Source organism: Nipponia nippon, unplaced genomic scaffold (genome assembly GCF_047370975.1).
Source record: "Nipponia nippon isolate SJK-2023a ecotype South Korea unplaced genomic scaffold, ASM4737097v1 scaffold_33, whole genome shotgun sequence".
NCBI classification, from domain to species: domain Eukaryota; kingdom Metazoa; phylum Chordata; class Aves; order Pelecaniformes; family Threskiornithidae; genus Nipponia; species Nipponia nippon.
Genome location: NW_028262351.1, coordinates 4,756,253 through 4,828,341, shown reverse-complemented (window position 1 = coordinate 4,828,341; position 72,089 = coordinate 4,756,253). Strand labels below are relative to the sequence as shown.

At 44.1% G+C, this 72,089-nt stretch overlaps 1 protein-coding gene and 1 long non-coding RNA gene across 3 annotated transcripts; one reads left to right on the top strand and one right to left on the bottom strand.

Annotated features, from left to right (window-relative positions):
- Positions 1-46,494: 46,494 nt before the first annotated feature.
- LOC104012542 (transmembrane protein 174) lies at positions 46,495-55,166 on the bottom strand. Its single transcript, XM_087770772.1, has 5 exons — positions 55,109-55,166; positions 53,187-53,760; positions 52,163-52,221; positions 47,635-47,748; positions 46,495-47,063 (listed from the first exon to the last, which is right to left on the bottom strand). The coding sequence occupies exons 1-4, from the start codon at positions 55,164-55,166 to the stop codon at positions 47,651-47,653; spliced, it is 789 nt and encodes a 262-aa protein (XP_087626898.1). The 3' UTR covers positions 46,495-47,063; positions 47,635-47,650.
- A 3,628-nt stretch (positions 55,167-58,794) lies between these two features.
- LOC148054207 (uncharacterized) lies at positions 58,795-66,830 on the top strand. 2 transcript variants are annotated; one of them, XR_015707632.1, is made up of 3 exons: positions 58,795-58,989; positions 63,106-63,261; positions 64,062-66,830. It is a non-coding gene; the product is annotated as an uncharacterized LOC148054207 (long non-coding RNA). The 2 variants fall into 2 exon arrangements; XR_015707631.1 differs by having other exon boundaries at positions 63,106-63,266; positions 64,062-66,829.
- The last annotated feature ends 5,259 nt before the right edge of the window (positions 66,831-72,089 follow it).

The following is a 72,089-nucleotide window of genomic DNA, read 5'->3' as shown; positions in this document are numbered from 1 at the left end:
ATCCCCTACCTCCACTGCGATGGCAGACCCAAGGACCTTGCTAGCACACCATCCCTCAAACATTGGCATGCTGCCCCCAGGCTTATCTCTAGCCATCCTGGTTTTCTCCCTTTCCCCCTTCAAATCTAGTTTAAAGATCTTTCAATGAGCCCTGCTAATATTGGCAGATCAAGCCAATGTTGTAAAAAATAATCGACAGACGATGATTCAGAGCACATTTCCAAGCCACCTGCTTTATTTCAGCACCTTCTATAACACCTGTACTTCCAGGCTGGTTTTCCTCCTTTTTTTTTAAAAAAACAAACAAATACAACTCCCCTCACTGGCTTTTTCTAACCTTGGCGAAGGAGTCTGTTCACTTAAGCAAACTGCTGTTAGTTGAAGCCTATTGCAATGTTTTCTACCTCTCACAGGAGCCATTAACACAGAGCGCTGTATTTTCTGCATCAGGTGAATCTGCATGCCCAGACAGACCACTGGACCTCTCACTCTGCTGTACAGTCACACACTGAAGTAACATTTCCAGGTCTGATAGGTAAAGGCACTGTGTTGTGTGACATCTTGAGGGTCACATACTCATTTGGTAGAAGCACATATTGCTCTGCCCCCCCATATTTTTGCTGGCGCAGACACTTCTAACAGGATGGAGTTACAACACTTTTTTTTTAAATCACTACTTAGTCCTTATTCTGTTCATAACATGGTTTCAGTGGGAATTTCCCCTCTTTCTGGACTGCAAATGGCAGCTTTCTTTAGAACAGGTCAGAATATCATCAGAAACATTTTTTTCTCCCTGAATACTCACAAAGCACAATGTGCTGGTTTTGGCTGTGACAGAGTTAATTTTCTTCACAGTAGCTAGTATGGGGCTATGTTTTGGATTTGTGACCAAAACAGTGTTGATAACATAGGGATGTTTTAGTTATTGCTGAGCAGTGCTTACACAGAGTCAAGGCCTTTTCTGCTCCTCACCCCACCCTACCAGCAAGTAGTCTGGGGGTGCACAAGAAGTTGGGAGGGGACACAGCTGGGACAGCTGACCCAAACTGACCAAAGGGATATTCCATACGGTATGATGTCATGCTCAGCATATAAAAGCTGGGGGAAGAAGAAGGAAGGGGGGGACATTCGGAGTGATGGCGTTTTGTCTTCCCAAATAACCGTTTCGCGTGATGGAGCCCTGCTTTCCTGAGGATGGCTGAACACCTGTCTGCCAATGGGAAGTAGTGAATGAATTCCTTGCTTTGCTTTGCTTGCGTGCGCAGCTTTTGCTTTACCTATTAAACTGTGTTTATCTCAACCCACGAGTTTTCTCACTTCTACTCTTCTGATTCTCTCTCACTGTGGGGGGAGTGAGCGAGCGGCTGTGTGGTGCTTAGTCGCTGGCTGGGGTTAAACCACGACACACAGCGAAGACTCTAGAGGACATTTGTCTCTTAAAATGTCACATCAGGGTGTCTGTGAATGGTGTGACCACGTCAGACTGGTCTCCCTGCCTGCCACATAGTTGTAAGCCTGATTTTATACTAGAGCCCAGTCTCCTAACTGCCCACATGCATCCATATGTCAGTGTGCAGAGGGGCACTACTTTTGCCTATGCTCCCTGACTCCCTTGGAAAAAGACACACAAGTGGTAGAAGTACCCAGTGTACACTGGCATCCCACCCCTACACTCAGGGCAGACTTAATTGCCACACCTGAAAGAAACCCGAAACCCTGGGCAGTACGGATGCAGCCAACATACACTGATTCACCTGAAGCATTCAAGTTCACATCAGGTCTTAAACCTAATGGCAGTGTCCAAAGACTCAGTTATAATTTCCTGGAGTCCCTGTGATCAATTTATAGAGTCAGGGGAACGAGGGGAGTGACAACAAAGGTGTAACACTAAGGTTTATGCTCCCTTTGGGATCCTTGTTCCCAAAGCAGGCATTCTCACGCACCATGGGAAGGGTTTGGTGCCCACTTTCCTGGTGTGAAATGCTAGGGACATCAACGCCTAAGGTATTCAGGTGCATGACTCCCAGCTACATCCAGCTGGGCTTCTCAGCTACAGCCCCTCTTTTAGAAGCAGGCAGCTAGGCTTCATTGCTATGGTATTTCAAGGAGGAAGGTCTTTCCCTGTGCCCTGTTGCATGCACAACCAGACTTAACTCAATGGTCCTGAGAGCAAGAGCTTACCTGAAGACAGAGACTAGTTTTCAAATTCTCTTTTGGCTTGATTCAGAGCAAGGATTCACTTGATTCAGAGCACCTGGATTCAGGTCTCCCATTCCCCGGGCTATCCCAAAATGAGCCTTTCTTCTCTTTAAGCTGTATGAATCCTTTCGTATAAATAATTAAGTGTTCATTAGGCCAGACAGGGAAATGGGAAATGTAAGTGAGTGATTCTCCAGCCTGCTGGTTAGCATGTTCATCTGGGATGTGGGCAAGTCAGGTCCAAACCACTGCGGCAATGACTAGTTAATTATTCATACAAAATAGAACAGCTTCTATGGGAGAGAGGGAGTGCAATTACCCAACAGATTGGCAGTGGATCTACTCTCCCCACTCCAAATCAGGCCTGTCAGCCTGACCTCAGTGGCGGGGAAGGTCATGGAGCAGATCATCTTGAGTGCCATTATGCAGCACATGCGGGACAATCGGGGGAACAGGCCCAGCCAGCATGGGTTTATGAAAGGGAGGTTTTGCTTGACTAACCTGATCTCCTCCTATGACAAGGTGACCTGCTTAGTGGATGAGGGGAAGGCTGTGGATGTTGTCTACCTGGACTTTAGTAAGGCCTTTGACACCGCATTCTCCTGGAGAAACTGGCTGCTCATGGCTTGGATAAGTGCACTCTGTGCTGGGAAAAACCCACTGGATGGCCGAGCCCAGAGAGTGGTAGTGAATGGAGTCAAATCCAGCTGGCAGCCGGCCACAAGTGGTGTTCCCCAGGGCTCAGTATTGGGGCCAGTCCTGTTCAATATCTTTATCGATGATCTGGATGAGGGGATTGAGTTGCACCCTCAGGAAGTTTGCAGATGACACCAAGTTGGGTGGAAGTGTCGATCTGCTGGAGGGTAGGAAGGCCCTACAGAGGGACCTGGACAGGCTGGATCGTTGGGTCGAGGCCAATTGTATGAGGTTCAACAAGGCTAAGTGCCGGGTCTTGCACTTGTGTCACAACAACCCCATGCAATGCTACAGGCTTGGAGAGGAGTGGCTGGAGAGCTGCCTGGCAGAAAAGGACCTGGGGGTGTTGGTTGACAGCCGCCTGAACATGAGCTAGCAGTGTGCTCAGGTGGCCAAGAGGGCCAATGGCATCCTGGCCTGTATCAAGAATAGTGTGGCCAGCAGGACCAGGGAGGTGATAGTGCCCCTGTATTCGGCCCTGGTGAGGCCCCACCTCGAGTACTGTGTTTGGTTTTGGGCCCCTCACTACAAGAAGGACATTGAGGTGCTGGAGCGTGTCCAAAGAAGGGCAATGAAGCTAGTGAAGGGTCTAGAGCACAAGTCTTATGAGGAGCGGCTGAGGGAGCTGGGGTTGTTTAGCCTGGAGAAAAGGAGGCTCAAGGGAGACCTTATTGCTCTCTACAACTACCTGAAAGGAGGTTGTAGCGAGGTGGGGGTCGGTCTCTTCTCCCTAGTAACAAGTGATAGGACGAGAGGAAACGGCCTCAAGCTGTGCCAGGGGAAGTTTAGGTTGGCTATTAGGAAAAACTTCTTCACGGAAAGGGTAGTCAGGCATTGGAACAGTCTGCCCAGGGAAGTGGTTGAGTCCCCATCCCTGGAGATATTTAAAAGATGGGTAGATGTGATGCTTGAGGACATGGTTTAGTGGTGGACTTGGCAGTGCTAGGTTAATGGTTGGACTTGATGATCTTAAGGGTCTTTTCCAACCTTAATGATTCTATGATTCTACTTCTACAGCAGAGGTTAAAGCTCCTTTCTGACACTTCTCTGCACCAGAGTATAAGAGATGGGCCTCTCTCTTCACAGGCTGCACATGAGTATCTCATTCTCTGTTCTAATGAACAAACTTGAAGGCTACCAAAAGACAGCAGGCAGTAGCTTTGGTGACTGTGTTTTAAAGAGAAGGAGCCTGGATCAGTTTGGCAGCCAAGGACTCTGAGTCCCAAGTAATGAAAGTACCAAGCACCAGAGAGGAACAGCAGCATAGACACAGCTTTGCTCCATACTTGATGCTGGTGACCTCTCTGTAAGGACCTCCTCAGTGTGTGCATCATTGTGGCTCAGCTTCCTGTGATGACTCACTCTTTCACTGAGCCTAGACTTTCATTATGGGTCTCTGATTCACCCTGCTGGGGCAATGGGCTCCACTTTCAGGAACCATGAAGGAACTGCCTTACCTTGCCTTTGATGATTTCTCTTCAGCCATGCTGTGTGAAAAAGCATTGAGTGGATCCGTGTCTCTGCTCCTGATGCTTGTGCTTGGAATCCCACACAGCAATGCTCACTCCCTCTATCACTAACATAGAAAGGGATGTTATGGCAACTTTTGTTCCTTCTCTTTGTACAAGTTTTTTTCCTTCAAAATGTGTAAGCAGTAGAAACGCACAATATGTACTTTTTAGCTTTGGAGCTAGATAACATAAGCTGCATAGCAGATGTGTTCAGGAAACAGTTTGCAACTTTCTTAAACTACAAATTTATGAACACTGCTACATAATTTTTGTGCCAGTAAATAGTTAACATGAAAATGAACTACACAAATACAGGAGTATCTGTACTTGATTTATAGAACTAGTATACATCTCTTTTCCTATATGAAACTGAACACATTCGATTATCAGTGTAATTACAGGGCAATTCTCTTTCTCTTCCCCATCATGCCATTTTATTTTAGATTTGAACAATACTCATGTATGATTTGTCTGGTTTTTAATAGGTGCTATATTGCTCATCCATTCTGTTAGTTGTATAACTTTAAGATTCCCTGTCTCCACATGGTTCTCAATTTGGTTTTTTTACATTTTTTTTTACACATCTTCTTGAAGAGAAATGCCACTCATTGGTGTCAACTGTATTGGTTTCAGAGCTGATTTCCGAGTGAACTGCCTCTAAAAGCATCCCTATATAAATGAAGTATCTCTTCTTACACGGAACGCAGCAAGCTGGAATTGTACGTGATGTGACTTTATTATTCTGTTACATTGCTCAAAGATTTTCACTTCATTCACTCCATTACCTGCCTCCAAAAAGCAGGGAAGGGGCTCTCTGTGCTTCCCAGCTGTGCTCTGTAGATGCTCCCTGTGGGACCGACTTTTGGCTGGATCTGTTGGTGGATGTCACCCCAAAACATCTGCCCTCAAGTATCACTGAATAATTTTTGCCCTGAGCATCTTGCCAGTTTGCAAGGAAGATTTCTCTTGTAAATTCATCCTGCTGTTACCCTTAAAGCTTGCTATGCTACAGTCCAAGCTACTTGCCTTGGTCATGGCTGAAATTGTACTTGTATACAATATTTAATCTTCACTTTGCAGGAATTCACATAGCAGGTGTAAGTGAAAGCAAATGCACCAAAGGAGATATTCTCACCATCCACTTGCTGTAAAATAGAGAATGGTTCCAGCATGTTGTGGTTTAACATGGCAGGCAGCTAAACACCACACAGCCATTTGCTCACTCCCCCCTGGTGGGATGGGGGAGAGAATCAGAAGAGTAAAAGTGAGAAAACTCGTGGGTTGAGATAAACACAGTGTAACAGGGAAAGCAAAAGCTGTGCATGCAAGCAAAGCAAAACAAGGAATTCCTTCATTACTTCCCATCAGCAGGCAGGTGTTCAGCCATCCCCAGGAAAGCAGGGCTCCATCACGCATAACGGTAACTTGGGAAGACAAATGCCATCACTCCGAACGTTCCCCCCCTTCCTCCTCCTTCCCCCAGCTTTATATTGCTGAGCATGATGTCATATGGTATGGAATATCCCTTTGGTCAGTTGGGGTCAGCTGTCCCAGCTGTGTCCCCTCCCAACTTCTTGTGCACCCCCAGCCTACTCGCTGGTGGGGTGGTGTGAGGAGTAGAAAAGGCCTTGACTCTGTGTAAGCACTGCTCAGCAATAACAAAAACACCCCTGTATTATCAACACTGTTTCCAGCACAAATCCAAAACATAGCCCCATACTAGCTACTATGAAGAAAATTAACTCTATCCCAGCCAAAACCAGCACACAGCATTACATGTATATTTTTGCACTGTGATTTCTTTTCTGGAGGCAAAATCATGAAAAAAGTGACTGTGAAATGCTTTACCGTAACATCTGTATTGCTTAGTCTTTTGTGCACAAAAACTACTTTGGTTTCTTTCATGTTATGTTTATGTCTGTACTTGACCTTGTGTGTATCATCTGTTATTTCACCTGGTTTTGTCCTAGGCTTTTTTGCCTGTTTGCTGATCAATACCACAGTCCATTACAGGCTAGATGGGGCTCTGAGCAACCTGATCTAGTTGAAGATGTCCCTGCCAATTGCAGGGGGGATGGGCTAGATGACCTTTAAAGGTACCTTCCATCCCAAAGCACTCTATGATTCTATGATTCTATGATTTCCAACACCAAGACAATATAAGTTTGGTAGTTTCATTGTTACTGATTCTTTCCAATATCTCAGAAGTTCATCTGTACATCTGCCAAACTTTCACAGAAACATCAGAAACATTACATTTCTCCTAGGTACCTGTGGTGGGTTGACCTTGGCTGGCTGCCAGATGCCCACTAAGTTGCTCTCTCACTCTCCCTCCTCAACTGGACAGGGGGGAGAAAATACGATGAAATGCTTGTGGGTCGAGATAAGGACAGGGAGATCACTCAGCAATTACTGTCACAGGCAAAACAGACTTGACTTGGGGAAATTAATTTAATTTATTGCCAATTAACAACAGAGTAGGATAATGAGAAATAAGAACAAATCTTCCCCCCACCCCTCCCTTCTTCCCGGGCTCAACTTCACTCCTGACTTCGTTACCTCCTCCCCCCGAGTGGCACAGGGGGATGGGGAATGGGGGTTGCAGTCAGTTCCTAACACTTTGTCTCTGCCACTCCTTCCTCCACATGCTCTTCCCCTGCTCCAGCGTGGGGTCCCACCCACAGGAGACAGTCCTCCACAAACTCCTCCATCGTGAGTCCTTCCCACAGGCTGCAGTTCTTCATTAAATGCTCCAGCATGGGTGCCTTCTATGGGGTGCAGTCTTTCAGGAACAGACTGCTCCAGCATGGGCTCCTCTCCATGGGCCACAGTTCCTGCCAGGAGCCTGCTCCAGCACGGGCTCTCCACGGGGTCACAGCTTCTTCACGGCACACCCACCTGCTCTGGCGTGGGGTCTTCCATGGGCTGCAGATGGATATCTGCTCCACCGTGGACTTCCATGGGCTGCAGGGGGACAGCCTGCCTCACCATGGTCTTCACCACAGGCTGCAAGGGAATCTCTGCTCTGGCGCCTGGATCACCTCCTCCCCCTCCTTCTTCACTGACCTTGGTGTCTGCAGAGTTGTTCCTCTCACATATTCTCACTCCTCTCCCCTAGCTGCTGTTGTGCAGCAGTTTTCCCCCCCTTCTTAAATATGTTATCACAGAGGCACTACCAACGTTGCTGATTGGCTCAGCTTTGGCCAGCAGCGGGTCCATCTTGGAGTTGGCTGGCACTGGCTCTGTTGGACGTGGCGGCAGCTTCTGGCGTCTTCTCACAGAAGCCACCCCTGCAGCCCCCCGCTACCAAAACCTTGCCATGAAAACCCAGTACAGCACCTATTACTTTTCCAAAGTATTTAAGATTTTGTTGAATCTTTCTTTAGTTTAGCTCTAAAGACAGAAGTCAAAAAGCATCCTTTGCCGTATGTTCTATATTCAGTGTGGCACCCTGATATTACTTTCTTTCCTTTATCTGTTTCGCATAGTTTTCCATGCTTCTCTGGAAAAACTCAATTTTTCACAAATAACCCATGTATGTACTTCATCAGAGGCTGAACTGTTGCTCACAGCCATACCTGAAGTCATTCAGTCAGCCACAGCAAAGAAGTTAAGCAATGAAATTTATATTTCACTTCTGGCACCATGCTAAGAGATGCACTCAAAAAGACATTTGCAAGAAATAGCAGCAGCTTTATTGACTCTACTAAGTTATGAGCAATTCTGCATATGCTAGTAGATGGTGTCATTTACAGTAATAATTATAAATTATAAATAATTATGCACACACAGAGCTTACACCAATGGAGATATCTGGAACTCACAAGACTACTGTTTCTTCCTTGCTTAGGAGTGAGAGGTTTCTGGATGCTTGCTCAGATTATTAAAAAAAGACAGAGGTCAAACAAAAAGCAGCGCAAACTGGCAAGAAAAATAACTGTGTCTCCTCTGAAGGCAGTAGATTAGTGCAGGAGTTTTCATTTGCTCAGCACCAGTGCTGTTTTTAAGCAAATATTAATCTTGAGGTGATAACAACTAACCTGCAATGCCAAGTGACTTTGAAGCTAAAAGGTCACCAGCCAGCTATACTGCTTGCCTGCTGCAGCTTTTTGTCCAGTTTGGGGCTGTTCAACTAGTTTGCTCAGGGAAAACCTCACATGTGCACTGAGCATTAAAACATACTCTGGGAAATGCTCTCCTACACTGTGGATGAGCCCCTGAAGTGTCTGCCTGGCCAGCCACCTCTGTGTGTCCCACCTGCCTATGTGACTGCTGTGGCCTGGAGGAGCAGAAAGCTACTTGCCACATCGGGGACAGTGTTTGGTAGGAGCCTACATTCACGCTGTTCACTAGGACAATGTGAGGACACAGCAGGATTTGGGAATGCTTCGTGCCTTTTCTAGGCTGTTCATCTTGGATAAAATCAGGCATAGGCAACAAGACCCAAAGCTAAATAAGAAGAGAAGCATTACCTTTGCTTTCTGGACCTACCTCCTCTCCATCTTCATAACTGAAAAGCCTCTGGATTTATTTTGTATTATGAATAAAATAATATTCCCTACTGTATGCACAAGTTTCAAACAAATGTATCATTGTTTCCTAGGGTACAGAGTATTAGCAGCAAGCCAAGATGGAGTTCCCTGGTGCGTCCCCAGAGTGCTGCTGATTTCACGTGTCCACTCACTCCCTAGAGGCCACCCAAACTCAGTTTGGTGGTAAACAAAAACAGGAGATCCACCTACTCCACAGGCATGATAGCATCTTTCAATGCAAAACACATTAGCAGTGATTCAATCTCCAAACACACAAATCATGGCGACTTCTACTTATTCAGAAATTTAAGCATGGTTGGGTCATTGGAAACAGCACAGAGTGCTGTGACTGGGGAAACAGCACAAGACATCTTAAAAGTAATTGTATTATTTTCCTAGTGTTTAAATTATGTGAAAAGACCTTCAGGCTGAAAAAACAAACATTCAAAAATTTGCAAAATTTAGAATTATTACAATTGCTTGTTACGATCCAATCATTAACTCCATGATTGATGCCTTTTTCCACAGAGTCAACCCTGATCCTGAGGAATATTTTCATGAAGGGAGCAGAACCTCTGACCAGTGCCCAAGATCTACATCTCAGAAAGGTAGCCAACAAATAAAATAAGAATATTATTCATCTATTATTAGAGTATTACTCTATTATTGGAGTATTACTCACCTATTATTAGCCTATTATTAGAGATGATGAAGCCAGGTGCCAAGGTTGCTCAGAAGGCAATGGAAAACTGAAATCAGTTTGCTTAATATTTTCTATCATCTCCATTCAAGATGAGGAGACCTGAATTTGTTTTTCACTGAACCTTTCTCCTCAGAAATTTCTTCAGGTGTTACAATGATACACTGACATTTTGTGCAGAGAATTTATCAGGCATTTATTGCACAGGGAAACTAAAAGGTTTATGTATTCTATGCAGCCATTTATCACAACTGACATTTCTGATTCACTGGAAATGATTGTCTGATGACATAAAAAAATAAGGGCTGCATTGTCAACCCTGGTTGAATATATGGACAACTAAGATTTCAGGCTTGGTCTGCTATCAGTCCAGAAAAATACCAAAAGGGTGCAAGGAGAGGGGGAGTGATATGAAGCACTAATGGCTAGGTAGAACAAATTGTCTTAATTAAAGATTTCTCTAAAACTACCACTCACAAAGAAAAATATTGGGCCAAATGGTCCTTGCATGGGCAAAGCTCTCATTCACTTCAGCAACTGCCTCTTAATATAAACTATTTTCACACATGGACCTCTCTCTCTACATCTGTGTTTTTAATACCTTGCCATTTGCATTCTTGTTCCTTAAGCCAAAACTCTGCTTTTGGTTACACAAGTGGAAATAAAGTAGTTTTTCTCCTTATTAACATTAGCATAGTGAAGAGCAAAATTTGGCCTAAAATTCTGAAACAGTTTTTATATGTATTTTTACTGGTGTGTCAGCAAAGTATTACAAATACCCTGCCAGCAGTCAAATAAGTGGTATTTTCAAAATTCCCATGGAGAGAATAAGAATACAAAGCCTGTTCTGAAAGTGATTGTTTCCATCACTGTAACCAATTTCATAACTGACAACACACACATCTACCAGCAGATAAGCAAAGAAAATATGCTTGTGTGATTAACTACATCTCTGCTCTACTGCATGGTGCATGAGTTGCACTTTTCCCTTTTCTTAACCTTAGAGCTACTTAGCAATGCTGTTCCCATTGGATTCAACAAGTTTTTATTAGCTTATTGTGAACAGGTTTTGTATGCAACTAAGCATTTCAGATTGCAGGATGTCAGAAGTGATGTCTGAATATCCAGTGGGAGACTACACAAGCATTTCAAACAAAACATAGTTTTCCTATGTTCTTAATCTGGAGTCATCCCTAAATGAAGTGGGGCCACCATAAGCAAAGTTTTGGCCACCCAGCTCACAATAAGCAACTTCACAACACCATAAAGGTCCTGGTGCTTATATACAGTAACTAAATTGCTTCAGCCACTTCTGACACAATGCAGAAGTAGTGCTTATGAACATTCCTCCAGATCTTCTCTAGTTTTCTCTTGAAGAATACCAAGAACATCGCATATAATGTTTAATTATAATTCTAACTTTTAATTTAAAGACTACAGTCTACATAAAGGTATATAAAATTTTCTTTCTAAAGAAAATTGTCTTCAGTCTCTTGCACTATTCTGTTAATTTGCATAAAACTCCATCAGATAATGCAAACCAACACCATCAACAAAATTATGGAAGTGACAATAAAAAGAAAGAAAACAGCTTTATGAATCCAATCTAAGAACATCTGGCAGAGAAAGGGAGGAGGTTCATCTGAACATACTATTCTGGTTTAAGCCCTTTGCCAATGACAATGACTTCAGAGAATTTCTGGTTCCATATCATCTCCAAATGGGCATTTTCCATGAAGCTGAAATTGCTCCTATTAAAAAGAACCCAAAGCACAAAAGATCAGAAAATCCATGCTACATCCCACCACTTACATTCCTTTGGCCAAGGATAGTGGTAAATGATATGAAAAGAGCTGATGTATTTCTCGCAAATAACATCATTCTCTGAATTTATAAACTGGACCCTGTATGGACAGCTTCCACTAAGGAAAACATACTATGTTTGTACTAATTTCTGCTGGATGAAACTATGTGTCATGGTTTAACCCCAGCCAGCAACTAAGCACCACACAGCTGCTCGTTCACTCCCCCCTCCCTGATAGGATGGGGGAGAGAATCAGAAGGGTAAAAGTGAGAAAACTCGTGGGTTGAGATAAGAACAGTTTAATAACTGAAGTAAAATAAAATAGAATAGTAGTAATAGTAGTAGTAGTAATAATAATAATATAATAATAATACTACAATAATAATATACAGAGCGAGTGATACATTGTGCAATTGCTCACCACCCGCCAACCGATGCCCAGCTCATCCCCAAGCAGCGATCGCTGCCCCCCCGGCCAACTCCCTCAGTTTATATACTGAGCGTGATGTCATATGGTATGGAAGAGCCCTTTGGCCAGTCTGGGTCAGCTGTCCTGGCTGTGCCCCCTCCCCAGCTTCTTGTGCACCTGGCAGAGCATGAGAAGCTGAAAAGTCCTTGACTAGTGTAAGCACTACTCAGCAAAACCCAAAACATCAGTGTGTTATCAACATTATTCTCATCCTAAATCCAAAACACAGCAGTATACCAGCTACTAAGAAGAAAACTAACTCTATCCCAGCTGAAACCAGGACAGCATCCACCCCTTATTCCATACCATATATGTCATGTCCAGGTCCTACCCTTTCCAATACATTCCAATTGATCACCACCACTTTTCCAGTCTTTTGATATATATATATATATATATACACACATAGATATCATTTCCTTAGTCTATGGGCTATTCCTCTAAAACGTTTGTTCAGTTCATTTAGTCCATGACTTTGGGCTTCATCCATCATAACAGTCTTTCAGGGCAGGAGAGATGGTGTGTGGTGGTGGACTGTTGCATGCTGAAGCCAGTTCTGGGTCCATCACCATCTGGTTCTACCACATCTGCACTTTGCTCGGTTTCATCAAAGTTCATTCTTCATTAATCTGGGTGATTCTTACTGTAATACTGTTGATATGGCACATAGTAATCATTGAAGTGATGACATACAGTATTATATAGCAACTAACATTATATAATTCAGTTCATTGGCTATTTTCACCCAAAATCAAATCCCCTTGAGGTACACATCGGACTTCCCCATCCTCCCGCATCACCCACCAAGTGCATCCAGGTCCTTGAGCAAAAGCAATTCCACGAATGCGTTTACCTTTGCCTAAGGTGGGAGTAACCCAGACTGTTTTCCCCAGCATATTTTTTATGTGCGCTACAGGGACTTCATCCCCCTCTACAGTACGTAAAAGTCTTGACTGGGCAGGGCCAGGTCGACTGGCAGATCCTCTACTGTTGACTAACCAGGTGGCCTTTGCTAAATGTGTATCCCAATGTTTGAATGTTCCACCGCCCATTGCTCTCAGTGTAGTCTTTAACAGTCCATTGTATCATTCTTTTTTCCCGGAGGCTGGTGCATGATGGGGGATGTGATATACCCACTCAATGCCATGCTCTTTGGCCCAGGTGTCTATGAGGCTGTTTTGGAAATGAGTTCCGTTGTCTGACTCAGTTCTTTCTGGGGTGCCATGTCACCATAGGACTTGCTTTTCAAGACCCAGGATAGTGTTCTGGGTGGTGGCATGGGGCACAGGATATGTTTCCAGGCATCCAGTGGTTGCTTCCACCACTGTAAGCACATGGCGCTTGCCTTGGCGGGTTTGTGGGCGTGTGATATAATCAATCTGCCAGGCCTCCCCATATTGATATTTCAGCCATCGTCCTCCATACCAGAGAGGCTTGAACCACTTGGCTCGCTTGATTGCAGCGCATGTCTCGCATTCATGGATGACTTGTGCAATAGTGTCCATGATCAAGTCCACCCCTTGATGACAAGCCCATCTATATGCTGCATCTCTTCCTTGATGGCCTGAGGTGTCATGGGCCCACTGAGCTAGAAATAATTCACCCTTATGTTGCCAGTCCAGGTCCACCTGAGCCACTTCAATCTTAGCAGCCTGATCCACCTGCTGATTGTTTTGATGTTCTTCAGTGGCCCGACTCTTGGGTACGTGAGCATCTACGTGGCGTACTTTTACAACCAGGTTCTCTATCTGGGCAGCAATATCTTGCCACAGTGCGGCAGCCCAGATGGGTTTGCCTCTGCGCTGCCAGTTGCTCTGCTTCCATTGCTGTAGCCACCCCCACAAGGCATTTGCCACCATCCATGAGTCAGTATAGAGATAGAGCATTGGCCACTTTTCTCGTTCGGCAATATCTAAAGCCAGCTGGATGGCTTTCACCTCTGCAAACTGACTCAATTCACCTTCTCCTTCAGCAGTTTCTGCAACTTGTCGTATAGGACTCCATGCAGCAGCCTTCCACCTCTGATGCTTCCCCACAAGACGGCAGGACCCATCAGTGAACAGGGCATATTCCTTCCCATTTTCTGGCAGTTTATTATACGGCGGGGCCCCCTCAGCACGCGTCACCTCCTCCTCTGGCAATATTCTGAAATCTTTGCCTTCTGGCCAGTCCATGATCACTTCCAAGATTCCTGGGCGATTGGGGTTTCCTATTCGAGCCTGTTGTGTGATCAGTGCGACCCACTTACTCCAATGAGCATCAGTTGCATGATGTGTACAGGGGATCCTCCCTTTGAACATCCAGGCCAGCACTGGCAGTCGAGGTGCCAGGAGGAGCTGTGCTTCAGTACCAACCACTTCTGAAGCAGCTCGAACCCCTTCATATGCTGCCAATAGCTCTTTTTCGGTTGGAGCATAGCCAGCCTCAGATCCTCTGTATCCCCGACTCCAAAACCCTAGGGGTCGACCTCAAGTCTCCCCTGGTGCTTTCTGCCAGAGGCTCCAGGTAGGGCCGTTCTCCCCGCTACGGTGTAGAGCACATTTTTTTACATCTTGCCCTGCCCGGACTGGCCCAAGGGCGACTGCATGAACTATCTCCTGTTTAATTTGTTCAAAGGCTTATCGTTGCTCAGGGCCCCATCTGAAATTGTTCTTCTTCTGGGTCACTTGATAGAGAGGGCTTAGGATCAGACTGTAATTTGGAATATGCATTCTCCAAAAACCCACAACACCCAAGAAAGCTTGTGTTTCCTTTTTGCTGGTTGGTGGAGACATGGCTGTTATTTTGTTGATTACATCCATTGGGATCTGACGACATCCATCTTGCCATTTTATTCCTAAAACTGGATCTCCTGTGCAGGTCCCTTGACCTTACTTTGTTTTATGGCAAAGCCGGCTGTCAGAAGGATTTGGACTATTTGCTTCCCTTTCTCAAAAACCTCTTCTGCTGTGTTGCCCCACACGATGATGTCATCAATGTATTGCAGGTGTTCCGGAGCCCCACCCTGTTCCAGTGCAGTCTGGATCTGTCCATGGCAAATGGTGGGGCTGTGTTTCCACCCCTGGGGCAGTCGATTCCAGGTGTACTGGATGCCCCTCCAAGTGAAAGCAAACTGTGGCCTGCACTCTGCCACCAAAGGGATTGAGAACAATGCATTAGCGATGTCAGTTGTGGCATACCACTTGGCTGCCTTTGACTCCAATTTGTATTGAAGTTCTAGCATGTCTGGCACGGCAGCGCTCAGTGGTGGCGTGACTTCGTTCAGGCCCCGATAGTCTACTGTTAGTCTCCACTCTCCATTACACTTTCGCACTGGCCATATGGGACTGTTAAAAGGTGAGTGAGTCTTGCTGATCACTCCTTGGCTCTCCAGTCGACAAATCAACTTATGGATGGGAATCAGGGCGTCTCTGTTGGTGCGATATTGCCGCTGGTGCACTGTCATGGTAGCAATTGGCACCTGTTGTTCTTCAGCCCTCAGCAACCCCAAAACAGAAGGGTCCTCCGAGAGACCAGGCAAGGTAGACAGCTGTTTAATTTCCTTCGTCTCCAAGGCAGCTATGCCAAAAGCCCACCGGTACCCTTTTGGGTCCTTGAAATACCCTCTCCTGAGGTAGTCTATGCCAAGGATGCACGGAGCCTCTGGGCCAGTCACAATGGGGTGCTTCTGCCACTCTGTCATGGTTTAACACCAGCCAGCAACTAAGCACCACACAGCCGCTCGCTCACTCCCCCCTCCCCGGTGGGATGGGGGAGAGAATCGGAAGAGTAAAAGTGAGAAAACTCATGGGTTGAGATACAGACAGTTTAATGGGTAAAGCAAAAGCCACGCACACAAGCAAAGCAAAGCAAGGAATTCATTCACTGCTTCCCATGGGCAGGCAGGTGTTCAGCCACCTCCAGGAAAGCAGGGCTCCATCACGCGTAACGGTTACTTGGGAAGACAAATGCCATCACGCCCAATGTCCCCCCCTTCCTTCTTCTTCCCCCAGCTTATATACTGAGCATGACGTCATATGGTATGGAAGAGCCCTTTGGCCAGTCTGGGTCAGCTGTCCTAGCTATGCTCCCTCCCAGCTTCTTGTGCACCTGGCAGAGTGTGGGAAGCTGAAAAGTCCTTGACTAGTGTAAACTCTGCTCAGCAAGAACCAAAACATCAGTGTGTTATCAACATTATTCTCATCCTAAATCCAAAACACAGCGCTCTACCAGCTACTAAGAAGAAAACTAACTCTATCCCAGCTGAAACCAGGACACACTCATTCCCAGTTAGGCTCACTTTGGCCTCCAATACAGTCAGCTCTTGGGATCCCTGTCACTCCAGAAATACAGATGGGTTCTGCCATTTTATAGCTTGATGGCATGAGGGTACACTGTGCACCGGTGTCTACCAAAGCCTTATACTCCTGTGGGTCTGATGTGCCAGGCCATCGAATCCACACAGTCCAGTAGACCTGGTTGTCCCTTTCCTCCACCTGGCTGGAGGCAGGGCCCCTCTAGTCCTGGTCATAGCACTCGTTACTCACTTCTTGTAAATGCGAATCAAAAGTCCCTTTATTAAGATCGGAAGCAAAATCAGCCCTTCTACCCTGTCTGGGGAACTGCCCACTGGAAACTGGAGCAGCAATTTCCCTGGAAGAACCTCCCCTTGTGTGACTGTTTTTCCTTGCAACTCACTTACCCGAGCCTCTAGGGTCAAGGTAGGTTTTCCATCCCACTTCCTCATGTCCTCTCCATGGTCACACAGGTAAAACCATAGGGTGCCCCATGGTGTGTATCTGCTATATCTCCTCTCTTGAGCAGAGGGACGCTTACTCCTAATGGCTGAGATACTGGTCCATACAGGTGAGGAGTAGGACATGACCTCTTTGAATCTCTGGAACTCCCAGGATAATTTCTCAGCTAGCATGTCAGGCAGTTTCTCCACAGCCGAGATGCAATCCCGTAGGGAGGAAGAGAGACTTTCTTCGTATTGTCGGAGTTGGCCAGCCATTTCACCCACCGTTGGTCCCTCTTCATCTTTCCAGGTCATTATTGCCAATGAGTTTGCGTGTGATGATGGTGCGCTCCGTACAAAGTTCTGCCACATGGGTCGTGTGCATTGGACTTCATCTGGATCTTTGGATAACTGCTCGTTGTCCAGGTCATTATGCATCACCTCCAGCACGGCTAATTCCCTCAGGTACTGGATACCTCTCTCCATGGTGGTCCACTTGCCTGGGTGACATATATCATCTTCCTTGAAGGGATACCTTTCCTTCACGCCTGACAGGAATTGCCTCCAGAGGCTGAGGGCTTTTGCCCCTTTTCCAATCGCTTTGTCAATGCCCCCTTCCCTAGAAAGGGATCCCAGCTGCTTGGCTTCCCTACCCTCTAATTCCAGGCTACTGGCCCCATTATCCCAGCATCGGAGCAGCCAGGTTATGATGTGCTCGCTTGGATGACAACTGAAACTTTTTTGCACATCTCGCAGCTCACTCAGGGACAGATATGGGGTGGTTACCATCTCATTTGTGGGTTCTGCCTCTTCCTCCTCCTGCTCTCGTGATGGCCCTGGTTCATCATCAGCCCTTACTAAACAAGCTGATTTCCTTGTGTCTTTTTTCTTCTGTATAGGGGCGACTGATACTGGCACAGGCTGGTTCTCTGGCATAGCCGCAGTGCCTGTCGATTTGTCGTCAGATCCAGAGACCTTCTCTTCCCCTTGTGGGTTCTGAATAGCGTTGAATAGGGCTCGGTAGGCATGAGCCAGGCCCCAGTACATTGCAGTGATTTGTGTCTCTCTGGAGTTGCCAGGGTGACAGCATACTTTTTCCAAATATTCTACTAATTTTTCAGGATTCTGCACTTGTTCAGGGGTGAAGTTCCAAAACATTGGAGGTGCCCACTGTCCTAGGCATTTTCCCATGCTCTCCCACACACCCTGCACCTCATAACTATCCAGCCTTGGGGCAGATCTCTGGATGATATTCTTAAGCTGCTTATTAACCTTAGACAAAACCAAAACAATATTCCCAAGAACTACCAATAGATAGATCTTAACTACCCAAGGATGTTCAAGATACTGAAAAGTTGTTGTAATGAAGGAGGAAACAACATAGAAGAAAACAACAAAGGTGCCATTCTGTATTATTTCCTCCATAAAAAACCTCTCAGAGGAAGAAGTATAATTGCTAATTGTCTCCATGAGGTGGTAATGACTTCACTAGAGAACTCAAATACCAGATAACGCTCAAGGTCAGTGTTTTAATAATAAGTCTCCAAAGCAAAACATCACTAATCACTGCAGAGCACAGCAAACTGCAAAACCCAACACCAATCTTTAACACGTACTGCAAAAACAAGAGCATGGTGCAGATCAAGTAGACTAATACCGAGAACAGAGGAATCAATATTATGACCGGCAACTGTTAACAGATACAAATTCCTTAATACACTCTGGTTAATCTGTTATTATCTCAAACCCTTCGTGCCCCACGTTGGTCGCCAAAAAGGACTGTCATGGTTTAACCCCAGCCAGCAACTAAGCACCACGCAGCCGCTCGCTCACTCCCCCCTCCCCGGTGGGATGGGGGAGAGAATCAGAAGAGTAAAAGTGAGAAAACTCGTGGGTTGAGATAAGAACAGTTTAATAATTGAAGTAAAATAAAATAGAATAGTAGTAATAGTAGTAGTAGTAATAATAATAATATAATAATAATACAATAATAATATACAAAGCGAGTGATACATTGTGCAATTGCTCACCACCCGCCAACCTATGCCCAGCTCGTCCCCAAGCAGCGATCGCTGCCCCCCCGGCCAACTCCCTCAGTTTATATACTGAGCGTGATGTCATATGGTATGGAAGAGCCCTTTGGCCAGTCTGGGTCAGCTGTCCTGGCTGTGCCCCCTTCCAGCTTCTTGTGCACCTGGCAGAGAGCATGGGAATCTGAAAAGTCCTTGACTAGTGTAAGCACTACTTAGCAACAACCAAAACATCAGTGTGTTATCAACATTATTCTCATCCTAAATCCAAAACACAGCAGTATACCAGCTACTAGGAAGAAAATTAACTCTATCCCAGCTGAAACCAGGACACTATGTTTAGGATTTGTTTTCTTTTTTAAGATTGCATTTTGAAAAGTATGCAAACAATGCTTTGATAACTAAGGCTAATTATTCCTAATGTGTAGTCGGCTATGCCAGCCAGCTAGTCTCTTGCTGATAAAGCCTCTTTTGATCATGAAGGTTAAAATGTACAATAACATTAAAAATGCCTGTTAGTGGTTTAAGTTGCATCCAACAGCTTGTTGTCAGTGATATAGCTTTACCACAACTCTTGTTTGCTCATTTGTGGCCGCTACAATGCTCCAACAATGCTTCCCCAGCACACGCTTCCTATCACCAAGTTACTACTGGTGACCCACTCTAGGGAAATCACTGCATTTCTGGAACACTTTCCTCATGCGGAGCAGTGAGCTCCCTGTTGCTGCCGTCTGCTGCAGCAATACACTGCTAAACAAGGAGAAGAAAAATTAGGAAATAGTCCTATATCAATGATCTGATAGAATACATTTCAATAACCAGCTCATGAGCAACACTTATAACTGTCTGTCATACAAGAAGAATGACAGATAATTGACCTTATGATTATGCAGGACATAGGAGACTCTTCTGTATCTTACGTCTTTCTTTTTGCTACTCGTCTCAAAGGCTTCACAGGGTCCAAGCAACATTTAAAGCCAGCTGGCACTCAGAATCTTCATTTTACAAGTTGTAGTGAGACTTCAGATTTTGTTTCCACAGAATTAGAAAAAATATATATTTTAAATTCCCTAAGAATCAGAAATGTAAAAATATTTAAATTAAAATAGTTTCTAAAAATACATTTGCTATTTAATTTCAAAATAATTTGTTGATTCAGAATTATTTTGTGAGTGTCCTATCACTTTATTTTGCTTTACTTCATGCTTGTCATATTTTTACATAATAATAATAAAAAAGATTATTGTATTTTATTTTTAAATACACTAATGGCAGCTGCTGTATAATACAGACTAAACCATCTTATCTTATCTTTAGATCAAAGTATCTCCAGTTCATTCAGTAATGGTAAATTTTGACACTGATATTTTGATATATAGAGCAAGAAGATAAGCATCCGGTACACTAACAGGAGAAACAGTTGGTTTCAATATCTTTGAATAGTTTTCTCTAGGACACCGAAAACTAACATAGCAACAGCTGTAAATTGAACATGCCTGTAATAATCTGCTTTCTAGGTTCTAATCTACAGCACATCATCACTGCAGCTGATCATAAATGACTTCAAATTCAACAACTATTTCAGAAGACATACTCAACTACTGCTAATAACAACAGCATTTAAAATGCTGACATGTGCTAAAATGATTCCAATAGGATTGAGATAAAAGGGCAAAAGTAATCATATGAATTATTTTTTGTGATTTTTCATGCAGTTAGCTATATCTTAGGGTTCCTTTGTCATGCTTCTACAAAACCATTTCTTGGACACTGAAGTCAAAGACTGAAAATGTAAATAGAAATAATGCAATTATGTGAATCATTTCCTATCATCTACCAAGAGAAGTTTTGCTTTCCCAGTCCTGTAGGTCAATTGGCACTGGTTTTGCAGTCTTGAAACTATTGTTATCAGTGTAGTTGGGCATTTCTTTCTGGATTATGGACTTTTAGAAACAGGGAAAGTGTTCTCTCATCTTGAGATAAATGAAACATGACACACATAAATGACAGATATGCAACTTAGTTAAAATTCAAGCATACAAGTATTTCTTTTTCATATTAACTGTGTCCTTGATCTCAAGTTATATCACTCTCCAGTGTTTCAAGTGAAAGTATCTGAAATATACAATTCATTGAAAAGATTTGCCCAAACTCAACTGAAGACAAACATGTCATGTTATGGCTTCAGCTAGGAGCCTGCAAAGGATAAATAAGGTATTTTTCCCCTAGTGCATTCTATAGCATATATATTCTATTTGGGAGGGTTGTCTTTTTCACTTATCTCTGAGATTGGTCACAGATGGAGGCTGGCGTAAAGTCTGGGCTGGTGCTCTCAAGTAGCACAGAGAATGTTTTTCCTTTGAGCCGCTTGCTGTCAGATATTGATTGTATGCCACCATTTCAGATCCAGAGGAAAGTATCCTCAGGTTAATTTGGCAGGCATAGTAAAACTCTATCCCTTGCTTTTCTGCAGGGAGTATGGATTGCCAGGTCTATGTAAGAAAGTCAAAGCTCAAGTTATGGCTTGTAACAGGCCTCCCAAGCCTGTGCTCCAGCCTTTAGGCCAGGGGTGAGCACCATCTCATATGACAAGCTGTTTGCCAGGATCTTCAGGGGCTGAGAGCTGAAAGACATATATCACACACTTCTGAAGAGAGGGGAACAGAAAGCACTTGAGATATGGCAAAGGCTAGCTGAGGTCCCACTGCTCCACTGGGAGACATGGCCAGGCCGCATATGAAGCTGTATCACAAAATGACCTGGTGTTTTTAGACTCTTCAACCCCTATTGTCTTGCAGTTCATGGGGGATTTGGGATAGCCACAGCTAGCCACTTATCATGAGGCATGGGAGCTGCACTCGCTGCTTACAAACTGCACAGAGTTTGTGGGCCACAGATTCTTCACTCTTCTAGAAAGCCATTAGTTTCCAAGGTGTCTCTTGGTGTTTTTTCAGGCTATGTAATAATCTTAGACAATTTGGTGTATATGACCTCCTCCCTTGTTTCTGTCTAAGTTCTTATTTCCGTGGGTATGGAAGACCTGGTGCAAACATTATCTTGATTTCAAAGCTGCATCAGGATAATTGTGTGCACAAATGTATGTATTTGCCTAATCCAGCTAGCTGCACAAGCTTGCAAAGTCCACTCTCATTTGCTCTTATTCAGCCAATCACTCACTCAGCATTTGACAGGGCTGCGTTCTCAAGCAAGGCATCCCATTCTGCTCCCACATGTGCCCAGGGAAATTTGCACAGGTGTGTTTCGAAGATTTGGGGTGAGGGGAGAATAAGGCGTACTATAAAAAAAAGCAAGGATGGAAATAAAATGTCAGAATTCAGACAAACAGTTCAATAAATATTACATCCATTAAAAAAAAAAAAAAACAAACAAAAAGACAAACGTCTCCTACAGTCCTGATGATTTTAAACTGAAAGTGTATGTTATCTTCCCAGCTTTTAAAAAGGAAAAGGCTGCTTAGTGCTGTTAATCACTGAACAGGTTAGAATGAATCACAGAATCATAGAATTGTTAAGGTTGGAAAAGACCCTTAAGATCATCGAGTCCAACCGTTAACCTAGCACTGCCAAGTCCACCGCTAAACCATGTCTCTAAGCACCACATCTACTCTTCTTTTAAATACCTCCAGGGATGGGGACTCAACCACTTCCCTGGGCAGCCTGTTCCAATGCTTGACTACCCTTTCCGTGAAGAAGTTTTTCCTAATATCCAACCTAAACCTCCCCTGGCGCAACTTCAGGGCATTTCCTCTTGTCCTATCACTTGTTAATTGGGAGGAGAGACTGACCCCCACCTCGCTACAACCTCCTTTCAGGTAGCTGTAGAGAGCAATAAGGTCTCCCCTCAGCCTCCTCTTCTCCAGGCTAAACAACCCCAGTTCCCTCATCCGCTCCTCATAAGACTTGTGCTCTAGACCCTTCACCAGCTTCATTGCCCTTCTTTGGACACGCTCTAGTACCTCAAAGTCCTTCTTGTAGTGAGGGGCCCAAAAATGAACACAGTACTTGAGGTGCGGCCTCACCAGTGCCAAGTACAGGGGGATGATCACTTCCCTAGTCCTGCTGGCCACACTATTCTTGATACAGGCCAGGATGCCATTGGCCCTCTTGGCCACCTGGGCACACTGCTGGCTCATGTTCAGGCGGCTGTCAACCAACACCCCCAGGTCCTTTTCTGCCAGGCAGCTCTCCAGCCACTCTTCCCCAAGCCTGTAGAGTTGCATGGGGTTGTTGTGACCCAAGTGCAGGACCCGGCACTGAGCCTTGTTGAACCTCATACAGTTGGCCCTGGCCCATCGATCCAGCCTGTCCAGATCCCTCTGTAGGGCCTGTCTACCATCCAGCAGATCGCTAAGATCTAATGCATCTCTAAGAAAGCAAAAGCCCTCATGGTGACAAACTATTCAAAACATCAGCCAAGGAGTAAGATTCCTTTAAAGAAATTCTTTAAACATGTGTTCTTGTTTGTGTCTATGTCCATCTGTGTATGGCCACTTAATCCAAGCTTCTGCCTCTGCAAAGAATACCGGATTCTGTACATGTTACTCTGCATATTAGCAAGATAACCCCCAGACAGTGTGCCAGAATGAACTAAGTACCCAACATAATGTCAGCAAAGGATCTTTTAGCCACTGAGTGATGTCTGAACCCATTAACTGTTGTGCATCTTAACTTGCCTTTGCCTATATTTTTTTAACTTCATTAAACTCTACTGGCCAGTATTTCTTTCCCTTACAGTATTTGCATGTCTAGGTTCTGGATACAAACAGCTTGCTCTCTCTGCAACACCATATAGTAAGTACTTGACACAGCATGAGCGGTATCTATTCCCACTATTTTTCATCCTTTGATGGTAAGAAATGTTGAAAATTATTACAGGGACCAATAGAAATATTCACAAGTAAGTAGCATGTATAAAAATAAGGACTGTGGGATTTGGCCCATACAGTACTTTCACATAAGAGCTCCCCTTTATTCCTGCTGAGCAACAATTGAAGTCTAATTCTACATGGTCTAGTTATTGCTTTGAAGAATGAAGTATTTGGTAACCTATGACAAAGAATAATGCAGTGGAGGGGACTGGACTATATAGCTATGTGTATTGTGATTAGATGGCAAATTTGTATGAGAGAAAATAGTTATAGTGATGTTGGTTTCTGCTACTTAAGGGTTGGACAGAAACATGCTGGAACTCTTTTTGGGTTGGTTAATCAGTCTCTGTGACCAACAGTGATCCTGTGATGTGTGGAGTTTATCTGGGAAATATCTGAATGGGAAATATTAATACAATCTCCTTGCTCTAGGGAACAAGGATTCTTTTGCTGGGTCTGGAGAGTGAGGTAAGACACTGAAAGTCCTGGTACAAATGGTATGGAGGTGCATAAATGGGAAAGTTATTTATTTTTATGTCATAAATTTTGGCCAGAGGCTGCTAGAGCCAAAACTCTTCCACATATCAAGACCACAGAAGCTACTGAGCCAAAATACCTTTCTGATCCCAAGAATCTCAGAAGCTCCATCAGTATATTGGATACTGGGGGTCTCTCTCCTTTGGTGACAGAGACAACATCTGCCTCAGATGTTAGTCTGTGACCATAGCTGAGAGCTGGTGTGCAGCAGCTGCCATTGGGACTGATAAAGATGTTGCTGTTATACCGTGTTTCCACCATATGCTTGTTGGATCCAAGTGCTGCTTCTCACTGAGTATATAAATTTGTAGGTCTTCGGGGCTGAAACCATCCTTTTAATTTTATAAATTGGATGCACATTATTTTATGTGGCAAACTCTAACTGTTTGGGACTTGCAGGCATTTCTGAAGTAGCAATGACTAATGAAACAGCCTTGGCCCCAGATGTCTCTTCAGAGTTGTCAAATATATATAAAGCCACTCTATTCTATACACTCTATTACAGGTTTCTTTCATCCTATGTAAGCTATAAAATCCACATTGCAGCTGTTTGCTTCTATAGAAAGTATAAACTCTGCAAGTACATTCTTTCTGAAAGCTTTGTGACAGTTTAGTGATGACTGAGGCACTTCACCAAAGAAGAAGAGATCCTGTACAATGTATAAATTCTGCTGAGACCCTGCACAGCCTGTGAACTCTCTAGGATCCCTTGCAGAACACTCCAACAATCAAAACAGTCACAACAAGTAGAGCTATTATTATTCTTCCCAGCTTCTCCACAATACTCACAGGCCCAGTCAACAGTAAGAACTGAATAAGCCAAAACGTGCATTTTGCAATTCCAGTTGTTGTTGAGATACTGTTTAACAAAAACAAACAAAAAACCTACCAATTTTCAACTCAAAAACATATTTTCCAATTACTATTAAGCCTCCCACTAAACGATCTGCTGGCAAGAAACTTCTATGATATGATACAAGCTGAATGGATCCCAAAGAACTTGGATTTTTGTGGCAATTTAATTTCACTTAAAAAGTAAAGGTTACTGTTCTGGCACATATACTGTCTGTGCAATTGCACAGGCAATTGCAGTTTAATCATAATATTTTAATAATTATACCTCAAGCTTCTAAATAATAATAAATTAAACAAAAGATTACATGCTTGTGTTCTGGCAAACACTTGTAGGCATTAAAAATGGCTGAGGTCAAGGTTGTGGAGGTTTCAGTAAATTATGTTGGCTCAAGCTTGGATCAGGAGCTGGGAACCCAAAGCATACCAGCAGAGCATTCTAAAACCAACAACGTTTCCTCACATGTAAAGACTTTAAACAAAGGACTTCAAATACATGGAACATTATTGGAAAGAAAATGCAAACGTAATAAAATAGCAATTTGAAAATCTGACAGTCCAGGTACTGTGACTACCATCACTCAGTGTACACTTCCAATAGTCCTGTACCCAGGCCTCCTCTTACAGCTGGAGCATTGGCCGAGGCAGCTAGCTGTAATGCCTCCATAGGTTGTTGTCTAGGCTTATGGCAATCCAACTCCTGGCCAGGCTGATCTCTTCCCTCTAAGGCAGTTTCTAGGTGTTCCATCAAGCCGTTTGCCTATCACCATATTGCTGCTACTACCACTGCTTCTTCATTACCACTACAGGCTACAGTGTTGGAGAGGGTGATCTTTTACTGTTGGCAGCTCTAACAAAATCCTTTTATTCATATGTTTCTGGATTTGGATATCAATGTTTTATTTCTCTCAACATCAAACTGGAATGTCATTTTAACAAGAATGCCCCAAAGTCCTACATAGCACCCATCCAAACATCTCTCCTTGTCTGCCAGCAGATACCGATGCAGAGCTAAGTGTTATTCTTTTTCCAGCTCAACAGCTTCCTGCAGTGGGTGCCACACTCTTGTAAGCATTTCTCTTGAAGTGGATTGATTGTCTGATAGAAAATGCTTACCTCCTCCTCTATTTCCCAGAGGACTTTCTTCTGTTAGGCCTTAACCTTCCATAATTAAAATCAGAACCACATCTGTTGTCCCAAAACTGTCTCTGAACAAACACACATTCATTTATAAAATTCAGGGTGGATCAGTGCACAGAGATTCCCTAAGTCATAAGAGCAGTGGGAGCAGACAACTTTTACTTTTGCACTCAGGATTTTTCAGAGTCCTCATTCTGAGATAGAGGAAGAGAAAGTATTCATCCAAATGTGACCCAAATTTTGTAACTACGATGACTCTTTACTGAGATGTGTAATTCCAGAGTCCAGGACACAAACTTTGGACAGGTGGAGAAGAGGCAAACTCAAAGAATAAGTAGCTCCTGTTTAGAGAGATCTCAGCAAGGTTTCTGCCAGTCTTAAATATTACCTAGCTTTTCTTACACATACACATATTCATGGCTGAAAGATCCATATAGCCTCTAGCTTTTCTGTGAATCTTCTCTCTCTTAATTCTTTTTTTATATATGTAAGAGGGTGAATTATTGAGGAAATAACATTAAAGCATGGGTCCTTGGATTGCTATTGCAACCCCCACAAAAGCAAGAAGCAGATACACGAGACTGCAGCAGAACAGGATTTATCTTGTACTGACCTGAGTGTTTATGGAGTTATCCTCTGTGGGATTAAGAAAATTTTCCTCTGGCTTTCCTGTAGCTGTCTAGCTGATGTTGCTCATCACCCTTGTGTACATGGGTGTGCATCTCAGAGAGGATTTTCTGTTTTCCTTCTCCCACCCTTGCTGGTAATTAACAACACATAGTACCAGGGAATGAAGGAGGAAGAGCTCTAAAGGGGCCTACCACCAATTCAGTAGTGCTTTGATTAAACAGCTCCAAGTCCTTTGAAAACATTTTGCCAAGAAAAGCTTGCTATCAACATGTATAATCTCTTATCAGAGGCCATTGAAAGCCTGGGCTCCGAGATTAATGCTCCCATCGCAACGAGTTTCAATCAGTTTAAAACTCACATCGAGATGAAAGCCATGAAGCCTTCTCGCCCGGTTTGCCCTGCAAAACCCACTGAGATCAACTGACTAGGGAGGATTAGGGCATGCTCATCTGCTGGCTCTCCAGCAGGACGAGCAGGTTCAAAAGAAAAACAATAATTAGGGATAATTGCTTGTGTCCAAACACAGGCATTAAAGCCCTTTTCCCTTTCGGTAATTTGTGAGCTGGAATGAAAAAGACACCCCCTGTTTTGACAGCTGGGCAGGCGAGCAGAACCGGTGACAGATGAAGTGAGATGTCCCCAGGCATCCGCGGGCGGAGCCGCCGCATCGCCCCGGGATGGCAGCGCCCTTGGGCTGGCTCAGCCCGGAGACGTCCCGCGCTGCCCCGGTGGCGGTGCCGTTGCCCCAACGGCCGTAACTTCCGCGGGGCTCGGCGGCGCCGGGACCCCAGTACCCGGGCAGTCCCTGGGAGAAATTAAATCCCCGCGGCGTGGGGTGGCGGCCCTATAAAGGAGGAGACTAAAGCAGAAACCACGGTTTTAAGTGTTCCGCGCCAGAGCAATGCCGCGCTGCCAGCCCGGCGGGGCCGCAGGGACGGGGACTGGGGCTCTCAGCTGGGCTCCGCTCCGCTCGGCTCCGGAGGGGGCCGGCCCCGGAGCCCCGGCGGCGCGGGGCTGACCGATCCGGGCGGGCGCTTGAGGGCTGCGGCGGGAGGTGAAGACGGGGCAGGGCGGGCCAAGGGGCTAAACTCTAGCCGAATGTCTCCGAGCGCCCGGGGAACGGCAGACCACTGGAAGTGACGCCGGGCGGCCGGAGCCCGCTCGAGGCAAAAGCAGCACGTTGCACCTTTCCGCCGCAGGCTCCGCTCCGGGCGGGCTCGAAGGGCGGCGTGCGCCCTCGGGCGGCGGCCCAGCCGGCGGGGGGCGGTCTGGCCGGTGGCGGGGGGCGCGCAGCCACAGCCGCGCCGGGCACCGGGCGCCGGGGGGCAAAGTGCTCGGGGCCGCGGAGATCCAGTTATCGGGACTCCCATCTACGAGTGTTACGTGTCTTGTACGCTTAACTGACAAATGCAAATCAGATGGGAACAGTAAAGCACTGTACAATCACTGTTACATCACAATGAGTGATTAATTAAGGAAACTCACATCAAAAAAAAAAAAAAATTTTGTAAGGAATCTTGGAAAACACTGCAAATACAGCCGGGATCCAGATTAATATACTTATCTAATAAAGCTGTTCCCGGTCGCCTTCTGTCTCTCGCCTGCTCCTGTCTTCTTCTTCTGCCTCACATTAGGGTAGGCTTAGCCAGCACTCACTGCCTAATCGGACGAGCTAAACTTTTTAACAAGAGATTATATTTGTATGTTAATGATCAATATAATAGCGTTAAGACGTTGGACATTAAAAGACCGCGATCGGACAGTTGCTTTCGTATGCTTTGCTTTTCCATTTGGGAGTAAAGCAAGGTTATAATCTCTCCTCTGAAAGCGGAGATAAAAATGGAGCTATACTCCTCCAAAAAAATGTGACACAGCGAGTATGTTTCATAAACGATATCTTTAACAGCAGCAGCATCACTGCTGTGGCAGCGGCGCTTGCTAACATAAAACCGATGTAATTTTGGAACTGTTCTAGGTTAGGTGGTGCGATAGTAATGCGGACTAAACTATAATAAAAATTATCATACAAAACTGGTCTGAAGGGTGATGGATAAAACGAGGCATGGAAAATGGTAACATATCTAATTCCAGCAGAGCAGACTCCACTGCTAGAGCTCACTTCGTTTAAAAAAAAAAAAAAAAAATTTTTTTTACATCGCTCTAAAATCCCAGACACCCAGAAGCTGGTTGACTTTAGAGTACACCGAGGAATAAAATGAATGGGAGTGTTTTAATCTCCCAATCTTATTTTATAATATTATGACGACCTTACAAACGATAGCAGCTTTCTTCCCATTTATCCTGGACTTTAATCATTTTAGCAGCTAATCTAAATCTATCTATAAAGACAGACTGTCTATACTTTGCATGGAGAATTTTTTTAATATATATAAAAGTGTTAACGGTATATATATATATATATATATATATATATAAATTACGGTCTGTTTCCATAGCTCCAAAACATAGAGCAAATAAGTTGCCTACCTCAGTGCTCCGATTTCCTCCGAGCCGAGGCAGGCACAGTACTAGGCTGAGCAGGCTGTGTCTCTCTCCTGCATTTGGCTACGCAGCCCACGCCAGGAACGCCGTAACCCCATGCAAAAATCAAGATTGCAACTAGCAAACTCTGCAAGGAAACATGGTATATCACACACTGGCAGTCCAGCGAAAGCATCCTCGGGGTTATTTTTTGTTGTTGTTCTTTTCCTCAATTGCACGAAAATAACGAACGGAAGTTTGAATGGAGAAACATTAAAATAAGTACATTACAACATAAAATGCAAGCCCAGTCCCACGGGGAGAGATGGAGCACGTCTCTGTACTTTCTCAAGGCGGTTGGGGATATCTATGGAGATTTTTCTATAACTAAATCTCCTGCTACTGGACGGAAAAATTGAACAATTATTAAACCGATCAATAATTAGTTTTAAAGTATCTCTAAATTAGTTCAAACGCAAGCCGCCTCTTTGAGGGTCCCGGGGGTCCCCAGCATATAACAGGTTGTCATTTAAATGCAGTGTGGGTGTGGCGTGTGGTTTCTTTTTTCTTTTCTCCAAGGGTAAAATCTTGAGAGCTGTTTCACACGATAATCTTTCGGGTAATTTTATGGAGAAAAACTGACAACATATCGGCCGTATTTACTAGTCCAAATGCCCGCCGTAGCCTCACCAGCACGCTGGCATGAGCAAACCCAATTCGACTCGATCCCTAACCCGTTTCCCAGATCCAAAGTTACACAGCAAAATCCCAATCCTTTTCCTCCCCGCTTTCACTTCCTTTGATTAGACAAGTTTTGACAAGCTTCAGAGCCCTGATAGAGACCCTACCCTGCCTCCCGGGACTCGGAGAAGTCTACCGAAATCTTTTATTATGTTGTTGTACTGTGGTGTTCTGTGGTGCTGGATCGATATATTTTATTGGTAGTAGTCACAATATTCGTGGTTGTAATAATAATAATCATCATCGTCGTCGTCGTCTTTGTCGTCGCCGTTGTCGGTGAGTTGCTGAACGTCGTAGTTCGTTCTGACAAATTCCTAGAATCATAGGTATAGTTATGAAAAAAATAAAAGCAAATAATGTGCAAAACTACCTTTCTCCAGATACTCCTGGAGAACCTTCCTAACTAATGCAGGATCAAACCCAAAACAAGAAACGTTTAACGTCAGTGTGGATGATAATCTGAAGTTTGAATGAGAGGTGCAAGAGTCAGCTCAGTCTACTCCAAAGTAACCTGCGAGTACGAATGAGAGGACACCACGGGTTTCAGATCCTCTTTTCCTAAAAAGCTCCTGAATCAATCAGTAACAAATTAAAAGCGAGGAGGAAATACCACGTACGCTGGGATCAGATTTGTCTTGTGCGGGCATAATTCTCTTTCGATCTTCTTTTACACATTGCAAGTATAGAGAGGGGGGAAGAGTCCTTTAAAACGAAATTTGAACGGGTACTTTTACGTTTTCTTTTAAAATGAGGTCACTTATTCTTTGACTAGAACTGCGTGACAGCCTACCGAGCCTAGATGCCTGCACACATTTGATTACAAATATGCGAATAAGAACTGTAGGCTGACTGCAACATCAGCGTCTGGGGATTTTATTCTAAATGTTACACTTTGAATTTTACTTTTCCATTTGTCTAATACAATTTATGCGGTTTTCTTCCAAATTAAGCAAGAGACCCCGATCACTGCAAAAATTTGCTTATGTCAAGTTTTAGGTGGAAAAGGGAATTTGACAATGCCACAGCTGAACATTTCAACAGCCATTTACCACTAAAGAGAGCAGCTTCCAGAGTTATATACCTTGTAGTACAGTTCATAAAGTTGATTTATGATGAAACAGAATTACTGGGTTTTACTGCTCTGGCCCTCCCAGCTGGTAAGAATTTGACTGCAACGTGTGGGATTTACAGTGAGCGAAAACAGCATTATATCGAATGCTTCCTCTATATACGTGATCCCAGTCAATGGGTAATGGAAAACTCTGTCTTGCAAAAATGCACGCGTATTCAGAACCAGATTTTTACGGTCAGATGGTACAGACGAGGTCTGCATGCTCCTTCACTCTGAGATCTGCCCGGTGCCGCAAGTACAGCAAAAGTGCCCCGTCGGTGCCTTTCAAGGACCAGAGGAAGCCCACACCGCGGATCCGGCTTCCCGGCCCCAGGGGCTGCCGTGGGCGATGCGACTGGAGCAGCAGAAATGAAGGCAGACAGCGGGGAGTCGAAACGGCGATTCTGCACTCTCTGCTCTCGAGTGCGCACACGCGGCAGGCGGCAGCCGAGGGGAAAGTGCGGGCGCTGAATTTTCAGGAACAAATCTTTTCCCGAGCATCTGTGGTTGTCCCGGTGCAATCGCAGGGATGCAGATGGGGGGGGGGGGGGGGATTTGTGCCAGCTTGGCATGCTAATATTTGTGCCTGAAATAAACTATCGATGGATTCACGCAGTCTGGTGTGTCTAAATACAATAACACAGTGGACAATATGCACTATTCGGTGTAAATCCCGATCTCCCGGGTCGGTCCCCTCATAAAATCATAGCCCGGCGCAATGATACCGGAAAGGACGAGCGTGCTGTAATCAAAGCATTGTTTAGCAAACGGTTGAGAAATCAAAACACCGCCCCGTAGGGTTACCTCCGCAGTTCCGCACTCTCCTGAGGGGCGCACGGAGCTCTGTGACGTTTGCGGTCGCTCTCCCCGCGGAGCCTCTCGCATCCTCAACCCCCCCGCCGTTACCGGCAGCTCCACCAGCCCCGGCGCGCCGCGGACACTGCCGCGGACACTGCCGCGGCCTTGCGGGGGCACCGGTACCGGCGGCTGGCGGGGAAGGGAGCCCCCAGCCCGGCGCCCCCCCACCCCACCCCTGCCCCACAGCGAGGGGAAGGGCCGGGGCGAGGAGTCCGGCTTTCCTCCAGCTCGACCTCGAGCCTCGAGCCTCCAGCTCGACATCCGGGCGGCGGATGCTTCAGGAGCCCTCTCCGCTGCGGAGGGACCAGGAGCTTCTGGCACAGCCCCGCTCTCCCGCCAGCTCCGAGCACCGCGAAGAGACACCCAGGGGCATTTTTGTGGGTGATTTGTACAAACCCATGGAAAGCTCAGGAGAGGGAGGGAGGGAAGTGGAGTAGATTTGGGAGAGTGCAAAACCCGTGCTGGAGAGGGAGAGCTCGGCTTTGGAAGTACGGAACTGTATTTTGCCAAGGTGATAACTGGAAAAATATCTCTGCAAGTCATCGTTTCTATATGTTTGGCCTTTTTTTTCTTTTTCCCTCGTGCAGCACAAGTTCACGTAAGCTTTCGACAGCTAAAGTCGTCAGAGTTTCCATCTGTCATCCAGAAAGCCACTAATCTGAGTTGCTTTTGCAGTGGCTTTTTACAGGCAATTAAAGGATAGGCATATGTTACCAAAAAGCAGGAACGAGTGTGGTCTTTCGTCCTCTTTCATGCTTTTATTTAAATAGTTCTCTCTGTTCGTGCACACTTAAGCATTTTTCTTTTTTACTTGCTTCCAAAGCCCCTTGCTTAAAAAAAATACTGCCATACCATAGGTTTTAAAGATTTTTTTTTTTACTGCAGTCCTCTCTGGGCTAAAAGAAAGATGATGGTTTCACTTTAGACTATTCAAACGCTTGCTAGAAGAGTCAAATAATGATTAACTAGTGTATTTCACTGAAGGGGGTCACAGGAAAAGGAGGTTTTGCTGCCCGGCCGGCCGCAGGCTGGGCTCCGTGCAGCGGCCGGGTCTACACACATCCCCCCCCCCGGCCCGCTGGATGGGTGCTTGCGGACCGTGGGAGCGTCGCAGGGGAGGAAGGTGCTGCAGAAATAAAAGGTGGCTTTATTATTATTATTAAACTTACTGAGAAGCAACAATGTAAACAGGCACTCCCAGATGGAACTGATCAACTTCTAGTTTCAGTGGTTTTGCAGGATATATAGCTTCTCATATGGTCTTGGTATTTTAATTGTTGCTCCTCTTGCTGTAGAGATGCGGTCTTGACACAGCTGAGCTGTTAAGTCAAGAAGCCAGCAAGAGACAGACAGGGCTGTCTCCTTCGCTGAGAAATAATAACTGAACACATTGTAAACCCAACGTTATCATCTAAGCAGCAGTTTAACTCATGCTCACCAGTGCTCTTAGCATAGAGACGCTATTTGTAAAAATTTCTTCATAGCGAAATGGTTCGTTTTCATTTGAGTTCTCATTGAGTGCCATTTCCTGATTTTCTGTGGTATACATTCTTTGTTTGGAGTTCATAAAATTAACAAAACTGTATTTTAAAACTCCTTAATAGTACCTTTCTGAGAATAAGTATTGAGTTCTCAGGCTAATACCTGCTATTACAAAATATCATCATTCTTTTCCCCAGATGAACTGTCTAGGGAACAGGATATCAGGCAGCTACTCCTTGTTTGTAGTGACATGTGGGAGAGGAGAATCCCCCTTGATAACACTACCATGAGTGATGAGGACATTCAGAAAGCTTGATGATGCAATTGTGTTTCATTTTTTATCCGAATCTCAGTGACTATCCACTTCCCATCCCATTTCTCCACACCTCTTTTTTTTTCTCTTTTTCTCAGCTCAGTCTAGCTTTCCCTTCTCTAGACCCAAAAGTTCCTTTTCCCTTAAGCTCTTCAAATCACTCCCCTCTTTTCCCTACACACCTTTAGGACCATCTCCATCATTCCTTAAACATGCTTAGTATTGGGAGACATTCCCTCAGGGTGGTGCATTCAGCCTTGACTACAGCCTGTGTGTCTCCAGTCTGACATACTGGGAAGTTCTTTAGTCAAGAGGCACACTGGATGAAGGTCCATATCACAAAGTAGACAATCCAAACAATGCTGAAGTTTGAGCTGTATTGTTTCCCCCTTCTTTCTAGAATATTTAGTGAAGACAACAGTTCATTAATTGGAGTTAGTATAGCTCTATTGATGCCAGTGGTATACCACAATTTATAGCAATTACAGATCTGTATCGCAGTCAAATGTCAACCTAACAGAGGCAGACACTTCAGTAAAAAATAAAGCCTGTTATGGGATTATAGAGGAAGGGTCAAGAACTAGAACTGGAACTTTTTCAAAATCTAAAAAAGGAGGCAGATCTGATTCCATTTGAGGTTTGTGTCATTTCTTATTTTATCCTTGTGGTTCACCAATTCCTTGCTAAACAATAGTAGACATTCCTACAGAATTTTATATTTAGCCATTAAAATGATTCAACATGTTCTATACATAATTTAATTAAGATCCTACCTTAAATCAAGTGCCAGTATATAGCAAGCATGTCTAATGTGGGACAATTGCTCTGCTGCTTTGAAACCCTGGTGTGGTGTGTGCCCATGTAATATGGGGCAATTTGAATCATAAATAGCTGAGTTGAAGTTGAACAAAAGACAGAAAGAGGGAGGGAAAAAACAGTCTTGCACTTATTGAAATATGTTTACTTTGGAAAATAATCTATTAACTAGTTTAACAAAGATACTTTAAGACTTATCTTGTTGTCTTAGCTGGGAAAAAAAATTCCATGAGGATTGTGTCTTGGACCTTTATAAGACGACTGTTTAGTAAAGATTGTCTTTCTTTTAGCTCACAGAGTAGTACATACAAAACTGTAACTAGACTTCACCTTTTTGGAAGCAGAAGCAACGCAGTCTAATGCTTAGAGCTGTCTTGTCATCACTATCCCGTTGTGCAACATTGGACAATTTATGCAATCTCTTGCGGTAAGATAAAATAAAATACATAGGGCTGAGAAAGAACTGGATGCCCACTGGGTGCCACAAAATCCCAACTTGGCTGCTGTGTAGCTCTCCAGATGTTTATATTTACAGTCCCTACCCTGAGTCATTTTACTCTGAACCCTAAGACCATCACTCTTATTTAAGTCTGTTCAAAATTCAGAAATCTAGGTGGCCCAGTCAATTGTGGTCTTAGCTGGCCTGATAGGAGGCCCTGCAGTCTTTATGGGCACCATCATACAATTTTGCTAGAGATTACTGCCCAGTCTTTCTCTCTTTCTTCCTTCCCTCCCCAAGGGTTGATGAGTGCAATGTGGATCCTGAGACTCCAGTTTCAGCCTGAAATATTCATTTAAATTTTTGCCAGTTTTGTCCTTAACCAGCCCTTCCCTATGTGGCCTGAATGAGCAGGTGACTTTTAAGCTCACCTAGAAAATACCAGGAAGATCTGACTTTGGACCAAATTTATTTTGGATTAAATATGCTGCCAGCTGCCACCTTGAAAGACAGGACTAAATGATGGATACTATTGTATATATAACACTGAGAGAGAAGTGAGAGACCTGGGTTCAATGTCCTTCTCAGCCTGAGAGGTTACAAGAGGAATGAGGAATGTCTATGCTTTTAGGGATAAGATAGATGCAGGTGTGAGCCACCAGCCACTGGGCTAAGATGATAGGAAATGAAGCCATATTTCCCTCTTCCAGAGAAAATGCTGTAATCCACTTTTTTTTAAAAACTATATAGCCAATGGTAACATTTCCTTCACCCAAGATAAACCCCTTGCTCTGTGTGGACCATATGATCCAGAGGGGGTGCTGGGCCATGTTACTCATGTTGGTGAAGACAGCTTCCTACACAGATATCTATCAGGTACTTAAATTGCAGAAGGTCAGACAAGATTTCAGATGCTCCCCTGTCCCTAACATCCCTCATTAGCCCATTCTGTACATCTCTGTACTCCATCTCATAACTGTTTGGGACCCCTTCTTAGATGCGTATGCACTGTATAGGAAGCTTGGGCACTTCAGGCTGAATTCTGGATTTCAGTCCAGACCTAAATTAGGTGTTGCCCCTAGTTTGTGACAGCTTTTGTTCCTTATTGTATTGCAGTCTCATGATTTTTTGAGGTGAGAATCTGTGATTTTTTTCCAAGTAGGCTCACATTGCTATAGTTATCCCTGCCTTGTTCATTTCAGGATTAGATTTCTCTTGAACTCTCTTTTTGGACACTTCTCCTGAACATCATCCATTTCAATCTGCTTCTCTATCAAACAACATTGTGCCTGTGATTTGTGATTTGCAATGGTTCTCAGTTTTGTCCTAGGGCCAACTCAAAGCATTGGCCTTGTTTGATGATCTGAAATCTTGTCCCAGTAAATGCCTCTCTCCTCATGTGATCTCTTGAGTGTTGGCATTGGCTGAGGAAGAAGATCTAACATCTCTGGTTTTGGTGGAGGGAGAGAGAGGTGCCTTTCTTTAAAAACTTTCAGTGAAGAGTCATGATGGTGGAAATTGCTTCACCCCCTATGGTATGATCTGGGGTAGATTTCTCTGAGGAGCGTACAGAGTCTGATCTATTACAGAATGTCTTGGAAACCTGAGGAAGGGATAGGGAAGTCCAAGCAGAAGTTAATAATAAATATCAGATCACTCCTTCATTTCTGGCACTTACATTTTTTATTCACTATATGCTTTAAGCAAGAGCTAAGGGCATTAATAAATGAAATAAACATTGCAATAAACCTGTCTGTTATTTGCCAACCATCTGAAATTGCAGATGAAAGATGTGATTTGTCCCAAAATGAGCATGTAATGCATATCTTGACTATTTTTGCTATGCCAAACATGAAGCTCACATGAATGGGTCATTGCAGCTACACACAGCCCCAGCGAAACCAATGGGACCCAATAACTGTGCAACTGTTTGCATGCAACAGGTTGCAGGGTTAGGGCCACAAGTCCTGATTTGCACACAGTTACATACAGGTAACTTTGCACTGATGAATGGTTTCCTTTATTTTTATTGCCTCTGAGGCAGAGATAATTATCTTCCTTATTTCATTTATGTTGTAAATGCAAAGTTGCTTGTTATCTTTCAGAGCTTGCAGGATCCTGGCCCACAGCAATAAAATAAATAATTTATTTTATTTCACTGTTTCTTTTTAAGGATTCCAGTCACCTGTGAGCATCTGGTACAACAACCCATTTTTAATTAGTGTGCTCTACCTTTCTTTCACTTGAGTTTCAAAGTCCACTTTCTAGACAGAGTCAGCAAATCCCCTTTTTCCACTACTATAGGTCAACTACAATTTTTAGAAGCCTGCAGAAATGTCTGTGCATGGAGAATGAGTACAGTCTCTTTTTTCCTGTGAGATAATCCACTTGACATATTCTGATGTAACATTTTTTTCTTTCCTGATGGTTCATTCACTATTTTATTTGATATAAAGTCTTAATCCTTTTCCCTCCAGCTTTTCCTCATGTCTTTGGGACACAGTAAGGTGTGGAAATGCTGTGCAATACTGACACCTGCCAATATCTGTCTGGAGAGCACTAAGCAACTTACCAGTGTATCTTCATGACCTTACTCTTCAGCAGGGAGGAAAATCCTCTTGATTTAAGCAACAGTTGGAGAAGACAGGAAGAAATGTTGAGGTCTTCTGCCTTTTTCTCTTAAAAATATTTTTTTTCTTCAAATGGGGAAAAGAAGAGTACAGAAGTCCTCCAAAACAAAGAGAAATTAAGAATCATCGAAGCAAAAATACATATGCACCCAATCATTTTAGTGATATATTACTTTGCCTAATCATTAACTTAAAATGCCATATAAGAATTTGTAATCCACAATAAATAATTTGGTAAGAATGATTTAAATGTACTGCTGACTAATGTAAAACAGTCTAGTTTCCACACTCAGTTAGTTGGCTGCCAAACATTGTTTAAGAAAAAGGGTGTGTGTGTGATCCAACTTGACATAAATTATATCAGATATAATGCTCCAATATAGTGGTGGTTTGCAGATTACTGGGTTTAAGAGATAGGAAGAAGATGACATATTAAGTACCATGAAGATGGCCAGGCCTCTTTTGTGCCTTAATTAGGATGCTTTGCAACTCTACGTTTAATTCTTCTCAAAGCCTGCTTGGAAATGCCTTTATGACCATCTTATCTGCAGTGATACTAGAGAAGTGAAATTATGGTTAATTTACTAACAAAACAGCAAAATAAAGAGGCTACCTCTATGGTAGATGTACAAGGTTGCTCTTACTGTGATGACGGAGGAGTTAGTGTTTAAGAAACAATTAAATCAAGCATACTCTGTGCTGAAGTGCAGAAGGAAACAAGAAGCAGTGATATGAGACACTTCAAGTGGATACATTGTTGAGGGAGACTGGGAACGGCCTTGGGCTTAAAGAACAACGATGATGTGAAATGCGGCAAGTAGTAGTAAAAAGCGAGTGTGAGGGAGACATCTTCTCTATCCCCAAGTCTTTTAATCTAGACACTCAACACTTGTTTCAGTAAAGTACTTTCTATTTACTATCTTGTAACAGATATATTATTTTTGCTATCACAATCAAAATCCTTTATAAAATGAGCCACTTCTGGATTGGCCAGCATGTTGTATCTTTTATTTTTCCTTAGACTAAGATTATATCAGCACCACAGCACCACAGCAGTGCAAGGAGGGGTGAGGAGGTCTGCTCCACAGGCACTGCAACGTGATGCAGCACAGCTGAAAATCAACTTTGACACTCTTAGTAGTCCAGCTGTAGCATCATGGGTGAACTGTTTGGATATTTACTCAGTTTTTCAAACAGTTTGTTCAGCTCTCCATGCTGCCCCTGCTATTTGATTGCCAGTACCTGAGGCAACTAGCTCTAGCCTCACTGGCACTTCTGCCTCTTGTATTGCAGCCATAGCAGTGCAGTAGATCCCAGCAATCTGGGCAGGGTGCCTATGATCTCAGATCCCTTCAGTACATTGGAAAACATCTACACCATGGCACCTGTCTGCAAATAATGCTGTCATAGCTTTGCTGTTATGTGAGGTATGAGAGCATGTTCCCAGCAGAGGAATGAATGGGGAAATTAGCTCATTCTGCACAGTCACCATGCAGTTCCCGCTGACACCCCCCCAATGCTCCTTTTAAAAATACATCATGATCAAATGGGTGTATCTCTTCTAGACATTCTACAGAGAACAGCCTTTGCAAACTCAAGTGTTAATATGCCAGACAGAATCAATGGGTTTACAGAAAAGCAGAGATAGATTAACATCAGGAACACTGCATACAGGAGTATGCAAAGCAAGAGTATTCCCTAGGAAGTTAAAAAAATCTGCATGTGTGTGTGCATAACTATTTTGTCTAAACAGCGACATCTCCTGACACCCGAGCTGCAGCTGTTAGTGGGTTACTGTTCCAATAAAGTTGTTGTTACACACAGTAAATGGCCTCCCGAGGGCCACCCTTAACAAGAACTATGTCTGCTCCTGTGTTTCATTCAGTGTCAAGCATACTGTCAGCACTTAACAGCTATTAATAATAACAGAAGGAATTACAAAGCTTCATGGAATAGAATAAAGCCTGCTTAAAGGCAGTTCTTTGAGAGTTGTCCTACTTTGCTTGTATTCATACATCCAAACTGGATCTATTTAAGATGATAAAGTTAAAATTCCCAATGTAATGTAATTTCAGGTTTGAAGCTTTGCCAGACATTAACGGCTAAGACCATTTCTATAAACAAAGTGCACTTTCTAAAGGAACAGTCACTTCAACTTTTAACTGTGATTTCCTGGGGAAAACAGTTGTGTTGGTGAAAAATCAAATATGCAGTTTATTCATATGTTAATTACAAATTGTTTATAAAAGTGGCAAAGATTTCTGTTTTGGGCATTTTCTGGCAGCTATTTGATTAAAACTGGTTTGAAGACTTCATCGTATTCTTCAGTTCCTATAGTTGGTTGGTAAATGGCAGCAAATACCTGACATGAAGATAATTATTTTTCAGATGCATTGGGCCAATCCACCATAAATGGGGGCAAGTGACATTTTAAATGGTTGTGCCCAGGAAACCATGGCTGAATTTATTCCAATATTGCAGGTAATGAGCATCTTTGAAATTTTCACAGAGGGCTGAAAAACATATTCATGTATGAAACATGAAAGGCAATGTGTAATTTTCCACTTCTGAAACAGATGGATTTCTCTCCGTTCTCTGTGCCAGGTTAGGCAAAGTTAGTCACGCTGGTGAGGGGCAAGAGAGCTGGGTAACATAAAATTATGCTGTTGAGTAGCATCAAATTAAGTTTGGATGGCTCTTTAGTAAATGGAAGATGGAAAATTTATCTGTGAGATACAAATTTTGAAATATTTTTATTATTATACAGTGTATTGTAACTCCTATTAAACAATGATACACAATGAACAATAACATAAACTTCTGAAAAATACCAATGGATACTTTTTTCCCTAATATTTCTATTTTTGTTTATCAGTCTTCAGCTACTTGATACAGACATGAGTTAATAGGTTAAGTCAAGATGTATGTATTTTAGGTATGCCTGTGTGTGCATATCAACAGTATACACTCATGCACCCAAGATACTCTAAGTGGGCATGTGACTTGACTCTGTAATCACACACTGTTTTCTGTCCTCATTGTTTGTATTGTGCATATAACTTGTCTAAAATATAAGCCCCAGTGCAGCAGAGAAGCATACAAGCAGGGATCCTGTTCTGCAGTCAGGATCCTGCTATGAGCTCTATGCCTTTGACAGTGAGTTCTTCAGGACTAGACTATTTCTCTTATATTTCGTATTGATTTTTACACACCATTGAAACAACAGCAAGAAATAACAGCCAAGCAAAAATGGTTATAGTCAGTTCTGTCTGCTGGATGTATAAAAGCACATGATGAATCTGGCAACCATAACAATTTTTATTAGTTGTTTTATGGGGTCTATATATTGCTCTGTGGCAGCTTAATGCTGTTGCCTGTTATGAAAAATTGAAGGACCTAATGCTCCTAACACCAATATAAGCAACTAAGTGCCAGATAAAATGAGCCTGAATTCATTAAGTTATCTGCACCAACAATACTCAGGCTGATACTCATTTTGAACTTATATTGCAAGTGAAATATTATTCAATTAGATCACAAGCCTGGCTCTGATTATGAAGGCATGTTTATTCACATTAAGGTTTCTTTATTTGTTTGGAAGCAGGGACATAGTTTTGCTGCTCATTTGGATTTTTTTTTTTTCACTAAACAGAGGAGAGCTTGGTTTTTTGTGAAAATAATGGAAAGGTAACATGAAATACTTGAACATATAACGTAAAACCAAAACATCTTAGTAATGCTACCCTGTGGGTCTCCATCTCTTGTTCTGTATGGCTAAGTAAACATTGTTAAGGGAGCAGCAGCCGCCTGAGCATTCACACACCATTCAGGGAGTCGCACACACACCACCTGAGACTTTAACTGCTAGGACTGGAGTCCCTTCGCAGTGGGCGCTGACGGGCGCCCCTTTTCGATTCCTTGCTCACACACACGCTCACCCTCGGGCGCTTCCTCTCCCCTCAGGCTCGACCCTAGGTTTCCCCGCAGCAGAGTCTCCGACATGACGTACGCCAGGCGAATTTATTGAGTGGTACAGCAGTGAAGAGCAGCTCGAACTGGGTGCCTCTGGAGAGGGACCCCGAACAAAGAGATCCCTGGGCAATTATACCCTTACAGTCTATGTTCCCCTCCCCTCATGCGACGGTTCGGTCCAATAGTAATATTTGGGTCTGGGGTCTTCTTGTTCCTTACTGGATCCTTTCCCAATCTCCAGGCAGGTAATTCTTTTTCTTATCTTGATTAGCTACAGCTTCTGCTGATTGTTTCAGCTCCCTTATCTTCCTGGTTTGCACCGGTTTCAGGGCCTTCCTTCATGTAGCTAAGAGTTCAGCATATGGTCAGCGTATCTAGGTGAAAGTTCACAGCTTGCAGTTTAAGGCTTCAACAGGTCTTTGGATCCTTATTTGAGCTAAAAAATGACTTCTACAACAACATTAAAGATTAATACATTTGTTGCTTGATTTTGATTTACTATCAATATTGTGCAACACACAGAGCACGGGCTGAGAAGGTGAAGGTATTTAAAACAGGTAGCATGATGTGTTACAGGAGTTCATTTTTTTCCCCTTAGTCCTTACCTGATTCTCTCTTTTCTGCCATGCTGGGTCTTACTCTCTCTTCTTGACTTTTTTCTGCCAAATCCTAAGTAATTTTAACATGGAGCTTGAACAATTTATGAAAGGGCTTGTGCAGTTGCCTACCACAGCAGGAGCCATGCAAATCTTTTCCACTTTGATGCTCCCAGTGCTGCGGTCTCTCATCGATTGCCACATTAGTTCAGTTCCCACTGACATAGCCGTATGGTAGGTGATCTTAAGCAAGTTGTTCTACTCTGTGAGTGTGCATGTTGGGGTTTGTGAGTATCTGTGTTTGCATGTTCTTGTGCTTTGCACATCTATCTACCAGCTTTTTTGAATATAATGAAATTGATTCGGAAATGCAGTTCTAGGTGGAAATTTCAAATGTGTTTATTTGGAAGAGTTAAAGAAATTATTTTTAACTGAAACTTTGTTTAGGAAAGTGTTCATTTGTGTCATTTGGTGGGATGGAGAGCTCTCCCCATTTTTTCCCCTCCCCATTAATGATTTGTTATGCTTGCTCTTTTTTTCTGTCTTTCCTTCTCATTATAAAAGTATAAGCATACAAGCCATCCTCCACTGGCATTCCCACAATTCCTCATTTCTCTGTCTTCTTGCTTTTCTGGCCATTTATGCCTTTGCCCTGTAACTTCCTTGAAGCTGGGTGGAATTTGATGCCACTAAAGTTAACAAAAGGATCTGCAGAAGGGATTTATACCGCAGTTTCTTCTCTATGCTTCTTCCTGTTCTTTCCCAGCACATCCAGGTTTTAACAGGCTGAAAAAACCCACAAACACACAAGAAGCATTAGACATTTCATAGTACTGCTTTTATTCATCCTATCAAGTATTCTGTGCCTCTCAAGAGTTGTTAGATACAAATAAAGGCCACATTCAAGGATTTTAAAATACAAGAATAAAGTCTACATCTGATGTGACTGATTTGTAAAGATGGAGCACGTGCATGTTTGCACAGCTTTTACAGACACAACTGTGCTCATTCTGTCTGTGAAAAAAGGCATCTGGTTAAAAAACCCTGATGCAAAGGTGCTCTGTGCCCTTATAGCAGCACGGTGCTGTCTACAGGCACCCTGATCAGTCCCTGTCCAGCCAGTTTGGAGGGCAGGAGGAGCAAGCACCTGCATGTCTGCAAAAGACCACAAAGACATAGAAGACTCTATAATAATGCAGAATGCTGGCACATTGCAAAACACTCAAGAACCTCTGATTTTGAGGGCAAAATCTGGGGAAGGGGAATATATAAGCCTTATTTGAGCAAATATGGTAAAAATAATTTTTCTTTTCCCTTAATGTTTTATCAGGATTAGTAATACCACAGTGTTAACAGATTACACATGTACAAATTTGGAGCTATGTGACTTCACTATTTACAATAATTTGTTTGTCTTTTTCCATCCCTTTCCATGGAAGATGTTGCAAGGAACTGTTGTTTTGTGGCAAAAATCCTATTGCACCTTTACAGTTCTGAAGAGATTAATTTCTGCCGAAGTCTTAGTTCATTTTCCTCCCTTAAGATGGCATAAGCAGAAGAGGCCAACTGATTATCTAAAGAATGTGTTTTTTAAAAAAAGATAGTGAAACACTTTTATTGTGATGCATGTGCTATGGCACCTGCTGTCCTGCCAGTATTTCACTTCCTATCTACATAAGCACGGATGGTGGCATATTAAATAGTGGAAAACAAATGATGATAAACAAAAAGAGCAGAGGTGCAAACCGCAGCCTTCTCAAGCTCTCAGCCTTTGCCAGGCCTTTGAGTGAGGCAATGCCATGTGAGCTGGCTACAGCAAGGTGCAGCAGGTACCCAGGGACACGACGCTGTGACAAGCCAACACTGCCTTGAGCTCATACATGGCCTGTTGCTGTCTGGGTTTGGGTTGCAGAGCAGTGCTGGGCTCATCTCCTGGGAGTTCGAGGGCAGGCCAGGGAAGGGGTGAGGGAGATCCCAGTGGGTAGTGTTTGCTCTCTGTGTGGAGGAGGCAGGCTTGGCAATGCTGGCATGGGCCAGCTCTGTGACAGTGGCAGGATTCTGGGTCTTTCTGCTTGTCTGGCCCCTGAGGGCACTCACAGCCCTGATGTCCCTGCTTACGGCCCAGAACCCCCTTTCAGCCTCCCTGGGGCTGTCAGTCCCTTCCCCAGTGATGCTGCAGCAGGGTTGGTCTCCAGCTCCCTGCAGCCCTGCTGAGCTGGGCCCCACTTGCAGGTTGATGTCCCAACCTGGCCTCAGCCCATCCCTGTCCCCACAGCCCTGTCTGGCCATCCCAGAGCTGTGTCTGACCCTGGTTCCCCTCATCGGGTCTGATCCTGAGCTGTAGGTGCTTAACTGAGCACCAGGATCTCTGAAAGGGCTTCCTGCCCCATCCCTCTGGGGCAGGGGCTGTGCCAGGGCTGTAAATGCTGGGGATTCCCTGGGGGATGGACAGTGCACCCAAATGCAGGGCACAAACCAGCCCCCAGCTGTATAGCCCACACCAAAATGAGGAAGAGGAGACAGAGGATGGAAAACCAAGGGCACTCCAAGCAGTGTCCGTTAGCATAGAAGCTACCATCAGTTTCACAGTTAGGAGTTTAAAATGCACACCTATTTGTTTTTTGGCAGTCACCTGTTTGGAATGCATTATTTTTTAATATTTCCTTAGGTATGTCTTCAGGCTGACAAAGCCTGAAGCTTTACCTTAAAACTAAGCTCTTGATAGTACCCACTAAACCATAAGTAAAGAAGAAGCTGCAGCTATGCAAAACACAAAAATATCAGGCAATCTACCCAGGGCTATAAAATAGCATACCTTGTTCCCTAAGTAGCAAGCACAGAGTCTTACTTATAGACTGATGTTTCACTTGCAAAAATAAACAAAAAGCATCCACTATCTTTTAAATAAATCTGACACAATATAACCCAAACAGGAGAGCAATAATCTCATCCTGATTTTTAAAAAGATTTACAGCAGTTACTCTGCTACACCATGTCCCGTGGTTTTTGCTAAACAGTGTGTGTAGCTGCAGTCAGTTGCTCATTATAGTTGCCACACACGGCATAGATATAAGCAAACATGGCATTACTGATTTCCCCTTGACCCTGTGCTGTTGTCACATATGGCAGTGAGGGTAAGGAGGGCATTTTCTGAGCCTGAATTTTCATTTCACATGAGCTAGGGAGCCATTTTTGTCTGTTCCCTATGGAAAAACTTTTCCATCACTTTGCAAATGTTGTTCAAGAAGCCACAAGCCTACTGCATCTCAAAATTAGACTCCAAGCAACTTTAGAGGTGGCACACTATGCCCTGAGATCTCCCAAAGTAACCTCTATTGGTATTGGGAGAGGCTTTTCCAGGAGCTCACTGGTGTCAGGAAGCTGAGGCAAGCCTCTCATGTAGGTCCATGTGGGTCTGCTCCACCACATGCAACTCCTGCAGTTGCTGCAAGTAACCCCATGCCTGTAGGGCAACAAGTGTTTCTAAATCAGGCACTTCTGAAGAGACGCTCCCTACAGTCCCCACTTGCCCTGCAAGGCTTTGCATCACATCACAGGTGGTTTTGAAGCATGTGAGCTGAATAATGTCTATCAGATGAAGCTGAACCAGAAACTATATCCTAGGAGAAAAACTTGTGCATTTCAACTGCAAATCAGCATTCAGTCCACAGGACTAAGTCTGATATAAACCTCTCCAACATGCAGTGAATGTGGATGCTGGGCTCTCAGCACCTGCTGTTTCACTTTGCAGATCCACTCGCGCTGAGTAGTGCTGCTCGGCTAATGCAGGCACAGCCAGTGTGATCCCACCTGGCTGTACTGTATGGTTCTCTACCAGACACACTGGTGCACACTTGGGAATGGAGCAGCAACAGTGACATTCAGCACGTTCCGCTGATGTCTATTCACTCTGACAGCTAAAGTGGAGTCAATAATGATACTTGCATCAGGCACAGATTATCTTACGTGCTATATACAAACAGCATACTCTAGTTCTTCACAAATGACCCTTGGACTCTGTCATGGTTTAACCCCAGCCAGCAACTAAGCACCACACAGCCGCTCGCTCACTCCCCCCTGGTGGGATGGGGGAGAGAATCAGAAAAGTGAGAAAACTCGTGGGCTGAGATAAGAACAGTTTAATAATTGAAGTAAAATGAAATAAAATAGTAGTGATAGTAATAATAATAATATAATAATATGATAATAATATACAAAGCAAGTGATACACTATACAATTGGCTCACCACCTGCCAACCAATGCCCAGCCTGTCCCCGAGCAGCGATCACTGCCCCTGGCCAACTCCCCCCAGTTTATATGCTGAGCATGACGTCATGTGGTATGGAATAGCCCTTTGGCCAGTCTGGGTCAGCTGTCCTGGCTGTGCCCCCTCCCAGCTTCTTGTGCACCTGGCAGAGCATGGGAAGCTGAAAAGTCCTTGACTAGTGTAAGTACTACTTAGCAAGAACCAAAACATCAGTGTGTTATCAACATTATTCTCATCCTAAATCCCAAACACAGCACTATACCAGCTACTAGGAAGAAAACTAACTCTATCCCAGCTGAAACCAGGACAGTATCCACCCCTTATTCCATACCATTTACTTCATGCTCAGGTCCCACATTATCCAATACATCCTCATTAACCACCACCCCACTTATTCTATGGACCACTCCTGTGAAATGTCTGTGAAATGTCTGTAAAAAGTCCATAAACATCCACAAATGTCCACATAATGTCCATTGAGTTCATTTAGTCCATGACTTTGGGCTCCATCTGTGATGGTGGTCACTCAGGACAGGAGAGGTGGTGTGTTGCGTGGAGTTATTGGGCACCAAAGCCAGCTCAGGTCGGGTCACTGCTGCACTTGCACTGCTTCTTGTAAGGCTTGTCCTCCATTGGTTCAGGTGGTTCCTGCTATAGTAATTCCCATAACATGCAACTCAAATCCCGGGTTACAACAATTTAAAGGTGTTTCCATTACAATCTCCACCCCTGGCCCCTTTGGACCAAACCATTGGGTTTAACCTTGCAATGGACTCCTCCCCTTGCCCCTGTGCTGGCTTGGACTTATCCACAGACTGCAGTCCCTTAGGGGTTTACCTGCTCCAAACTGGAGCCTTATCTATGAGCCACAGTCTCTCCAGGGGTATACCTGCTGCGGCATGGATTTATCCACAGCCACAGTCACTTAGAGATACACTTGTTCCAGAGTGGCCTTCTCCATGGGCCACAATGCCTTCAGAGATATACTTGCTCCAGCATGGGCTTACCCATGGCCACATGCTTTGAGGTGCTCCAGCATGACCTCATGCACAGCCACTGATGCTTCAAGGTGTACCTGCTGCAGCATGGACTTATCCACAGCCACAGATGCTTCGAGGTGTACCTTCTCCAGCGTGGCCTTCTCCTTGGGCCACAATCCCTTCAAGAGGTATACCTGCTGCGGCACAGACATAACTATGGCCACAGACACTTGGAGACATACCTGCTCTGTCATGGGCTTATCCACGTCCACAGACGCTCTGGGGTGTCCTGCTCCCGCATGGACTCATCCACAGGTCACAGTCCCTTCGACTCGAGTTCACACTGGAGTTCCAGCCTGTCCAGTACAGCAGCACAGAAACAGCAGTGATGACCTGGCCATCTGCCAGCCCAGGCACAGCAGAGTAAGATGATAAGCAGTACAACAAGCAGCAAAAGCAAAAAGCAGCCAATAATGAGCACTAGACTCTAATATACAGTAAGGCAAGCAAGCCCCGTGGAAAGCACAGAAGCCTGCCGATTAATAGTTAAACAGCAATAACAGCTATAAATTCAATCTAGCACATTCCAGTTATATCTGTTGTTATCTTGAAAACCAAAACATCAGTGTGTTATCAACATTATTCTCATCCTAAATCCAAAACACAGCACTATACCAGCTACTAGGAAGAAAATTAACTCTGTCCCAGCTGAAACCAGGACACACAGATGTTTTAGTTGTTGCCAAGTAGTGCTTACACTAGTCAAGGACTTTCCAGCTTCTCGTGCTCTGCCAGGTGCATAAGAAGCTGGGAGGGAGCACAGCCAGGACAGCTGACCCAGACTGGCCAAAGGGCTATTCCATACTATATGACGTCATGCTCAGTATATAAGCTGGGGGAAGAAGAAGGAAGGGGGGGGGGGACATTCGGAGTGATGGCGTTTGTCTTCCCAAGTAACCGTTACGTGTGATGGAGCCCTGCTTTCCTGAGGATGGCTGAACACCTGCCTGCCCATGGGAAGCAGTGAATGAATTCCTTGCTTTGCTTTGCTTGTGTGCGTGGCTTTTGCTTTCCTATTAAACTGTCTTTATCTCAACCCATGAGTTTTCTCACTTTTACTCTTCCGATTCTCTCCCCCATCCCATTGTGGGGGAGTGAGCGAGCGGCTGCGTGGTGCTTAGTTGCTGGCTGGGGTTAAACCACGACAGTGTGTTATCAACATTATTCTCATCCTAAATCCAAAACACAGCACTATACCAGCCTCTAAGAAGAAAATTAACTCTATCCCAGCTGAAACCAGGACAGACTCCCCCCTGCTCCTTCATGCAGAGGGAAGTCTATCCCATTAGGTCACAGGAGTGAGGAGGAGGAGGGTGTATGCGAGTGCACTGTGCAGCATCTCTCCCCAAGCTGAAGTCCTTCCAGAAGTCCATTCTGCCTGTGAGGGCTTGGATACTCGGTTCTTTGATGATTTCACTAGGTCTTTCACCATAGGTATGTTTTTTCTTAAACAAACCAACTCTCAGTTGCATGAGAGCTCAGAGTACTTTTTAGTGGCATCTTTAGTATTCGTAGTAAAGGAGAAAAACTTCAACTCTGAATGGTTCAAAAGCCAGGTGGCATAAAACAAGGCAGCTGGTTAAAATGTACCGGTTCTACATTCCTTTCCACTTGCGAAGTCAGTAGGAACACACTTTCGCGTTAACGCCACCCGATCGCCTTGGCGCAGTGGCGCCTTCTGGCGGCTACAGAGTGGCGGACGACGGGGTGCGCCAGGAGGGCGGAGGCCGAGAGGCGCTGGCCTGGGAGGTGTCTGGGCAAACCGTTCCGACGTCTTTCGGCGTGAACCTGCTCAGCCGTGGCCCAGCAGAGGCAGGGGAAAGCGGCGCAGCCCCGTGGGAGAGGGGTTTCGGGCTCCGAGTGGAATTGAGGGCACGCCACAGCATCCCCGAGCAGCCCTGCCTGACGCAGGAACCCTTCTCACCTGGTGTGCCAAAGACCTGCCTTGTAACTAGAGCTCTCTGAAAAGGAGTGAGCCCTACTTACAGGTTGGTTTTTTTTCTGAGACTCAAATTTCCTAAATCCTGATTCAATTTAAAAATAATGCTTTGAAGGATTTCAGAAACGCTATTTTTGAACGCCTGCTTGTATGGGCTATCCACTTGTGCATGTGTATGTAAGCACATGTACAGGAGCATCAGTGGAAGAAACGGGTACATCTGGTGAAATTAGGGTTTTGTGAGAAAGTGCTACAAGACCAAAGCAAAGCAAACCTTGACTCCTATATTCCTGTACTTTCTCATAGATACAACAGCACTGATGTGACGTTAAAAAGTAGACTTTGGATTTAGATTTTATCTGAGAAGAAATTAGCACCCTGTAGCTGCATTTGGCATGTGGCATTTAGTGTTTTGAAATAGCTCCTAGATCTTAGAGCAGCTCTGTGCAGAATTTTTACTGCAACGAATACAGACCATGCTCAGCTTCATATCAATAGACATGTCCATATCGATTTCATGTTAACCACATTATGGTCAAAACCTTATAAATGGAGTAATTTAAGGAAAAATCCCAATAAACCATTCAATGTTACATAGTCGAATAGTCACATACAACATTCTGTCACTATGGCTAGAATTCAAGATGCATCTAATTGTGAGTCTGCAATAGCATTGCAGGCAATTTGAGAGAAGGTAATTTTGCTTAAAGAGCAATAGTTTAAACGAAAAGTGGATCAAGCAAAATCTCAAATACAATCTTCCAGGTGCTCTGAGGAGTTATATCCGTATAATTTAGCAGAGCTGTATCAGTTCACCTTGGTTGAAGGTTGGGCCAAATAGGTCTATTCTTTCACTCATCATAGGGCAAGAAAGAGATCATAATGCTCAGAGGTGAATTCATGTGACAGTTATATCACCGGGGATACAGTAACAAAAGCAAAAAACCCTAAAGATAAAAAAATTGTTAAAATGGAAAAAAGGTTGAAAGTAGAAGGCAGAAGGAAGAGAAGGAAGAAAAGCCTTCATAGAATATTGCCCTATTCTTAAAAACAATAATCAGCAATCAGAACAGCAAGGAAATGTCACCAGACTAGAGCTTCTCAAATAACTATGCAGCACAAAAAGACTCCTACAGAATCCAGGCAGAATTAGTCTGATGAGTCAAGATCATTTAGGACTAGAGGAAACGGCCTCAAGTTGTGCCAGGGGAGGTTTAGATTGGATATTAGGAAAAATTTCTTCGATGAAAGGGTAATCAGGCACTGGAACAGGCTGCCCAGGGAAGTGGTTAAGTCTCCGTCCCTGGAGGTATTTAAAAGACAGGTAGATGTGGCGCTTAGGGACATGGTTTAGTGGTGGACTTGGCAGTGTTAGGTTAACGGTTGGACTCGATCTTAAAGGTCTTTTCCAACCTAAACGATTCTATGATTCTATGATTTTCTTTTGGGACATTAACCTACTAATTGTTAGGACTCTTGGCGGGAGACAGTGCTTTGCCCCATCAGGCAGGGAATGGAACTGAATTTGATGCATGCAGGGTCTCTTAGAGGTCTGTGTAAAAATGGGCAGAGGTCACTATTTGTATTTTCTCTGTTCTGGGATGCTCTGGTTCAAGCAGGGTGCTCCGAAAATGCCTACAGGACTGGGTCGTACAGGTGAACCAAGCAGAGGCAGTCTAATCTGTAGACTGGTCTTACTCATGAGTGAGCTAGTCTAAGGAATCAGACAGAATTAAGACATTATAGGCACTTTTGTGGATCAGACATTTGGGCACTTTTGAAGTTTTCCAAGCAATCAAGAGGCAAAATATATCAAGAATAAAGTGTGTTTTCTAATGATGCCGAACGTCCAGGAGCAATCATGACCTTTGTTACGAAATTTCACAATGACCGAGGAGAGAGGCTAGGACATGTTTTACACATGGTTCTTATACCCTTCAAGCGTTCAGGTACAACATGATTTGACCAATCACTACTTAACACACACACACTACTGTTGCAGAGCAAATATATTTCTATAGTGTCATCATCCACCTACAGTTACTTATCTATGATGCCAGATAATGGGAGGGTTTCACAGAGGTGTTAGAGGGGCTGGGATGCTGGCATTATCTTGGCAGTCATGGGGTACCCTTTATCCTTTGTGGACAGCTTTAAGATTCTGAGAAGCAAAGGTCCTTATCTCCAGGGTGGGGCTGTCCTTCTCCTTGCAATGAGCTGGGGTCCTTTAGTTTGCTTGCTTAAGCGTGGCTATTCAGTATACAATGTAAACTATATATATATCTTAAGAAAGTTAATACAGTTTCATACTATTAAGAAAGTTCATACAATTTCATATTATAAAAACTAATTGTTATAATAGTTAGGGAATGAGATTTTCACCTCTACAAACATCTTGTGCATTCACGGTTCACACTGATTTCAGCAAATCTGAAATTCAGGCTCCTTGTTGGGGGACCCTAATATGGATTTAGATCCTTGATTTTAATAGCTTTGCTATTAATAGTTTTGCTATTAAATAATTAATAGCTTTGCTATTAAACTGCATAGCAAAAGGCTAATGAATTTTGAGAGAGAAAAAGAAAGGATTGGTTAAATATCTTCAGTGACACTGAACTGTGTATATCATCAGTACCAAGATCTTGCTCACACTTGCTTATCATGCAAGTGTTTAAAGAAAAGATTCCTGGGGATTAAAAAGCTGGTGTCTCTTAGAAGTGTCGTATGTTGTCCATGGTTATTTTATAAAGACAGTGGGTATATTTCCTCACAACGGGGAGGTGACAAGTCATCACAGACGTAGTCTTCCAGCAGTTCTCTGTCCTCTGACCTGAAAATAGGAAGAGGAGCAGGCACAAAAAGAATTTAATGAACACAAAGCATGCAAGTAACCTCAGTGCTGTGTCCTGTCAGCCTTATCTGGGCAAAGCACTTCTTGAGACAATGCTACAAGATGAAGTTTTACTGCAATTCAACCTTTTGCTGTGTTCTTTTTGTGAAGTATAAAAGTGTCAAGAGGTGACCTTTGTTTTCATACTGCCCATGCCTGTTGCACAAGGTGCTGAGGACGATGGGTAAGTCAGCAGTTTTTCAAATAGACTTTGATGAAGGAACTAAATGACTTGTGTTCTAGGAAGGATATAATTCTGAGTAATTCCTATAATTAGATTTTTTTTTCTTAAGAGTAAAGAACTATATAAAATTGTTTTGTGTCTGATTAAAGCAGTTTCACACTGCTCTGTAATATCAGTGACCTTGTTTATACCCCAAAACTAGGAAAAGAGTAAGGGCTGGAAGGTTTCTACAGTGGGAGAGGAGCGTATTGTGACCATGTGTAATCAGGAGGGAGAGCATCTGGTACCAAACAGATTCTTTCATTGTTGTAAATATGTTGTGTGTGTGTTGACTCTTGTGATTCTGTTTGAGTGGAAGCCTCTGGCTGTACATATATAGCCTTCTGGTCAACAGTCATCTAAAGGTAGTAAGATAAGCATAAAAAAAAAAAAAAGACAGGCAGGAGCATATATACGGATATCTTTGAAAAGAACAAGAGATTTAGTAGACTGAAAATTGAAAAGGATTCATAAGTTAACTTAATTTGGATAAAAATGCTTTCCAGAAAAAGTATGTCTCTTTAGTCTTTACTCAAGAAATACTCCTAACAAAGCAAAAAAAAATTGTCTGAAGAAGGATAGCACCCTGGACTAGCTTTTGTTTCCTTTGAACCCATACATAGCACTTAAAAATACTCAGAAGTCTGTATACAAACATACTAAGACATTTCAGAAGACATACCTCTGATTCCTGGTATTCTCTGTGAGATAAGTAGCATAGTTTTCATCTCTGGTAAAAGATGGGTTATCCAGAGGGTAGGCAGGGCAGAAGTGAGCAGAGCCTGGCATGGGAATTGGTGAGACACTGGAGGAAATGGCACCGCAGCAGCTAAGCACTGGGTGAAGGTAGCATGGATTCACAGCAATGCCATCCTGGGCTGAGTATGGTGGAGGGATGTACTGTACCACTGTGGTGCTGTGAAAAGTTATAGCCTGGTTAATACCAGTGAACACAAAGGACTGTCCACTTGAAGTCTGGTCGAGGTCTGATGTATTTTCCTCTCTTTCTTTACAGGGCTTGCATGTAAGCATGTTAAATTTACAAACAGCAATCAGAATAAAAACCACCCTGACAGACAGCAGAATAGGCCCTAGTAACTGAGTCCATTCCAGGTGAGTAACGCTGTTGTATTTTATCCATCCCATCACGGTGAAAGTGATTGCCACCAGTCCCAAAAACACACCTGAAAAGAGCAAAGTGGCTCCAGCTTTATCTCCATCTGACACCAGGACATTGGATCTGTTTGGCTGATAAGAATAGAATAGAATAGAATAGAATAGAATAGAATAGAATAGAATAGAATAGAATAGAATAGAATAGAATATTTTCAGTTGGAAGGGACCTACAATGACCATCTAGTCCAACTGCCTAACCACTTCAGGGCTGACCAAAAGTTACAGCATGTTATTAAGGGCATTGTCCAAATGCCTCTTAAACACTGACAGGCTTGGGGCATCGACCACCTCTCTAGGAAGCCTGTTCCAGTGTTTGACCACCCTCTTGGTAAAGAAATGCTTCCTAATGTCCAGTCTGAACCTCCCCTGATGCAGCTTTGAACCATTCCCACGTGTCCTGTCACTGGATCCCAGGGAGAAAAGATCAGCACCTCCCTCTCCACTTGCCCTCCTCAGGAAGCTGTAGAGAGCAATGAGGTCTCCCCTCAGCCTCCTTTTCTCCAAACTAGACAAACCCAGAGTCCTTAGCTGCTCCTCATAGGACATGCCTTCCAGCCCTTTCACCAGCTTTGTTGCCCTCCTCTGGATGCATTCAAGGACCTTCACATTCTTCTTAAATGGTGGGGCCCAGAACTGCACACAGTACTCTAGGTGAGGCCGCACCAACGCTGAATACAGCAGGACCATCACCTCTTTTGACCGGCTGGTTAATACTGTGTTTGATGCACCCCAGGATGCAGTTTGCCCTCTTGGCTGCCAGGGCACTCTGCTGACTCCTATTAAGCCTGCTGCCAACCAACATCCCCAGATCCCTTTCTGCAGGGCTGCTCTCCAGCCACTCCTCTCCCGGTCTATACTTGTTCCCGGCGTTACTCCATCCCAGGTGTTGGACTTGTTAAATTTCATGCCATTGATGATTGCCCAATGCTCCAATCTATCTAGATCCCTCTGCAAGGCCTCCTGTCCCTCAAGAGAGTCAACAGCACCTCCCGGTTTGGTATCATCAGCAAACTTGCTAAGGGTGCATTCAAGTCCTGCATCCAGATCATTGATCAATATATTGAACAGAACTGGCCCTAGAATTGAGCCCTGAGGAACACCGCTGGTGACTGGTCACCAGCCAGATGTAGCCCCATTCACTACAACCCTTTGAGGTCTGCCCTTCAGTCAGTTCTTCACCCAGCACACTGTGAACCCGCTCATCCCACAGTTGGACAACTTGTCCAGAAGGATGCTGTGAGGGACAGCATCAAAAGCCTTACTAAAATCCAGAAAAACTGCATCCACCGCCTTCCCTTCATCCACTAGGAGGGTGACCTTATCATAGAAGGATATCAAATTAGTTCGACAGGACTTTCCCTTTGTGAACCCATGTTGACCATGCCTGATGACTGCATTGTTCTTTAAATGCCTTTCAGTAGTACCCAGGAGTGACAGAAAAGACATTCAAGGAGAAATCTTCTACATTGTTGTTGTTCTGCTCCATTACTGAGTATAATGTATCTTCTGCCTCAAGAGAAAGGGGGTTTGTAGGGGACTTGGTAGAGCATTTAAAGTTGAAGGTTCAGGTTAATTATACAAGAACTTTGTGTGTGTATGGTTAACAGAGTCCATCATGTGAAAGAATAAACTTTGCTTAGAAGAATAAAGGTCTGGGAAGTGAAGCCTGAAGTGATCACTAAAGACTTCTTGAATTACCACCATTGCTTCTGAAATGGTTTCACCCTTGCACGGCTACTTATCTCTTTGTTTATCCTCTTCTTCAGTTTGGCACCCACTGATACTTCCTCGCTGTACCCATGCCAGATGGGAGAGAAAGGAAGCTGCAGCCACCACAGCTTTTCCTGGGCCCCCTGCCAGCTGATGCATCCAACATATGGATAGCATATGTTTAGTCAACAGCAGTGCAGCAACTCACTCTCCTTGGGCCACCACTCCAGCAACCCAGATCTGCAGGAAAATGCATGGCCATCGCTGGGAGTGCTTCGCAGTGCTCTGAAGCGTTACATTTACAGCCGCACCTGGATCTCTGTTGCAGCTCGTTCTGCAGTCCAGAGCTTCTGTGGTTTAAAAAATATCAAAGTAAGCTTTCTGATATTTTGCCAAGAGGGAGTAGTGGGTGGGTGGGAGGGTAAGCGGCAATAGGATGGTGAGTGCTGAACAGCGTGGGAGAGCTCCTGGTTATGGGAGAAAAGTTATTTCAAGCCAGCCAAAGCTTTCCAGCTGTTTGAAGGTAGCATAATTACTTTGTAATTTCCCCTTAATTTCCAACATTTTTTGTTGTGGGATCTCCACCCCTTCCTTGGAGTTTAGACTGAGTAAAGTCGGCATACCCTGAATAGCACACTGTTGCAGAAATGAGAAAGCGTTTCCTGTAACTTTAAACCTGGTAAAGCAAGGGATCTTGTCCTGTAAGGTAAATTCTGTATTCAGAAGTACCTAGAATTTTTTTTTACATCCCAATGAATTGTTCTGACAAAAATATGTGGCTAATAGATCCCACATTTTCCCTTAATTCCTGGGACTTCACATTTGAAATTGGTACTGTAATAATGACAGGATTAACAGTGTTCTGGCAACAGCTGGTTTGTACTCTGCACATACCCAAGCTGTGGGCAGAAGAGTGTTTATTCCTGCAGGTCTCTTCCTTCTCCCACTGAAGTAAGTACCACAGACTTCAGCAGGATTGGGCACTAAGCAAGGATACACCAGGATTGCTTATCCATATCCCATATATTAAACAGATTAATTGAATGTTGAGATTTTCTGTTTCCTAACAGTTTCAGACTAAAGCAATTGCTGTTGGAGGGTTCTGGTAGAATGTCTGTGTAATTCCTTAAGGTGGAAAAATCTTCAACTACTCGATCTGTTTTGATTAACATGGCAGGGGAGTACACGCAGTACAGAGATTACTCCTCAGGTGGTAGAATGTATAATGCTATTTCCTGCTACCAAGAGCTCTGGGGAAGCAAGCTTATCCCGAGATTTATAAAATAAAAATAGCACTAGATCTAGAAGACTCACCTTCTTTCAGACTGCTTCTTCAAAATCGGTAAAAGTGCCTTTAGTCTATTGTGCATTCATATCACACAGTGTGACAACAGCTCAGTTCTGAAAGGGGCTGCTCACTGAATTCAATGCCTTCAGAACTGATACTGAATGCAATTGCAGATGTGTCTTTCTCATCTATCAGCAGATAGACCTTGAGGAATATTAGTGCTGGACTCCTTTAAAAAACATGTCTGGGAAGTTTTCAAAGTCAGTATTATGGCTCTTCTATTACCGAGGGTGCCAACAAATTTTCCAACAAGTATACTCAAGATCAGCCCTTCCTCCAGCACCAAGTCTAGTCAGGGCTCTGTGCACCACTTGAGCAAAGTGTTAGAGCTTGCAATGTAGCGGTTTCATATGACTACAACTAAATCAGGAAGTGCTGAAATATTAGATAAGCTGTCCTCGTATTGGCAATTATAGCCAAAACCTAAGTCACCTTTAACCTTATATTTGGTAAACTCAATGGAATGGACTTCTGTTACTGCTCTCTGCAGCTCAGGTTTTTCCATACCATGAATCATTCTTGTCCCTGTTTGCTGAATTTTCCAGGCTTTCCAACATCCTTTTTAAAGCAGTATTATATTATAATAGCTGTCTAACTAATGGTATATACAGATGTAGTGTCACCTTCCTACTCATTCATTCAAGAACTCTGCAAATGCTATTTGCAACAGGATTGTGCTGGAGCACTTCCTCAGTCCTATGCAATGGCCCTTAGATGTTGGCTGGAGTCAGAGTTTTCCAAGTCGGGTGTTGCATCATCCCATGGTTGACATTCTTTGCCTCTGGCCTAGGACATGGCTTACAGTCTGTTGAGCAAGTGCACAGTAGAGCTGGAGAGTACAGGTGGTTTCTTCCAAGACCACTTGTCAATTGAACTTTGAAAATGGGATGGAAAACACTTACTGTTTGGTGCAGTAGGATCTAAATTAAAATTACACCTTTCCCTGTAAACTGCCCCCTCTTTGTCTGTAAGATATAATTTACTCTAAGCCTCTCCACATTTCTCCCATTATTTTCCCAGACAGTGGCAACGCTGCATTCAGGCAGCTGTCAAGGTCTTAAGAGATTACTGGATCACATTGATTTTTTTAAGGCCAATACTTTCCTTTGCCAAGTAAGTGGATGTTCTGGGAACTCACTTAAAGATGCTGATTTACTAAATGCATCTCTTTTACCTGGAATAACTGCTAAACAAATGAAAACATTTTTGTGAAACCTAAGGAATTGGTCAGTAAGGTTTCTAAAATCTTTCTGATTTAGTTACAGTACAGTGTAATGCAGAATGGTACTATCAGTTTTGTCACACAGACAAATGGGAGACTACATCCCCATTATCTTCAAGTGACTCCTAGGTTCATTTCAGGATCCTTTTTCAGAATGGGTGCTGTTTTCAGATCTCACTACAGTTTTGTTCCAGTCTGCTTCAGGGACCATACCCCTGAACCCAAGCACTGCTTTGCTTTCTGTTCCTCTACATAATTTTCTATCACCAATGCAGACTTCCCCTGCGGCGCTTGCTGCTGGAAGCAGGTTTTCTGTAGTGCTCTGTACCTCCTCAATTCTCTAACCTGTTTCAAGAGTCATCCTAGTAAACACCGACAGGCCCTTCATTTAATCCTTCTTTTCTCCTCTCCTTCTGTTATTAATTTTTACATAGTTTTTCACATTATCAGCCCATCATAGTAAGGTTTTATTTTCTTACATGCCTGTAATATAGTCAGGGACTTAGTCATAGAACATTCAAAAGATGTCATATAAAATAAAAGTAAATTATGCCATGGTACTGCACACTGATCAGCTTTTAAAAGAGTAGGTACAAAATATCATTCCATAATGAAATATTCAATTGTAGGGAGATTAAGGAGCAAATGATTTGAATAAGAGAGACTTTTTCCTAGAGAAAGGTGACTGTACTTGGCATCTTTAGTAAAAAATATGAATTACGTTGTAGTAAAGATAAGGGCTGGCGACCGGAAGATCACGCGATGTACGGAAAGAGTTAAGGGTTAACCCTCCCTTGTCTCCGCCCCTTATAACATAACACGCCTACTGCTGAGAGCATAAAGGTAAACTACTGCGCAATAAACGAGGAAGCTGAACACCCACACTGTGTGTGCTGACTGTTCCTTCCCCAGCCCGGGTCGGCTGGAGATCCGCCGGTATAACCTTGATATGTAACGAACGCTACATAGTGGTGACCCCGACGTGATCGGCTGCAGGCAGCAGCGATGGAGCTCGCGGAACTCGTAAAGGTACTAAAGTCGGTAGCGACGGAGGTGGGCGAGGATGGGGCGATAAGGAAAAGGCCCACGGGCGACTGCATCCAATGGATGCTACGCCGGGGAGTGCTCGGCGCTCCCACAGAAGTTTTGGACACCCCAAATTGGGGAAAAATACGCAACGAGCTGACAGAAGCGGTCATAAGTAATGTTGGAGGAGCCAGTGACCGGCTTCGCGCCTGGGGATCAGTAGAAAGGGTGCTCAAGAAGGGGTTTGCGGCAAAGCGGTGCTGGCTTGCCGCACGTAGCGCGCTGATGGGGCATGATTCTCCTGGGAAGGAAAAGCCAACAAGTTTAGTCTCGGAGGGGACACAGGCTGGCTGGGAAGGAGTGGCCTGTGGGACACAGACGGAACCGTTGTTACTGGGGGCTGAGCCAACGGAGGAAGGGGAGGCGCAGGGAGGCTATGGCGAAGCGGGAACAAAGGAGTCGGGAAAGGTGTTCCCGATACAAGTGGGGAGTTTAGAGCGGCCGCCCACGGAACCTTCGGCACCTCCTGCACCGGCGGATCTGCCACCTCCTCAATACCCCTGGGGCGAGTTGCAACAATGTGTGGAAAGGGAGCTGACTGATAGGTTGCTGGATTGGGTCCCGGGGGCTGATGCGGGATCCCAGCGGTATCGCGAATTACGTGAAGGAAGATGGCGGGAAGGAGAAAAGGAGGGCAAGACACCATCACCTTCTGAGGACACCCCGTTGCATCCCAGTGATCGACGGGTGCTGGACACACAGAGAGCAGAGCGCAGGAAAGGATCTGAGGAACAAGGAGAACCGGCGTCACGGCTGAGAACATCTGGGGGGAGGGGGTGGTAGGGCTCCCCCGGCACTGCCAGTGATACCTGAGCTACCAGAGGGACCCCCTACCCCTGGGGCAGTGGGAAAGCGAACTGGTATTCCCTCACAGTGGAGGGAGCCTGTACACGATTACCCCATAAGCTCTGATAGCAGTGAGGACGGAGGGGGCGACAAGGGATCCTCGATTGTTGCTTATCCTGTGTGTTCCAAAGGTCCCCTCTGGGAGGCAGGGGTAAACCCTCGAGGGTTGCAGCCCAACTAAATATGGCAGTCTGATGTTACGATTTATGAACCCTTTAATCCACGTAAGTATCTGCATGTCACAGTTGATACCTGAGCTGCTTCCAGAGATTGTATATATGGTTTCATAATCTCTAACAGCAACTGTTCCTTCATCAACTGCAAGCTGTGCTCTGTAAAACAAACCTACATATTAGAATAATTCATTTATCTATAGTGAGTGAAATTTCAGTTGACTTACACAAACATACATGTATGCACACACTCCCTGAAAATCCCTGAAGCAAAGAACTTGCGTAAGCATTAGGATTTCATACTATGGGCTACATTATGACTCATATGAAAATTCTATTACTTCAGAGGGGAAGGGTAAACAAGTTCCTTTCTAACCTTTCACATCACCAGTCACAGCCTGGCTTATGGGTATTAGCTGCTTCTGGCAGGGCTATCTCACAGTCTTATTAAATCTTCCGATCCTTTGCTCCTAATGTATCTTCCTTTTTGTAGTCTATCACATCCATATTCTCCCTTTCTCTTATGAAAGACAGTTACTAGACTTAGAATTGCATTGCTAAAATCACAGTCCTTAGCTGCTTGAGATCTTACATGAAAGGTGACTTGAAATTTTTATTAAGCTTTCCAGCAACCCATAACAGACATAAGGAGTAGCATTCCTGCTCAGAGCCAGAGAAACAGAAGCAACTGGACATGAACAGACCGCTAAGTTCACAGTGACAGTCAAGGAGAGCAGCCAAGTATTCACTGCCTTCCTCTGACCATCACAATTGGAACCCAATCAGTTGCATGCGCACAATTCTGGCACCCTGCTCATCTCACCCTGGAGCTGGCCCTCAGCATATTGCTTCAGCTGCTTCCCAAGGAAAGGGAAGAACCCCTCGTTCCTCATTACTTGCTCCCAGAGGTGACTTGTGCCTTTGTGTGTACATCTGTACCCCCACCAATACTGCATGAGGAGCAGGAATACAGAGCATAGTCACCTCACCTTCAGCGTTGTTACTGGGGGTGGGTGTGTGTGTGTAAAGGAAAGAGAAAAGACCATAGTACAAGACAAATGCTGAAGCACTATGTAAGAGACTGCAGGAAAAAAGGAACCACTTCTGGGATCAGACCATGACTCACTTCCTACAAGCTCTCTCCTCCAGCACAGCCTCCACCACAGCACTTGAAGCAATGGACTGAAGAGGCAAGTCACATTTGCCTAGTAACCACCCACATATGAAATGGGTATTCCCTTCCAGCTTTTGGATCTTCAACCATGGCACGATGTTAGGAGGAACGAGGCCACTGCTTCTCCTCCAAGAAAGGGCTAGGGAACCAATTTGCAGCAGTCAAGATGCCATGGCTGCTACCAAGTGCTGAGCCATGGGAGAGTATGATTGAGTGAGACACCCAGAGGTGGTATCAGCTCACAGGGTCTGTGAGGACCCTGGGGAGCAGGAAAGGGTGATAGCTGGAGCACCCCCAGCCACAGAACACCAAAGCAGGAGGTCCAGGGTTTCTGCATCCAAGATCAATGCATTTTGTCCACTCCACTTCTAACCCACTAGAAATTATCCCCAAAAGCTGGGCTTCAAACTGCCTCTTTGGGTACATATGCTCATAGGACAGAGAAGTCCAGACAGGCAATCAACAATGATTGATTTAATGGGGTCACAAACAAAGTTCTGAGCATCAGAACTGGATGTTCATGGGTTGAGGTAGTTGATCCAGCTGCAGGGAATTTTGCAGAACAGGTGAAAGAAGGAGGGGCCACCTGGTATGGGCACCAGCAGGGAGAGCCCACAGGAAGTCTGAGGAACTAGCTTTTTTGCCACCCACCCACCCCCTTTGCTTTTCCTTTTTCAGTGCAGGATGTGCTGCTTGCATTCTTTCACAGCCTTTGATAATGGACACATTTTACCAAGCACATGGGCAGGCAGCCCACATCTGAACTCAGGGCCTGAAATTATAGGGTAGAGAAAACTTGTGGATTTCAGTTTTGTGTATTGTACTTCTGCACACAGGTGGTACAAGAGGCACTCCATCTCTCAGCTGTAAGGCTACAGCAGAATACAGCTTTCATGTATGATCCCCTATTTCTCCCAGTGATCCACTCCAGCCTTGTCTACTAAGTGTATTATTTCATCCATTTTTTGAGGGTTCCCTTGGACCATACTTGAATTGGCTATCTATCTCAGGGATACCAGAGATCCAGGTTCACGCCCAGGGCAAGTCATTCCTCCACACACATCATCCATTTGCTTTACACATACATCTGGGACGTACATGCCAGAAGGAAGCACAGTGCACACTGGAGCTGCAGCACAGACAGACTCACTGTGATGCCTAACTCCAGGACCAGCAGCAGCTGGTAAGAAACACCTTCCAGATGTGGACTCCTTGACCCAGCCCAATAGGAAGACAGAGACTTTATGTAAATTCCTTCTTTCAGCAGCAGTTTATTTTCTCTCCTGCTTGCTCTGGGTGTCCTTCGATTGCAGTAGTATAACTCTGAGAGCTGATATATTTCACTTGCAATCTGAGAACAGGCAAAGACTTTTATACTTAACAAAATAAAACGTTTCTTCACATAGCAATTTGTGTCTGGTCATGAGAGCCACTGCCCTCTGGAAAGCACTTTTGCTTGATCAACCCCAACATCATCTCATCCCCACATCTACCCTTATCACCCTGAACCAGTGTATAGTGGAAGTATAGTGGAAGGCTATTATAGCAACGGCCCAACAACTATGATTTGGAAACAGCCAGGCAGACTGGGGCTCTTGCTGCACTGATAGTGCTTAGAATGCTGCAGGTATAGTCTTGTAGACTAAAGTCATCCTAATGAAGAAGTCCCACACAACCTACTGACCCACAGATCAAAAACAAGCTTACATGGAACCTTCCAAAAGGTAAAGCCTACTCAGTTATGGATCATTAAGGGCCTGAAAATAAGTTGGGAGCTCTAGGCATGTGGCATCTAGTTCCTGGCCAGATCTAGTTCTGGCTCCTGGTACGTAGCCCTTGCAGTAACCTCTTTTACCCTCAATTTAGCAGCCCGCTGCTGGTATCCCACAGGGGGAAGATAACCCTGCAAATTCTTGTGATGCAGACAACTCTTCAGTCAGTCAGCAGCTCTTGCCCTGAGCTTGGTGGTGGCAGCGTATGGCAAGTCAACTGTACTCATTGTATGGAAGAGTGGCTGCATGGGTAAGGTAAAACATCTTGAGATAAAGTTAGCATTGCAACCTCCCCTTTAAGCTCTCTGGAGCCTCCTGCTCTTCTTCCACAGTATTAAGATATCCTTTTATCTTGACACACTGCCACAGCAGGAACAGGGTAACCAGCAAGGCAGGTCTCACTTCCTCAAGGCAGTGAAATAAGGGTCACAGGGAGAACAGGACACACTCTAAAGCGGCACTCCCAGTGTCACAGGGCCTGTGGATAGGTGTCACAAAGAGCTCACTGCATTGGTTCTACAGAGGCTTCCTAAAATCAGGCAGCGTGGATATCATGCCACTGAGGCACTGCTGTCAGGGGCACCTTCTCTTGGACAGTCTGTGGAAGAAATCTAATCTAAGAATATTTAAATAAGGCCACTGATTTAAGGCTTTCTTTTCACTTCAGAAGTTCTTTTCAGTCATAATAAACTGGTAAGAATTTAACTCTCATGAAGGACACTGTGGTTTGTGATTTCCCTTTTATACAAGGATATTTTAAGGCCAGTTAAAGGTATCTGAAGTAAACCGAGTGATGCACTAGAAAACTTTGTAGTGCCTAGTACAGAGAGAGAAAGTTAATTCACAGTGATTATTTAAGAATATGGTTTTGGATACCTTGAGAAACATCTCAGATTTCTAAAGACAGACAAGAAAAGTCTTACCCATTGCTGAAGATAGAGCGGTATGGTGGAAGGTGTATTGGGTTTGCGTGGCAAAGTTTTGGTAGCAGGGGGGCTACAGGGGTGGCTTCTGTGAGAAACTACTAGAAGCTTCCCCTCTGTCCAATAGAGCCAATGCCAGCCGGCTTCAAGATGGACCCACTGCTGGCCAAGGCCGAGCCAAACCAGCAATGGTGGTAGCGCCTCTGCGATAACATATTTAAGAAGGGGGGAGGAAACCTGCACACAATTGCAGCTGGAGAGACGAGTGAGAATATGTGAGAGGAACAACTCTGCAGACACCAAGGTCAGCAAAGAAGGAAGGGGAGGAGGTGGTCCAGGCACCAGAGCAGAGATTCCCCTGCAGCCCGTGGTGAAGATCACGGTGAGGCAGGCTGTCCCCCTGCAGCCCATGGAGGTTAGCGGTGGAGCAGATATCCACCCTGCAGCCCATGGAGGACCCCACGCCAGAGCAGGTGGATGCCCAAAGGAGGCTGTGACCCCGTGGGAAGACTGCGCTAGAGCAGACTCCTGGCAGGACCTGTGGACCCGTGGAGAGAAAGGAGCCCAGGCTGGAGCAGGTTTGCTGGCAGAACTTTTGACCCCGCAGGGGACCCACACTGGAGCAGTCCGTTCCTGAAGGACTGCACCCCATGGAAGGGACCCACACTGGAGCAGTTTGTGAAGAACTGCAGTCTGTGGGAAGGACTCACATTGGAGAAGTTCATGGAGGACTGTCGCCGGTGGGAGGGACCCCACGCTGGAGCAGGGGAAGAGTGTGAGGAGTCCTGCCCCTGAGGAGGAAGGAGTGGCAGAGACAACGTATGATGAACTGACCGCAATCCCCATTCCCTGTCCCCCTGCACCGCTCGGGGGGAGGAAGGAGAGGAGTTGGGAGCGAAGTTGAGCCCGGGAAGAAGGGAGGGGTAGGGGAAGGTGTTTTAAAATTTAGTTTTTATTTTCTCATTACCTTACTCTGATTTGATTGCTAATAAATTAAACTAATTTCCCCAAGTTGAGTCTGTTTTGCCTTTGACAGTAATTGGTGAGTGATCTCTCCTTGCCCTTATCTCAACCCATGAGCCTTTCGTTATATTTTCTCTCCCCCTGTCCAGCTGAGGAGGGGAGTGATCATTGCAGTCTACAACTTCCTCACAAGGGGAAGAGGAGGGGCAGGCACTGATCTCTTCTCCCTGGTGACCAATGATAAAACCCGAGGGAATGGCAGGAAGATATGCCAGGGGAGGTTTAGGTTGGACATTAGGAAAAGGTTCTTCACGCAGAGGGTGGTGGAGCACTGGAACAGGCTCCCCTGGGAGGTAGTCACGGCGCCAAGCCTGATAACATTCAGGAAGCAATTGGACAGTGCCCTCAGACATATGGTGTGAATTTTGGGGTTGTCCTATGCAGGGACAGGAGTTGGACTTGATGATCCTTGCGGGTCCCTTCCAACTCAGGACATTCTATGATAGAGCGGCTTTGGTAGGCACCTGGCATCCAGCCAGGGTCAAACCACCACAACGGGTTTTCACTTGTAGGCAAACCACTTGACATAAGACAACACGTCACAGTTGGTGACAAAGGGTCAGCAAAATAAAGAGGTGGGAATACCATTACAGCATCACCTACGAAAAAAACCCACCAATTACTACCTCTGAAGAATTGAGTACCGCTGTTTATTCTAACTGTATCCTAAAATATTTCCTGTCTTTGGAATTAGAGTATTTGTACTTGTCTACCTTTTAAGATAAAGTGCAATGATCCCACACGCAGAACTGCTATATTCTGGGCTGCAAATGTACATTGGACATTCAAAACCAAAATTACCCCAAAATAAAGATGCAGCATATTCATAAATGGAAGATTTCATTTAGAAAATACAATGGGGGGGGGAACATTCCATCTAGCTAAGAGGCACAAACCTCTTCACTTGGCTGCCTTCAGAAACTGGAAGCGCAAAGCACACAGTTACTGTTGGCTCACTTTAAGGGTAGGCAAGTATTTACTTTTCCTCACATATCTAAAAATATGCATTTTTTAAAGTTTGTCCACATCTATTTCAGTGCTATAACAAAAGTATTTAAGTCATTAATGGTTCTGATTACTGATTCATGTTGATTGAGTACCTTGACAGTTTCCCTACCAAATTACTCACAGCTGAAGGCACACCACTAACATTAGTATCACAAAGCTATTGATACATAATTCACTATTAAGTGTACTATGTAGCATATCTGCCAATTTCAAATTTGTACTTGAGGAGGTTGGGTTGGGGTTTTTTGGGGTTTTTTTTGTTGTTTTTGTTTTTTAAATGAAAGTTCTTATCAGTCACTGAGCTTGTTATCAGGAGCCTCAGACAAGAATGCAGATTGTTATCAGGGGACTCAGACAAGAATGCACCCAAGGACATGACTTTCCAAGTGTGACTGGCATATCCTGGGGGAGTGCAGATAAACCCATTGAAACCAAGACAAAGAACCTGAGAAGACAAGACCACATCTGGAAGAAAAGACTCAGAGTTCATGAAAAGAACACTAAGAGACACCTCTTCAATAACCACTAGGAACCACCAGGGACTATCGAAGACCCCCCATGGAAGCCCTCGGAGACTCAGGCCACATGTGTAAAGACTATGCAAATATGATAATTAGTTCCAGGAAATAGAATGAATATGTATAGTAATTCCGGGAAATCCAGTGCATATGTATGTAACAGGGGGATATAAGCTTTGACTGATGCAACATATGGCATGCACGTTAGGTGGAACTATCCCCCGTGCATCCAGCGCTGCAATAAAGAGAATGCTTGCTTCTTAATGCTACATTGGTGTTAAGAGGTTTATTCCCGATTTTGGTGACAAGCTTGCATAATTTATATAAACATTCACTGCTGCCTGGCACTTTTTCCTTTGTAACTTGTGTGCAGGGACAGGTCAGGGAGCATCGGAGATGTTGAGTGAGGCGGGGGGTGTTATCTGCTGAGTCACCACTGCACCAGAACATTATTATGCCAACCAGGCCTCCTCCTTCAGCCTTTCAGTTTTATTCTTCCTGACAGAAGTACAAAAGTAATCCACTAATTTTGTTTTCTTGCCTTTAAAGACAATCTGAATTCCTTTCTGTGCCCCTCTGATTTATCCTGGTTGCTGGAAAACTGACATTAAACCCTCACCTTTTCTGAGGATCACCAGGTTACAGGTCTGTACATTGGTTTGACAGGCAGAAGGGTGAGAGTTGTGCATAATGAACTACTTGACTGTCATCTGACTGACTGGTCTTGCAATATTATGTTTGACTCATTAATCCTTTCTGAAAGCTAGAAAGTTATCAGAATAATCTATACATAGAATGTATTCACAGGGTATTAAGAGCAGTGCTATATGCAGGGGAGCATTCCCTGCTAATATCCCACATTTACTCAAATATTATGCAATTAACAGAAGCATCTTGCAATTACATCTCTGACTGATGGAAGATGTGGCCATTATTCAAGGAAATACAGTACACTGCTTATGAATCAGATTCTCAGGGGTCAGAGCTGAAGGCTAAAGTAAATCTTAAAGGTAGTCGTAGAAGTCATTAGACCTGTGATTTGCAGCGTTAGCTACAACCTCTGGGGAAAAAAAGTGGGATTAGACTAATTTCTGCCAGATTATGTGGCTTTTTTGCCCAGACAATCAGATTTTTTTTTTAATGCCAAAGGAGAGGTTTTCTCCTTGAGAGAAAGGTAACTGAACTGACAATACAGAAAACATACAAGACAAAGCAACTTTTTTCTGTTTTGGCTGGTTTGACATACCAGAAATGACACATTTAGAGCCCAAATGAGTAATACTCAGAGCTAAATCATTAGTGGGGAAAAAACCCACAACAAACCAACCAACAAAAAACCCAAACAACTAACTCTCAAATTTAAAGTTCACACATTATTTACCCACTTACTGTAACTTGAAAACGATTCAGGACTCTGAGGATGTTCTTCATTTTCACAAGATTCTTGGTTGAGATTTAAGTTTTGTTTCTTTTTAACATGAGATATCACGAAAAAACACGACCCAGTGAGCATAATCAAAGGCCCCATGCTTTGAAGTGACAGGAATCCACAGCTCTGGAAGGCCACATAAGAACTGCCAGCATGGTTGAGCTGTACACTGCACCAGCTGGGGCTGCAGCCAGAAACCCAAATGCCCAGGATGATAATTAGCATTCCACTAGTTAAGAACAAGAATCCAAAGATGAGAAACTGGGCAAACTGACAGCTCCCTCAACAAAAAACAAGGCTGTACACCTACTCATTTTGCAATTGTATTTGGCTTATGTAGAACCTAGCCCTTGATCGTGCCACAAACCAGTCCAGTTAGAGCCAGCACAGGCCCAGCAGCCTTAAGGACCCTGTTACAGTCACTGAAGGGTCCAGATGGGCACCACTGGGGAATAAAGACTGAAAGCAGGAATTCAGTGCAGAGCAATACAGCTCCAAAACCAAAAATAAATAAAAAAAAAGTTTTCCATGCTGTCCATTATTTCCTTCACCTCCTGGTGCAGGAACAGCCACTGGATACATTACAATAGAATCTCCTCAAGCAGATGAGGTTTGCTCTTCCCCTCCCTCCCCCCCCCCCATTAGCATTCAGTGGCAGAAAGCTACAGTAGATCTGTGAACATAAAAATACACAAATCAAAAGAAGAAAAAAAACAAACAGTGGGACTAGCTAAATTAGAATATTTACTCCTGCATTTGCTACTCAGCCTATTAGAATTGTATACTCGGTGTATTTTCTGTTTTGCAGTATCTCCATTATGGAATAAAGGGCCTAATCAAGTTTGCTGACATTGAATACAGACAAAAGGACAGAACTTGCTTTATAGTTAGACTGAAAACAATTGTAATTGCTGTTGCACAGCTAAATGAATCGTTTCTTTAGATATACAGTCTTATGATTAAGGGGCCATTATTTTCAAAGGCTGAATCTTGGGAACAAGGACAGGCTAGCTTTCCCCTTAAAAACAGAAAGCTAGGGGAAATTTCTGTAGTGAATGGCAGGAAGTGACAGCTCTTGAGAGAAAGAGCAAATGAATATTGATGACTACTGGACTTTTAACCAAGTAAATCTTCTAATACATACCTTTCAAATCATATAAATCTTGCTTCTCCTTCCCAAGGCAACAGAGACTTTTCAGTTTCTCTCCCTAAATCAGTTTCCCATCCTATATAGCCACAAGAGCAAGTATACAGAAGATTTTTGGTTCTGTTCTGAAAAGACAAAAAGAAAAAAGCCATACTAAAGACTGTGTACTTCAAGTCTCACTGATTCCATACTCAGCATTGGTAAGCATATTGCTCCCACACTTACTTTCAACTTCCCCTTCTCCAGAATCCTTTGCCTGTGCTCCAAGAAAGCTTTAAAAGGAAATATAACAAAGGTGGCTCCCAGAAGGCTTCTGAGGCTATCACAGCCCACGGGAGCCTAGATTCAGAAGTAAAATAGAAGAAAACAGAAACTAGTGCTGAAGCCAGTAACTGCATGTGTACTGGTTTCAGCTGGGATAGAGTTAATTTTCTCTCTAGTAGCTGGTATAGTGCTGTGTTTTGGGTTTAGGATGAGAATAATGTTGATAACACACTGATGTTTTAGTTGTTGCTAAGCAGTGCTTACACTAGTCAAGGACTTTTCAGCTTCCCATGCTCTGCCCGGTGCACAAGAAGCTGGAAGGGAGCACAGCCAGGACAGCTGACCCAGACTGGCCAAAGGGCCATTCCATACCATATGATGTCATGCTCAGTATATAAACTGGGGGAAGAAGAAGGAAGGGGGGGACATTCGGAGTGATGGCATTTTGTCTTCCCAAGTAACCGTTATGCATGATGGAGCCCTGCTTTCCTGAGGATGGCTGAACACCTGCCTGCCGATGGGAAGTAGTGAATGAATTCCTTGTTTTGCTTTGCCTATTTAACTGTTCTATTTTATTTTAGTTCAATTATTAAACTGTTCTTATCTCAACACACGAGTTTTCTCCCTTTTACCCTTCCGATTCTCTCCCCCATCCCACCGGGGGGGAGGGAGTGAGCGAGCGGCTGTGTGGTGCTTAGTTGCTAGCTGGGGTTAAACCACGACAATACGGCAGTATGGATGACAAGTCTGCTGGATGTGGACAGACTGGGGCAGGGAAAAAGTCTGACTGAAAGTCAGGATAGAGTGCCATTCAGTGAGCTCTAGAAAAATGTTTATTTCTACCATTACCCACAAGGAAGTCTGTACTGCTCTGACACTCCGGCCTACAGGGATCAGATGGATACCATGGTGACTAGCAACCACAAAGATCTCTGTCCAAGTGGCTACCATCCATCAAAAGCTAACCTGAAACCCAGGGGAATTTCAGACTATGGAAAATAACAAGCCTGGATGGACCATGAGAGAGCTGTCCCCTACCAAGAGTAGGAGGTACTTAAACGTGCCCATATTGCAGTGTTTTAACACTGCCCTGGTTCTCCTCACCAGCAGTCTCCCAGGACAGACTTCTTTGTCTACAACTTGGATATATCAGTTAGAATATATAGGGACTGGAGGAGTTTGTCACAGATGGAAGCAGAGAATCAGCTTAGTTACTGCTGTTTGTTAGTTAACCTTCAGCCTCTATTGCCCTGCTACTAATTCAGATGACTAGAAGCTAAAATTCAGGTTAGATTGATGACTCCTTACATATGCCTCAACAGTTATTCCACAAGAAAACCAAAGTATTCTGTGATTTCTGGAAGCAAACCGTTGAACATGTGTCAGCCACAACAAGCTCCATGTCATTCCCCAGTAACTGCAGCGCCCCACTGGGATGAAAACAAAACACAACCATAAAAACCACTAGTCACTCAAATACATAATTATCTGTCTGCAATACAAGGCAATCTGTCGAGTCACTTTACTTAGCCACTTGTAAGAGTAGGACCCCATTTAAAGAAACAGCTGAGCAGATACACAAACGATGAAGTTATTAGATGTTTTACTGCTGAACATCAGACTAGACCCCCAGCAGCATACAGGTAAAAGGCACAGTAAGCATGAGACTTGACAGGCAAGGAAACGGGCTGCACCACACAGCAAGGCAGCCACTGCAGGAAGCAACAGTCTCCCAGCTGGCTATCTCGAATAGCAAAAGTAAGGGACCTGCCTTAATGCAGCCCATTACTCCAGTCAGTTAATTTGTAAACTATGTCTGTTAAGTATTTCTTCACTATTCTGAGTGCAGTCTATACTTTTACTAAGATTGGTTTGAAAAAACTGCTAGCTGAAGCACCCTTGGTAGAATAGTCACGGATTCATTTTGGAAAAAACAAACAAACAAAACAAACAGCTATACAGAGCACTAAAGATAGGACAGTATCTCAAGAAAAAGAAATTAAAGAAATTCTGATAGATTTCAAACTGAAGACCTTTAGCCAAGCACATTTTCAATACCACATGACTTTGAGTCAGTCTGAAGGCTCTCTTTCTGAGCAGAGAAAATAGATTAGGTTGGTCACTCCTCTTTCCTCAATTTCACTGGCCTTTCCTAAATTAATAAACTTCTTTCTGATAACTGCATATGTTCCCTGATGTCTGGAAATTTTCCCCATTTTCATAATTGATCTGATGTGGCTCAGAGTTACTGACAAATGCACAAAACAGAGTAAAGGGCCTCTGAAATACAAAAAAACACAGCAAAGCACAGTTTCAGACACAACTGTCTTGATATATTTTTCTGTTGAGGCACATTAACCATTATAACAGCAATACACTATAATTAGAGAGAAGTCTGAATCCTTTCTTCACAGTTCCCTCTAGGGAAGAAAACATGGAAATAAGTAAATTAGGACAAAAGGAAACAATGTGAAGGGAAAAAAATATACAAATGTTTAGCCCTTAAAAAGAAAAATCTACAGAGGTTTGCTCTCATTGCTCCAACACAGCGCCTACTTCTCTTCCACTAATCTTGTTGCTATGAGATTAAGTTAAAACACACATTAGAAATTAAGCATGCACTTACTTTCTTAATTTGTTCAGGCCACAAAAGATGGAACATTCAGAACACTCTGTTGTGGCTTTGAAGATTAAAGCCACAGATTTTATGCTGCAAAATCCAAGGGAGGACTACTTTTCATTTACGCTACCACCAAATTTTAATAG

Bases quoted from the DNA above. Each gene is read 5' to 3' on its own strand.
- LOC104012542 (XM_087770772.1), bottom strand. From the start codon at position 55,166: ATGGAGCAGAACAACAACAATGTAGAAGATTTCTCCTTGAATGTCTTT. The intron at 52,222-53,186 runs GTATGTCTTCTG...TCCTATTTTCAG, and splicing joins GAGAATACCAGGAATCAGAG to GTCAGAGGACAGAGAACTGC. The intron at 47,749-52,162 runs GTGAGGAAATAT...TGTACTGGACAG, and splicing joins TGACTTGTCACCTCCCCGTT to GCTGGAACTCCAGTGTGAAC.